The sequence below is a fragment of the Primulina tabacum genome, unplaced genomic scaffold (assembly GCF_025594145.1).
Source record: "Primulina tabacum isolate GXHZ01 unplaced genomic scaffold, ASM2559414v2 Contig799, whole genome shotgun sequence".
Lineage (NCBI taxonomy): Eukaryota > Viridiplantae > Streptophyta > Magnoliopsida > Lamiales > Gesneriaceae > Primulina > Primulina tabacum.
This window is the reverse complement of record NW_027459919.1, coordinates 1-52,737: the sequence shown is the minus strand read 5'-3', so window position 1 is coordinate 52,737 and position 52,737 is coordinate 1. Positions and strand designations below refer to the sequence as shown.

The 52,737-nt window shown below is 34.8% G+C and overlaps 4 protein-coding genes and 2 long non-coding RNA genes across 7 annotated transcripts; all 6 read left to right on the top strand.

Annotated features, from left to right (window-relative positions):
- Window positions 1-4,085: 4,085 nt before the first annotated feature.
- On the top strand, window positions 4,086-6,614 carry LOC142535132 (uncharacterized). The gene has a single exon (XM_075641677.1). The coding sequence runs from the start codon at window positions 4,086-4,088 to the stop codon at window positions 6,612-6,614; it is 2,529 nt and encodes an 842-aa protein (XP_075497792.1).
- Window positions 6,615-8,400: 1,786 nt separating this feature from the next.
- Window positions 8,401-8,789, top strand: LOC142535133 (uncharacterized). The gene is made up of 3 exons (XR_012817389.1): window positions 8,401-8,430; window positions 8,506-8,598; window positions 8,676-8,789. It is a non-coding gene; the product is annotated as an uncharacterized LOC142535133 (long non-coding RNA).
- A 1,396-nt stretch (window positions 8,790-10,185) lies between these two features.
- Window positions 10,186-12,336, top strand: LOC142535130 (uncharacterized). 2 transcript variants are annotated; one of them, XM_075641674.1, is made up of 5 exons: window positions 10,186-10,280; window positions 10,347-10,454; window positions 10,536-10,599; window positions 10,691-10,789; window positions 12,128-12,336. In XM_075641674.1, exons 2-5 carry the CDS (start codon window positions 10,387-10,389, stop codon window positions 12,224-12,226), a joined length of 330 nt encoding a protein of 109 aa, XP_075497789.1. In that variant the 5' UTR covers window positions 10,186-10,280; window positions 10,347-10,386; the 3' UTR covers window positions 12,227-12,336. The 2 variants fall into 2 exon arrangements, with proteins under 2 accessions (XP_075497789.1, XP_075497790.1); XM_075641675.1 differs by lacking the exon at window positions 10,186-10,280 and having other exon boundaries at window positions 10,295-10,454.
- Window positions 12,337-20,174: 7,838 nt separating this feature from the next.
- Window positions 20,175-37,728, top strand: LOC142535135 (germacrene A synthase-like). The gene is made up of 7 exons (XM_075641679.1): window positions 20,175-20,320; window positions 35,049-35,319; window positions 35,459-35,834; window positions 36,007-36,225; window positions 36,306-36,444; window positions 36,542-36,787; window positions 37,336-37,728. Exons 1-7 carry the CDS (start codon window positions 20,225-20,227, stop codon window positions 37,630-37,632), a joined length of 1,644 nt encoding a protein of 547 aa, XP_075497794.1. The 5' UTR covers window positions 20,175-20,224; the 3' UTR covers window positions 37,633-37,728.
- A 2,382-nt stretch (window positions 37,729-40,110) lies between these two features.
- Window positions 40,111-45,697, top strand: LOC142535134 (uncharacterized). Its single transcript, XR_012817390.1, has 4 exons — window positions 40,111-40,495; window positions 41,171-41,221; window positions 41,574-41,649; window positions 45,430-45,697. It is a non-coding gene; the product is annotated as an uncharacterized LOC142535134 (long non-coding RNA).
- Window positions 45,698-46,349: 652 nt separating this feature from the next.
- Window positions 46,350-52,316, top strand: LOC142535131 (uncharacterized; the record flags this gene model as incomplete). Its single annotated transcript, XM_075641676.1, has 5 exons — window positions 46,350-46,447; window positions 46,531-47,004; window positions 47,075-47,329; window positions 47,413-47,657; window positions 52,310-52,316. Coding segments are annotated over exons 1-5 (1,056 nt in total), but the record flags the coding sequence as incomplete, so codon positions are not given.
- Window positions 52,317-52,737: the final 421 nt, after the last annotated feature.

The following is a 52,737-nucleotide window of genomic DNA, read 5'->3' as shown; positions in this document are numbered from 1 at the left end:
TCATAACGAAGTTGAGAGGCATTGTCCGAAAACGCAAAATTCCTTCGTTTAGGCATCTAAAATCGCGTATTTCCATTTTAGAAAAGTTCGTATATCCTATAACTTTCTGAAGAAAATTACAAATTCGATTATGTCAACTGTTCTGGAATTCTCTCAACGTTTTCTTTCAATCCATATGTTTATCTCCAAACCTTCCATTTTTGGAAATTTCTCGAAAAATCTCGTTCAACGCATTTCTCGTAGTGTTTATCGGATTTTTATGGAATTAGATTAAAGAAACAATTAGCATTGACCTATATTGTTGGGATTGTATCTATCTGAGATAAGCTGACATAAGCTTCTGACTTAAGATGAAATATTTGATTCGGGGACAATAAATTATTAGTATGTGAAAATCTGAGATAAGAGTTATAAGTTTCGAATATTCTAATGTAGAAGTTGGTTTTGGGTAATAATTAAATGTGAACATTTATTAGGGTTCTTAAGAATGCTAAGCGTTAACTTTAAATATGTATGATTTTGGAATATCTTGTTTAAAATGAAGTTGGGGGACAATATCTTAAGGTTAAGAAATTTATATTATTTTGGAATAACTAGTAGATTACGACCTTATGTGAATAAAATAAGTGATGAGATATTGCTGGATATTGAGGAAAATATATCATAATAAGTTTTGACTTTTGTTACGGTACTAAGAATGATTCAAGGATAAAGTCATTCAATAAAAATAGTTTATGTTGGAGCTCTCTAAGATCATTATCTTGTTGAAAGTAAGATTTAGCACAAGAATTAATTGAGGATTAATTTTATTCGTACAAGGTTGAATAAAATTTTATTTTATGACGACTGAGTTATAATTTTTGAGATTTAAATCAATAGGCTATAGATTGATATTGAGTTAAGTTCCAAGATTTTATATGGGTTTTAAGTTTTGAGGTATGTAAATATTGGGTTACTGTAAGTTGTTGTAGATTCAATGATTCTAATAATTCTTGTTCAATATGAGTATTATAATTGAGGTGTAGCAATATAAGTAATAATAAGAAAATATTGTGTTACAAGTATAATTCAAAGTATGAGTAAGTCAACACTTTAGTTATTAAGATGTCTGACAAAAATCATTAGGATGTGATTTAGGAATTTTAGATGATTTTCTAATCATACTGAAAGAAGCCACGTGGGATAAAGAATGCGAGAAGAATATTCTTATATTCAAAGATCAAGGCCACCCAAGGATTTCGAGAAACGAAACGTTCCATAAGTTGTGAAGGAATTGTATACCCCGATTTTTTTCAGGAGATAAAGACTGTTTGTGATGGATAAGCCTAATTTTGAGGATAATAACCCAAGATCTAAGATTTTATAGATAACTGCTATCAGATAAAGATCTAAGATTTGATAGATTATTGATACTAGATAAAGACTCTAAGATTTGATGATAATTATCCTAGATTTAAAGTTTGATTTAAAAGTTCAAACGCCGAGGATAATACACGAGTATGATAGCACTCACTTCTCTCTAAATAGGAAAAGCTCCCATTAGATTTACACCTCATTTACACATCAAATTGTCGAGTTTTTGCTCTCAATTTCCGAAATTCCCCCCTCCAAAATTCTGCACGAGTTATCAAAATTATGTCCATGTTCAGAAATTCGTTCTCTCGGCTCGAGTAGATGGAATCCGATCTCCACCGTGAGAATATTGCTTTCATATGTTTATAATAACATATCCAAATTTCAGCCAAAAAACGGTTAGTTTTTCGTTTATAGCCTTTCGCAAGAAAACTGCTCATATTCTGCACGAAAAAAAAACATACTACGGTTTTCTCCATAAACAGGATAAAACGACTTACAAACCCGATCTTCACATCATAATTTTTTCGACATATTTTTGAACATACTGTGAAAATTTGAGCCCGATCCAACGGTTCAATAAGGCACAATGAATTTTTCCAGACGGCTGATTTTTCGGGCGATGGTGCTGCTTGCGTTTTCGAAGCTGCCAGTTGCACGATTCTTCTATGGTTTTCGAATTCTCTCAGGTTTTCTTCCAGGTCCAGGTTAAGTGGGTTTTTGTTATAATATAATTCGTACACCTTGTCCTTCGTAAGTGCGCTTTTGTTAGTATATATCTTTCGTTAAGTGAGTTTTTGTTGCCACACCTTTTCTTTGAAGTGTGCTTGCGTTTAAAAAATTATATTTGTGTACGAATCTCCCTTGAGTTTTTGAAAGTTCGTTCGAGCATAATTCCTTGTTCATTATATATTTTCTTCAAGATTGTCAAGTATTATGTTAAAAACACTGTTAGGATTCGATTGGATATGAGAAAGGATTTTCGAACTATGACCCTTATACGGTGGGATGGTAACCGTTGTACGGCCTCACTCCATAGAGGATTAACATATTGGACATGGCCTCACTCCTTAGAGGATTACATATAGGAGACCGATATCAGGAAACCATGGAACTGAGATGGCTTTCAGTGCAAAATGAGTATGCTAAACAAGTATGATGTACGAATATGATATGGTGATGACATGTTATGATTATGAAGTATGAGTATCCGTTATTAAATTTGAATTCAAGTATATGTATATGTTGTTTCGTGTCTCGAACGGCCCCTTCACTTGCTGAGTATTTCCCAAAATACTCACCCCTTACTTCATCTCCACCCAGATAAGAACGAAGAGCAAATAGATTAAGATGAGCAAGAGCAATTTTGGGGATGGTAGAAGATCCCGAGTTATTCCAGAAGTTTTAAAGCTTAGTTTAAGTTTATCGCTTCCGCACTATTTAAAACATTTTTAATCAGTTTATTTTGGTATTTAAGTTGTAAAGACGATTTTTTTGTTGATTATGAGAAAGAAACTGGTTTTGGTTTATATTGTACTACGAGGCTTGTTTATGTGATTGTTGAGCAACGCCGATGTCGACTAACTCCTGTCTCGGGACGTGACATAAGACGCATGTACGTGGGAAAAGAGTCCAATTGAAGTGCAATACATGCAAATGGATGCTTGGGCTGGGTGAGTGTGACCCAAGTGAATTGCAACAAAAAAATATATTATATTTTATCTTTTGGTTTCATTTGCTGACATATGATGGATTCCTCCTTAAACAATAGTATAAAAATCTGATTTTACTTCGACAGGCGTTACTTCAGCAATAATAAATTACGAAGTATTACATTACCAATAACTTCAGTAATAACACAAGCGAAGTAAAATAATATATTTTTACTTCAGATGTTTAAAAACACGGGCTTCACTGTATTTTTTTATTATATTTTACTTTGGGCATATCAATGTTGATGAAGTAAAAAATTAAGGAAAATAAGTTCATACTGAAGTAAAAAAGATGAACCGATAAGTTTAATTAATTTAATATCGATTATATCATATATCCTTCAGACGAGCTCATTTCGATTGATCCACATTTTCCTTCAAAATTAATCCTAATTTCAGTCTTCTTCGCTTCGAACCAAGCCGCGCCGCCGCCATTCCATGCACCGCCGCCGCCGTTCCACCACCGAGAGAGAAGAAGGCGGGACGAACAACACCACCACTACCACCACCATTCCAAGCACCGAGAGGGAAGCTGCGACTAGAGATACACCACGTTCGCTTCGAACCACCAACACCACCGCCGTTTCACTCACCGAGAGGGAAGCAAAACACCACCACCACCACCGTTCAAAGCACTGAGACGGAAGAAGCGACTGAGATACACAATTGCCGTCCTCTACGCCTTTGTTTCTTCTCCATTTTGACTGGAATGATATTGCTTTATCTGTGTTAGTCTGTCACCAGTTTCCCGAGGTATGGTATTTATTGGAATGATAATTGGTTAATTTCTTGTTGTCGACTTGTTTGTCCGTCTCTGGGTTCCTAATTTTCGGCACATGTGAGAGTAATTCAAATCAAAATTAATCAGGAACAATGTTGCTTTATTTTCATCAATAGGTAGTGTTCTTTCATTTTTTGTGCGTTCAAGAAATTAAATTGAAAATGACATTATTAAATGTAATATTTTCAAGTTTAGATCAAATTTATTGTTATATATTTCTGGTATTTTGCTGTATTGAAATGGATAAATCTTGGATTCACTCGGATAGAATGTCAAAACAGTACGAGGAGGGTGTGGAACAGTTTAGAGGAGGTTGTTTAGAGAATCCCCATATTGACCCCAATTTAATTCATTGTCCTTGTTGCAAATGTAAAAATCTTAAAAAAAGACCAGCTAAGTCCATTCGAGAGCATCTTTATTTCCACGGTTTTAGTCAAAATTATGTGAATTGGATTTGGCACGGTGAGTCTGCTGAAAGTGACAAAGTAAATTGGAGCACCAACAAGGAGCCAATTGGTAACTATCACGGAGCCTTTGAAACCACTAATATGTGTGAGGCAGCATATGATAACTATACAGAAAATCCAGAAGCGTTTATGGAATTTTTGAAGGAAGCAGAGAAACCTTTGTATAATAGATGTAAGCATTACACAAAGTTGAGTGCAATTGTGAAACTATACAACACCAAAGCAAAGCATGGAATGAGTGACGCTCTATTTTCCGATCTACTAATGGATTTTGGGAATATGCTACCAGATAATCACAACTTGCCAACCAAAATGTATGATGCAAAAAAGACATTGAGTTGTTTGGCGTTGAGTCATGAAAAGATTCATGCTTGTTCCAATGATTGCATTCTTTATAGGAAGCAATATAAAGACTGCGTAAACTGCCCTAAATGTGGCTTGTCACGGTGGAAGCTAACCAAGAAGAACGTCGAGAAGAAATGTGTTCCTGCAAAGATGTTGTGGTATTTCCCTCCCATACCAAGATTTAAGCGCATGTTTAAATCTCTACATACCTCCAAAAATTTAACATGGCATGCAGAAACCACAGGAGTTCCCGGTCAGTTATGTCATCCAGCTGATTCACCATCTTGGAAGTTGGTGGATCATATGTGGCCCTACTTTGAAAGTGAACCAAGAAATCTTCGCCTGGCACTTGCAGCTGATGGAATTAATCCTTATAGCAACCTTAGTAGTCGGTACAGCTGCTGGCCAATTATGTTGGTCACCTATAATCTGCCTCCAAACATGTGTATGAAGAGAAAATTCATCATGCTAATTATGCTCATTTCAGGGCCTAAACATCCAGGAAACGATATAGATGTCTATCTTGATGTGTTAGTTGAAGATTTGCAACGATCGTGGGATGGAGTTGATGGTGTCTATGATGCTTATCGAAGACAATTTTTCACTCTTAAAGCAATCTTATTATGGACCATCAATGACTTTCTAGCCTATGGTAACCTTAGTGGATGTACTACACATGGTTATTATGCATGCCCAGTATGCAAAGAAGATACTTGTGCAAAGCATTTGGAAAATGGGAAGAAAATGTCATTTGTAGGTCATAGACGATTCCTACCACGGTTTCATCCATATCGGAGGCAAATGAAAGAGTTCGATGGTATGGAAGAACATGGAGAATCATCTACACCATTATCTGGGGTTGCTTTGTTTGACAAGCTTTCTGACATAAGGTGTGTTTTCAGAAAGAAGATTAGTGTGAAAGGTAAAAAAAGAAAGAATGCAAAGGACAATAATTTGGAAGATAGTAAAGAAGAAAAAGATTTTGGATTAAAAGATTTCAGAAAATGTTGGAAGAAGAAATCAATTTTTTTCAATCTTCCTTATTGGAAACATCTGCATGTTAGGCATTGTCTCGATGTGATGCACATAGAGAAAAATGTCTTCGAATATCTCATTAATGCTTTGATGAATGTTAAAGGAAAAACCAAGGACAATGTGGCAGCTAGGTTGGACATGGTTCAAATGGGAGTTAGGCCTGAATTGGCACCTAAATTTGGTGAAAAAAGAACATATCTTCCTCCTGCTGCATGCTCATTCACAAAAAAAAAAAAGTTACAAGTTTGTCAGTCGATAATGGATATAAAAGTCCCAGAAAGTTTCTCATCGAACCTGAAAAATATTGTGTCCTTATCTGAGTTGAAATTGATTGGCTTGAAATCTCATGATTGTCATGTTCTAATGCAGCATTTCCTGCCAATACTCATACGTGATGCATTACCAAAACATGTTAGATATGCCATCATAAGATTATGCTTCTTCTTCAAAGATATTTGTTGCAAGGTGATAGATGTAGCCAAGTTAGATAAGCTGCAATCTGACTTGGTTGTTACACTTTGCTTATTGGAGCAGTATTTCCCCCCTTCTTTCTTCGATGTCATGCTTCACTTAACAGTTCATCTTGTTCGAGAAGTTCGATTATGTGGACCAGTGTACTTCCGGTGGATGTACCCGTTCGAAAGATCCATGAAGGTGCTTAAGAGTTATGTAGGCAGTCGAAAACATCCTGAAGGTTGCATTGTTCGGAGATATTCAGCCGAAGAAGCAATTGAGTTTTGTTCGGAATACCTAAATGACCTTGATCCTATTGGGGTCCCTCAATCAAATCGCGATCCCAAATCAAACATTCCTGGCTTCTTAGCATGCAAAACACCAATTATAGTGCCGCAAGTTGACCTTCAACAAGCATATTTGACTGTGCTGGAAAATACAGAAGAAGTATCTCCCTACATTATGTAAAAGTGTATTTCATTAATCTATGATTCTGCACCCATGTGATTGTAAATATTTAATATCCAACACAAATTGCTATATAAATATTTCCACAGTGAACATAAATATTTCCTGAAGTCAATGTTTCCGAAAAAAGAGAAAGATGAAAGGTGGATACAAGATGCTCACAATAAGAAGTTCATTGACTGGTTTCGTGCAAAGGTTAGGTGGATAAATATGCTTTATGCATTTTGAGGTGAACAGTTTGTAGCTAGTATTTTAATCACCCTATTCTAATTGTATAAATGTCAGGTGGATGCTTAAATAGATAGCTGCAATGGTGGAACGACATCAACATTGACATGGCTGGCTCATGGTCCACGTGGGCAAGTCATTAAGTATAGTAGTTACTTGATAAATGGCAATTTATACCAAACAAAGGCACGGGATGATGAGAGAGTTTGCCAAAACAGTGGGGTTTCTCTAGTTGCTAGCACCATGCTTGTCTTTAGCGCCAAAGATAAGAATCCCTTGATGACTGATGTGACTTTCTATGGAGTGATTGAAGAAATATGGGAGTTGGACTATCATCAATTTCAAGTTCCTCTTTTCAAGTGTGCGTGGGTTGCAAATGACAAAGGAGTAATCAACAATGATGAATGTGGATTCACCTTGGTCAATATGAACAAAATAGGGCACAAGAATGACTCATTTGTCCTTGCAAGTCAAGTTAATCAAGTCTTTTATATTGATGACCTATTACAAAAAGGGTGGTCAATTGTACTCCCTGTGCCAAATCGATGTTACGAGGGAGATGATGATGGTTGGACTAGTATTCCTGTTTCTCGACCAATTGATGATGTTGACACTCATTGTATTCCGGCTCATGAAAGTTACTTTAGATCAGAAACTGAGGGTGGCTAGGAAACGAACAAGAAAAAATGATGTTTTTCACTTTTATGTCATGTTTTTTGTTATGCTATGAACATAACCTCATTGCAATTATTAATGTCATGTTTATTATTTATGTCAGGTTTCTACAAGTCATGTTTATTATTTATGTTATTATTGTTTCTGTTATTATTTATGTCATGTTTATACATGTCTTATTAGAATTATTGTTTATGTTATTTTAATGGTTAATGTTATTGTGTAGGTTTTAACATTGGTTTCATTCATGTAAATATGCAGAAAAAAGCTCAATGGGTCGTAAAAAAAAGGAATCAAATGCTACAGTTGAGATGATACAAGGAGTACATGATGATAAGCCAAATGAAGTTACTAATGCAGAGCACCCTATACTTACTGATGGAGAAGAACATCTTGTAGATGTGCAGAGGAACAAGCGAGGCCTTACGTTGATGGGTAAACTAATTGCTACTGCTAGATAGGGGAAAAAAGCAAAGATTGATTATGATGACATGGGGCGGCCAGCATACAATGCAAATGGAAGGGCTTTACAATCATACATTAGTTCTATTGCTAGAGCCATGGTGCCAATCAGTATAAAGTCATGGTCTGAAGTTCCAGAAAACATAAAACAAAAACTGTGGGAAGAGATCTCGGTAAGTACAAGCTTCAATTTGAATTTACAGTCATACTTGCACCTCTAACTAATCTGTTTTTGTTGCAGAATGTCTTTGAACTAGCGTCACAAAGTGAGTATGCTATGATGAATTCAGCATCTCAGAAGTGGCGAGATTTCAAAAAAAAATTGACTAGTAGATTTGTTTGGCCGAACAAAGATAATCTTGAAAAGTTGATTTCTCCACCAAGTCAGTATCAACTCTCAATAGCAGATTGGAAAGCGTTTGTGGAAGCGAGACTGGATCCATCATGGGATGTACTTTAATAATTGATATGTTTCCTCACGAATTTATTAAATTCAATACTTAACTGAGCCAACATAATGATGTAGGTTACTCATGAAAAACAAAAACAACGGACCATGCATTGTAAATATCACCACGGAATGTCTCGCAAGGGTTACATTGGCTTGGAGGCTGAACTGGTAAGAAACAAAGCAATATATTTGTAATTTTTGGCATGTTCTTCATGTTATTAAACATATGAATTTTGAAATTGTAGCGGAACAAAAACTTGGTTGCTGAAGATGAGGAAGTTGATAGATCTGTGCTTTGGCGTAAAGCTCGAGAAGACAAATCTGGCAACATAACATGTTCGGAGACATCAGAAGTAGCTGAAAAAATTGTAAATGTTTAGTTTTATTCAATCGCCATATTGCCTATATAAATAACACTGTAATTTGTGAATTGATTTGTCATGTCTCCAACTGTAGGATGAATTGTTGAAAAAGAAAGGCAAAGGAGAGTTCAAATCTTCTGGAATGAATGACGTGTTAACCGCTGCCTTAGGAAGCCAAGAACACTATGGAAGGGTTCGAGGTGTGGGAGGTTTCGTAAAACCACAAGTATACTTTAAAACTCCAAGAAAGAAGAGAGAAACAATCTCAAAAGCTTTGATTGAAAATGTAAAAGCACAATCAGAGGAGACTAAAAGTTTGAAATCTGAATTGGAGATGCTGAGGTTTCAACTTGCTGCTGTGATTCCATTAATCAATGATCGATCTTCTGAGACTGTAGCATCAAACAAGTTCTCAGGAGTGAAAGACACAAAATTGTAAGATGATGTGGAAGAAGTTTATGATTGCGGCACTTCAAATACGAAGGTTGTATGTCTCTGAATTTAATGTCAATTAAATTCTATTCACCTCCATATAAAAATATATCATGTCTTTTTGTTCTTGAAAGGAGAAAAAATGTCACCTGGCTGTAAAAGAACGCGAAAACGTGGTGGCTTATGGCACAATAATATCATAAGGAGGTCCAAATATTATGATTCCACCATGTTCCACTTGGGAAAGAGAACTTCAAGGTATCTATTGATGTTGTCTTAGATGAAAAAGCACAGCTTCCGATCCCAATTAAGTTTGGACCAACAATCATCAATGATGCTGTTGGAGTCATTGTTGGTTGGCCTAAAGAGTTGGTTATTTTTCCAACAACAAAGGTACTTTAGGTTTTCATTTGACTTTGTGTTTGCAATTGTCAGATATGTTGCTTGAACAATTTTTTATTTTAAAATACTTGTATGAATAATATTTTAAATTGTAGAGGAAGGGGAAACCTCAATCATTTGCGCTTGCGGATGTTCCTGGTCAGCGCGACAAGTTCAAAGAAATTGAAAAAACATTACCCATGTCGTGCAAGTATATCTACTCTCATGTTGTTAGATTGCTGAATGAATCGGATACCATATACATTGAGTTTGAGGACGCTACGTTTGGACATCCTAAAAGCATATTGTTGCTAAGAGAAGATATCTTACGCTTTATTGAGATGAGGGAGATAGGTGCCAGACAAATTTTAGTTTACATGGGGGGTATATATAATGTCTAACTTACAATATTTGTGCATTTATATAATATTTTTTGTGGTACTTGTTCATATTTTGAAAATTTTCTAAACGATATATTTGTGCATCTATATCTTGCAGTCACCTCTACAAATATTTGAAGGAAAAAGACAAGGCTGATTATTTTTCGTTTGTGGATCCCGGTAATATACCTACATGCCCGATTGGCACAGATGGCTGAGACTTATCACAACATATTGCTGACCAGTTGGAAGCAGTGTGTAGAGATAGCATCTGCCTCATCCCATACAACACTGGGTAAGATTTTAGTTATTTATAGATTTCTTCTTCATGATAGTCAATGCTGTAATTTCATTTTTTCAGGTACCATTGGATCTTGACTATCGTCAACGAAGATAAGAATATGATATATTTATTGGATTCTACGTCTAACAGGAACCAAGATGATACATGTAAAACTATTGTGACAAAGTAGGTAGTATCTTATGTTGATTTTGAATACATTAACTTATAAATATGCAAAAAAATAACTTCTTACTTTTTAAAATGTAGTGGGGTGAAGATGTACAATGCCTCGAAGGGTATTTCTAAAGGGCCAGGTTTTAAAATATTGACGGTATGTATCATACTTATTTATGAATACATGAATTGATAGTGGTTATTAATTAGATTGTGATTGTTGCATTAACTTTTCAATTCCATTATAGGGTAATCTAAAACAAAGTGGTTCTGTTGAATGTGGATATTGTGTGATGAGGTACATGAAAGAGATAGTCGATTGCGATGATCCACAGTTGGAGAAGATGGTGAGTTTCTTCTTGGGATAAATTTTTTGATTGATTGAGATGAATTGTTGCCATTAAGATATATTTTATTGTTGAGATAATGTGTTGCCATTGGGATATATTTTATTGTTGATATAATTGCTTGAGATGAATTATTGTCATTGTGATATATTTTATATTAGTGATATTTTAGCTGAACACAGTAACTTGTTTGCCTTTGGATTCTGCAGATTTTATATTAGTAAATATGGATTTTGTGTTCAGATTTTAGCAGTACCGTAGCTGCTAAAATCTGAATACAAAATCCATATTTCTAAAATTCAGATTTTGTATGTTGGATTCTGCATTGTGAATAACCACTGATATTAGTGAATAACCACTGATGTTAGCCGAGTCAGAAACCATAGGCTCTTCAATGAAAAGTTTCATGAATTGGTAGCCGATTCAGAAACCATATCATCTTGAATAACCACTGATATTAGTGAATTGGGTCTAGAAATTGGAAAGTTTCATTAATTGGTAACTCTTGAAAACTATACAAATCCCCATGATTCTTCAAATCCGTACCATTGCATAATATTGCTTTTACCTATCTTCTTCGTTCATTTTCCTTTGCTGTATCTACAGAGAGTTCTTAAATGCTTTAATTAAGTTCCATGTACTTTTAGTTTGTAGTTACAGTAATAAAAATTGAGATACAAAACTGTTATGGAATTGTTAACTTGGTGAACTTAGCAATGAAAAGTCCACTGATAAACGAAGTTGATGGATCGAAACGCAGTGTCTTTGGTATTCTTGCAAGGCTAACCCTTTGCATCTTCTATCTCTACCAATTCTGTAAAAACGGTTTTCCTTCTTGCATAGCTTTATATCCAAGTTGTCATCTTCATGTCTTCACTGCCATCGTTAGCTTGTAGCCGAGAAATGGAAATGCATATTTTGTGATTTTTGGACTTTTCTGCCGAGAAATGGTACATTCACATTAACCAAAAACAACTCAAAACAGAAATTCTAGACATTTTTTGGTTATGTGATTTTTGGACTTTTCTGTCCAAGCATCTGTGTTTTCAGTCGAGAACTGGTACAGTCATATTGTATGCTGATGCACAATCAGATTTTCCTTTGAGCCGATTCTTGGTTGCATGCTTCATTAATCTGTTTCTCAGTTTTGTGAAGTTCTCACACATGGCTGTTAGCATATCTGTAATTTTTGTTCATTATATCTCCATTTTTTTATTTAAGTGCCAACATATATGTAATATGTTCAGATTCCATCAATTTAAATACTTTTTAAATATATATCTGTCAATTTTTATTTAAAATAGAATAATTTAATGTATTTTCTTTTTTAAATTTCAGTTTGCAGGATGCATCAAGAACCAATTTTACAACAAACCTCAATATGATGAGGTCAGAAGTGAATGGAGTGAATTTGTCTACTCCTATGTAGGTGATTAAATGGATGTTGTATGTTGGGATAAATATTTTGTTTGTCATTGTGGATTTTTGGATATACTTTTGGTTTTGTGGATATATTTTTGGGTTATTTGTGGATTGATGAATATGTAATTGTGTATTTCTGGATCTTCATCATTTTTAGATGGATAATTTATGAATTAAATTATATTAGTGTATTAAGTCATATATTGCGAAGTCTTTTTTTAACAATTACTTCATCAAAATAAAAAATAATGAAGTGTAACAGATAAATTACTTCGTTGTTATTTGCAAATTGTGAAGTAACATAATATTAAATACTTCGTCAATAAGAAATCAGACGAAGTGATAGAATTAATTTATTTCACCATTGTTCTGTAAAAACGAAGTTGTTTTGCGTAATTACTTCACCAAAATACAAATTATTGAAGTCTTTCGAACCACTTACCTCGTCACTAAATGTAAATTGTGAAGTAACATAATATAAAATACTTCAACAAATAGGATAAATGCTGAAGTTATAGATTATATTTACTTCAACAAATGGGATAAATTGTGAAGTTGTTTGCGTCTATTACTTCACAAAAATACATAACTACGAAGTCTTTCAGATGAATTACTTCGTCACTCAATGTAAATTGTGAAGTAAAATATTATAAACTACTTCGCTAAATAATAATTAAGACGAAGTTATATATATTCTATTACTTTACTATTTACAAAAATCGATGAAGTAAAACACATTTCTTACTTCGGCACCGTTCCAATTCCGGACCGGTTTTCGAAGGAAAACCGGTCAAAGACTTCAGTAATTTCAATCATACAACTTCGGTTATTATGCAAAGTAAAAGGTACATCTATTACTTCACGTCCATATACTTCGGCAATTAACTACCTTATTACTTTATTGAATACGCGAAGTAAAAAGCGATTTTTCTACTAGTGAAAGTGACCAAATTTTGACCAATCACTATGAGGGAGTATGACCAGCATATAGCCTAACATTATCATGGTCAAAACCAACAACCAATAAGCAAAGAAAGATGCATGCACACAAATATCTGCTTAAGAATAATGTTGTGAACCAGGTGAAATGCAGCATGCAATTTTAAATATAAAGAGAACATAACAACTGTTAAAGATTCATTGGCTCATTGTAAAGCTGTTATGGGGAGTTCGGCCAAAATATGGTATGTCAAAAAATTGTCTTAGTAATACTTGCCACCAACAAAAAAAGTTTTGGTAAAGGGCGTACCATTTTTGTTTGATTGTGGCAGTAATATTTTCAATTTTTCCTCGATCTTATAAAAGATTTTAGCAGCCGGTGGAGGAGTTTCTAGAGTTGTGAGTAGATCCATAGCTCGAAATAGATGCAACAAATTTGGTAAGGCATCAAACTCCCCCGTCAGGCAAATGATAATTACAAATACAAGAAGGCCAACTAATGGCTGAAAAAATTCAAACACATTAGTTAGGTAAAGTAAACGAGATGAGCGAGCCAAGGAAGTACTTTATCTAAAAGATGCATGAGACTGAACAAGGGGAGTATCCAATAGAGAGGCAAGAAAGGATGTTGTAACATCATAAGAACCAATATGAAACGATGGTAGATATGGATGGGGCAACAACTTCTGATGATAAATTTGGTGCAGCCAAAGTGATCAGAGATGGGGGAATTGTAGCAATCATAGACCTGGATAGCATCAGCGGCAAGCTCGGAACGAATGATTGGTCGTGACTAAAAACAACTACAAACATATAAAGGTTGTACGAGGAATTCACAGGTTAATAGAAATTGTCAAGTCAAGGCCAACCAATGGCCAACTTGCTATAATCATGATAGTGAAGGTTAATGAATGGCCAAAAAGCACATAGATGACCAATTCCCCAAAAGAATTCCACATAGTTAAAAAAAAGTAGCATATAGACAATTAAAAAAGCCAAGACACAATGAAATACACATGCATGAACATACAACTTTGTTTCAGTAACTGTGAAGCCACAACATGACAAGATGAATCAACTAAAGCAAAATAGGAAAGCAGGCCAAGCCAAACCAGAAATAAGGCGGCTTCGTTTCCCCACAGGTAATATTTCTAGTCTCATGAGGTTCAATTGATTCAATATATGAGAATATTTATAGGTAAATGAGCATAATTAAAGGCATAAAATCCAAGTAAAGAAAACAAGATAACTATATGTGGTCATGGGACATGGAGAGTTAGCTTGGGGAGTAGCTTGGGCTCTAGGCATCACAATAGTAAGGGCGTCAACTGGATCGACAATCTGAACGAAGTTGGAGGCTAGAAAATGTTTATGGATTTCATGTGGACAAATTGAAAAACACCTTAAAAATATTTCTACAAGCAAAGAAGAGCTTGTACCAACCTTAGCGTGACACTAAATGGTAAGGGAGAGGACTTGGGTCAGAGCACATTCGATGACGATGGCTTGAGGTAGCATGAATTGGTTGAGTACGAGAGTAGTTTAGCTGCAAAAAAAGGGAAAAAAGTCGAGTTCATGGCTGCCAAGCCAACGACATGAGAAAATGATGCAGCAAGCTCAAGCGCTGTGCACGTTCGGGCGACAATTGTGGCCAGTCGTGAATGTTTTTGGTGAGTGTAGGTGAAAAGGTGACTGAGAATTTGTTAAAAGATATATGAAATAAAATTTCCAAAAAATGAAATTGGGGATTTTAAAAAGCATGGTTTCTGAAGAAAATTTTGGAAGAAGAAGGAAGAAAGCGGGACAAAATATTTTTTTTGAATTTAATTATGAGACCATTTGCAAATTTGAACTTTTTTTAATCATTCTAGTGGCTCAATTCCCTAAAGTTGTTGTGGGCCAAATGATTAATGAAATAAAAATGAAAATGATTTTGTTTTGTTAAAAAGATTATACACAAGAATTTTTGGCCCAATAGGCCAATGCCTGTGGGGATATTTTTTTTGCACCAAAAATAAATTATTGTCCCAAGAAAGTGTGAATGAAAACCAACAAATTAGAAAAAAAAATTGGCCCATTAGACTAAAATATTTTAAATGGCTAATTGGTTGAAATATTGAAAAAGTATGTGGACTCACACCAGTGGCCCTGAAGCCCACATGCAAACGACGTGAAACATCGGAAATCGTGTATTAAGATCATGGGAGAAGTGGGGAAATCCCCAGAAATGAAACAAAAACATCGGCAGAAACAAGTGAGAGACGCAAGTTCTCTCTAGTCAAATTTCTATCAAACTTTCACAGTTTCTTAGTATTTCTAGTATTTTGTCTAGTTTTTCGTTCATATTTTCAACAACTCTTATTTCGTTTTTATGTTCATTTTAGATTCTTTGTGATTGTATAAATTCAATGATCATGGTATGAATTTTTTTTTCCTAGTATCGTTTTTCATTCAAATATCCTTCGGTTTAGCCTCATATTTTCTGAAGATATTAGAACTAAAGATCGAATTTAAGATTCACGCCCGTATTCTCAAGAAATTGTGCAAACACTTTGTCTATCTAGAACACATGAAAACATCATTGAAGGATACAGATCTTTAGAGGAAAGAATAATATATGTAGGATATAGAGCTCTATATTGAAATATTTTTTGTGCAGTTTTGCTCGACTTTCGTGAGAAATGTTCAGTTATTTATACATAAAACACCAATAATTTTTATGCTTAAAATTATATACAAAAATATTTTTCTTCAATCCCATAATTTTTCTTATAAAGTTTTGTTTGTTTAATATTTACTTTCATCATTCACATGATATTTCTAATTTTACTAGATAGTGATGGCCTATGTAATATTTATATTTAGTCAACAAGTCATTAATAACCTATAAATTCACTCCTGTAACTTTATATTTAACTAAAAACTTAATGTGAGAACCTGAAATTTTTGACCATGAAATATTTAGCATCACAAAACTCGAATTCGGATGCTAAAAATGGATGGACTCTTTAGCTGAACCATGTGGTTCCTAATTTTCGAAAATTATTTGACTGAATAAGGCTCAATGATGGAACAATTGACCAACTAAAATTTAGCAGCAAGCAGCCAAGCCAACAACTTAAAATTTCGAAATTTAAACTTCAAATTTTAAAATTTAAAGGCCCTTCACGTTTTTAGACCTTAATCAAGTAAGTGGACTTACGCTTATAAATTATATCTATATATGTTTGAAAATTTGATCGACATTATATATATTCTTTCAATTCTATATATGTGGGTCATCTTTTTGATTCGCTTTGGTTTGTTAGGTCATGATTTTTTTAAAACCTTCAAAAGTATGTTTGAAATATTAAGGGCACTGTTATGATTTGTATTTGAAATGGCAAAGGAATTTCAAATATATGTTTGAAATATTAAGGGCACTGTTATGATTTGTATTTGAAATGACAAAGGAATTTCAAATATTTCTTATGATATGGCCCTAATATAATGGGATATAATAATCGTTAACTAGTCTTGTCCTTCAGATGATTAAAAATTAGAGAATTATCAATTAACAATAATAGAAAATAATATGATTTTCAGTGTCATTTATTTTGTTACGTTCTGACTTGTATTTGATATGATTATATTTCGAAATGTGTAAATATATATGTTGTACCTTTATTGTTTGTTATGATCGATCAGCCTCACCTATTGAGTATTTCACGAAATACTCACCTCTTACTCTCTCTCTCTCTCCCAAGATAAGAACGAAGAGCGGCTAGTCGAGGGGCAAGAGATGTTCTAAGGGTGGTGATGATCAATCTCAAAGCCATGTTTTAGTTATGCTTTTAGTTCAATTGTAATTGTTTCCACACTTTATCTATTTTGACTTTTACATTGTAAGGACAAGTTTATTTATGAAAAAACACCAGTTTGTTGTATATGGTACTACGAGGCTTATTGTTTACAATGTTAAATTGTTAAACAATATCGGATGTTATACACCTCGGTCTCGGGGCCTGTGACTAAAGACATGCTTGTCTCCATAATAGACAAAGGAGGTTCATTTGAATAAAATGATCAATGTCGATACCCAAAAACTTATCATATTGTGTCACAAAATCTATAAATTATAACAAAATAATCACACCATTAATAAAATTAGTCAGCTTCTTAAATTGCATATAGCCTACCTGTACATCTTAAATCGCCGGCCTAACTGCAGCCCTAATCCTCTAATCACATGCAAGATGGTAAAGTTTATTAAGCTAGTAGGCTTATCATCTATTGGAGGCACACTGCATGCTGCAAAAAGAACCACTGAAGCTACATGGAATTGAGTTAAGGTCAATTACTTTTGAAAGGAAAAATTATCTTGGATTCCAAATATAATTTATCCCTTGAAATATTTTTTATATAGATAAGATTTCATGAGATATTGAATTATTGCTTTTACCTTTCTAGATATGATATTTATGATAATGATTTTTAAGATATGGTATTATTGATTTTTTTGTAAAAAAGAGGTTGTTTCTAATAGAACTCTTGATTTCTATATCTTGAATATTTTTTTGAAGATGAATCCTAGAAGATGAAACAACTATAAATAAAGGAAGCAAGTTAAGAAAAGGTGTGGTCGTTCCTTTTGGTGCTTTAATTCTATTTGATCTCAAGATCGATTCGTCTTTCACTCTCTACTGGAAGTTTTTGTGGCTGCATATCGTCTGCACTTTGCATGTATTTGTGGCTGTATATCGTCTGCACTTTATATGTCATGGATTTCAGAGAAAAACATTCTACAAGGACGTTGTTGTTTTGAATAGTGATGTTTCATGTGTTGCCATGATTGTTGGAGATATCTACAGACAACATCCGTGAAGGAGCTGGCTGAAGATTTGTTTTTGTTGCTCCAATTTTTGGCATCACTTTTTTTCTTTCTTAATTGTCTTTTAGTGTTTAATTGTTTTAGAAAACATGTTATTTTCTCAACGTGTTGAGAAAATTGATTTTCATTAAAATCACTAGTGATTGGTTTTGTAAACTGAAAGTTATTTTCTAGTGATCACTTTTGTCCTGAGCCATTGCACAAGTATAACATACTTGTGTAAAATTTATTATGTTCCATCGCATCTACTTAATATTGATTTGTGTTACAAACTTAAATATTCCGCTGCATGTTGTTTGAAATGTTGTAACATTTCACGTAACACTTAATTCTGATAAAACACAAATTTACGGTCACATACGAGATTACTTGTTTTTAACTGTTGGACAAATAGGTCCCAAACCTTACAAATTTTCAGCGAAAAAATATCTGCATATCTATTTTTTCTTGTAGAACATAAAAATAGGGAGTCATTGAATTTAGAGGACCATGCACGTTCCAATATTTTACCGACCTCAAAATTGTGTTAGGAAGAGAGTATCAGTCTCAATTCCCAAAACGATAAATCGCACGAGAAATAAATACTAGAACACACGAGATTTATAGTGATTCATTCTCAATGTAAGAGTTACGTACTTGTCACCGATAAAATATTTTCACATTAACTATAATAAATTTTTCAGATTTATAAAAAGCAAATCGTTTATAGAGTTACTGAATAATATTGTTTCTAAATTTTCAATAGATATCACTCATTAATAATCAATAACACGGCGATTTTAAAATTCAAAATGATGATCACATGTAGTTTTACGTATTTAACCACAATCTTGCATGCTTGCATCAATTTGTGCGTGAATAGAGTTTCTAGGAATTATAAAAACTAGCGTCTATGTACATGCTTATACAGTCGATTTTTTTTAAAAAAAATTCTTTTAATTAATTATTATTTTTAATAGAATAATTTATATTAAAATTCGAATAATATCATAATTATAAAAATTGACGAAAAAAATTATTTTAATTAATTAATATTTTTAATAGAATAATTTATATTAAAATTCGAATAATATCATAATTATAAAAATTGACGAGGAGTCATAATGCATGCAATCTGTGGAATTGGCGGTACCTAACTTACCAAATTTTTCGTCTCTTTTAGGCTAACATTTAATACAGTAGAGATAGAGACAGAGACAGCGATAATAAAAAATATAAACCGCTTAAAAATTCATTTCTTATCTATAATATATATTATCTCCTATAGTTTAGGACACCTAAAATAATTAATTTTTTTTTACGGTGAAATCTTGTAATTTATTGAAAAGTTAAGATGAATTTTAATGTCATGATGAATTTTTTAAAATACTAACAATATCCTTCTAAAATTATAAAGTACTTTATTTTCTTTTAACAAAAAATATTATAAAAAACTATTTTAGTAATTTGTGTTTTTCTTTCATCACTATCATATATACTGTTCAAAAAATTTTAAACTACTAAAATATTTCTTTAATATTTATTCAAACTTTGGAATTTTTAAATGATTATATCATTTTATTAAAAAATATTAAATTATAAATAAAAATGTAAAACAAAAATATCACATATATATACACATAAAGCTTGCAAAAAAATCGCTAATATTCAATAAACATCGAGTTCCAAGTTTAGAGTATTTAAAAAATATATTATTAGAATTAATGCGTGTCATCTTAAGATTTTCTCACGTTAAAACGTAATTTTGTTAAAAAAATCGCATTTGGAATTGCAGTCTAATCAATTAAAGATTGAAATAATAAAAAGAATAATTGTAAACAAAATGGACAAAGAATTTTTTTTATTACAACACATGCGGAGAGGAGGATCGAACCCAAGGAGGAGAACCAATTAATCTGACGAATGAGACCACTAGACTACAAGTCCGATCTCGAAAATGGACAAAGAATTGAGGTGTCTAAAGTGGGGATTCGGGATAAATATATACTTGTAGATATGGTGGAAAATGAGCCACGACTGAAACTACTTGGAATGGAATGTAATGTCGCCTGATATTTTTTGTATATAATATTATAGATTTTTTTTTAAGATATACTATAATATTACTTTTTGTTGACTTGACTATTATGCTATAAATAGACGCACATCTGCATCCTTCATTTTGTTAAATATTTTTTTCTATTACATATATAATACACTGAAAAATGGCTCAAATTTCAAAAGATATGGTTCGCCCGATAGACAACTTTGCTCCAAGCCTGTGGGGGGATCAATTCTTGAAGTTTACATGTGATAATGAGGTAATTTGTTTATGTGTCTTATGTTTTTTTTTTATAACTGACAAGTACATGCATATATTGTATTGTTATTCTTAAGTTGTAATAATTGTCCATGTCAGAAGAGAAACCGTAACGTGACGTTTGAGTTATTACACCTTTTAAATAATGGAGTTGCACAATATCCACTAACTATAACTTTTCGTAAAACGTCAAGCGCTCAGTTCTACAATTAGTATCAAAATTAGAATCACATGTTTGATTCTCATTGAATATAAATAAGTTAAATTATTGGGAGGGGAACATTGAGGTTCAATAATTACCCATATTTGAGAGAAATCGAATCCTGATACTTGAGCTTACTGCTCAATAATTGTCCCTTCCGTAAGAGAATTAGAAACGTGACGTTTGAGCTTCTATGATATTTAAAAGATTGAAGTTGTATCATTAGCATTAGGTATAACTTTTTGTACAATGACTAAGTGTTTGATCATACAGAAGAGACATTTTAATTGTCACTCGACACGAGACATGACCATTATCAAAATGTTATTACCCTATTAATCAAAAAGTTATCAATAACAGCAAAATAATATAGTTTTTCAATGCAGGAATAGCTAAAAATATAAACCGAAAAGATACCGCAAAATTATATAGTTTTTCAATGCAGGAATAGCTAAAAATATAAACCGAAAAGATACCGCAAAATTTCTGGTTGTCATATTAAATATCCAACGTCAATAAATAATATTTTCATGATTGATCCAAATAATCTAGTATATTAGAAATAGGCTCACTTAATTTAATATTATCATATTAATATTAAATTAAGTTTCATGCATGACGGTAAGTATGAAATTTAGGCTCACTTAATTTAATATTATCATATTAAAGGGTTCTTGTACAAAATTTTCTGTTGCAACATTTAGTACACATAATCTACGAATATGGAAAAAAAATTGGAAAATCTTTAACTATTATGGATATATACAACATTTTCTTGAAAGAACCGTGTGACATAACTTTGGAATAGAGATTTATCATTCATATAGATCTAATGGAGTGAACAATGTTGTAATTAACGATGAAACTATGTTTATTAATATTATAAAAATGCATGGAAATGAAATTTATATTATAAATGTGGAATTAAGAAAGTGCTATTTCATCTTTGTTGGTCCCACGTGCGGAATTTGAAATAATAAAACCCGAAAATAAAGAATAAAATGGACACCGAGATTTACGTAGAAAACCCCTAAAAATTATTAGAGTAAAACCACGGGCAAGATGAAAAGAATTTCCACTATAATATTTTGTGGTATACAACTCACTCACTGTGTTTCCAAAGAGAATACACACTCTCTTAATACATGAGAAAAAAACACCTCACAAATATTATAGAACTATGCTAGACCACTTGAGCATTTCCACTAAAGATTTGATTGCGAATCAAACGCATCTCCACACATCCTTTCAATCTTGCCATTTCCTGCTAGTTATGTTTCTGCTAGACCACTTGAGCATCTACACCACTCAAACTTATCAGTGTTTACTGTCTTGGTCAGAAAATCAGCTATGTTATCCTTCGTATGGATCTTCTGCATATACACGCTTCCTTCTTCTACTACTTCCCGCACAAAGTGAAAATGTACTCCAATGTGTTTAGTCCTGGAATGAAAGGCTGGATTCCTTGCGATGTGCAAGACACTCTGACTATCACAAAAACAAAGGAACATTCTCTTGTTTGTGTCCGATTTCCTCCAATAACCTTTTAATCCATATGCCATGTATTCTGCCTCTGTTGTAGATAACGCTACAACTGTTTGCAGTTTTGAAACCCAGCTTACTTCTCCCCTCGCAAGTGTAAACACATAACCAGTAGTAGATTTTTTTTTTTATCAGGATCACCTGCATAATCTGAATCGACATAGCCCCTGAGTGTAAAATCTGATCCTCCATAACATAATGCAACATTTGAGGTACCCTTAATGTATCTAAGGATCCTCTTAACAAATCTCCAATGCTCTCGTCCAGGATTCGCCATATATCGACTAACTGCTCTCACTGCTTGAGCAATATCCGGTCTTGTATATATCATAGCGAACATCAAACTTCCCACTGCTGATCCATACGGTACTCGAGACATCTCCATCCTCTCTGCTTCACTGCTAGTACACATCTCGGAGGATAACTTGAAGTTAACAGGAAGAGGGGTCGAAATTGGCTTACCATCTTGCATGTTGAAGCATTGCAAGATTTTTTTCAAATATGTTTTCTGGGAAAGCCAAATCTTTCTGTTACTTCTGTCTCCGTGAACTTGCATCCCTAGAATCTTGTTTGCTGGTCCCAAGTCCTTCATATCAAATTTCTTAGCCAACTGTGCCTTCAATCCTTGGAACTGATCTTTGTTGGGGCCTGCTACCAAAATGTCGTCCACATACAACAACAAAATAATATAATCATCATCAGACCTCTTGAAATATATACAAGGATCTGCACTCAGTCTGTTGTATCCAAGGCTCATGATATATGAATCAAATCTCTTGTACCAACATCTCGGCGCCTGTTTGAGACCGTACAGAGATTTCCTCAACCTGCAAACCAAGTTCTCTTTGCCTTTTTCTGCAAAACCTTCTGGCTGGAGCATATAGATTTCTTCTTCAAGATCTTCATGAAGAAATGTTGTTTTCACATCTAGCTGTTCTAGAAGTAGGTCAAACACCGCACACAATGTCAACACTACTCTGTCTTTTGAAAGTCGAACCACAGGAGAAAATATCTCATTGAAGTCAATGCCTTCTTTCTGAGCATACCTTTTTACCATCAATCTAGCACGATACCGCTCCACTTGGTTATTGTCATCACGCTTGATCTTATAGACCCATCTATTTCCAATGGCTTTCCTTCCTTGTGGTAGTGTAATAAGATCCCAAGTTTTATTCCTGTCTAATGCCTCCAACTCTTCTTGCATTGCTATTATCCACAAGGATACATCCGAGCTTTGAGTAGCCTCGTGGAAACTCGATGGCTCACCATCATCTGATAATAGACAATATGCAATGTTACATTCAGTGACATAATCTGAAAGCAAACTTGGTGGTTTTCTGTCTCGAGTTGACTGCCTCACATTGGAAACCTTTGACTCAACATGTTCTTGTTCTTCGTGCTCTGGCACTGCTTCACAAGAAATTTGACCTTCGTCCGTCTTATTTTCCACCTGAAAAATAGTAGTTTCTGAATTCGATTTGCCTTTGTCTCACTTTACTTTATCTTCTTCGAAGATAACATCCCTGCTGATGACAAGTTTGTGAACAGTAGGATCCCACAAGCGAAATCCCTTTACTCCATCAGCATAACTCAAGAAGATACATTTTCTGGATTTCGAATCCAACTTCGATCTTTCTTGCTCATTGTACAGAACATACAGAGGACTTCCAAATGTATGCAAATGAGAATAATCTGTCGGCTTCCCAGTCCACATCTCCATCGGAGTCTTCAGATCAATCGCCACTGAAGGAGAACGATTGATAATATAACAAGCGGTTTTGACTGCTTCCGTCCAAAATGACTTTTCTAGACCTGCAGCCCTCAACATAACTCTTGTTCTGTCCAACAAGGTTCTGACATATAACTCTCAGGTGCAACATATCCAAACCCACGATGTATTCTTTCGTTATTATAATAAACACGCTGACTAACTTGAATTTCATGCTCTAAGTGATCATATATTGTGTATGATCTGACAAAATCTATGAATTTAAACTTTCATTTCTCTTCACACAATTAAATACTTGTTTCAGATGAATTACATTCATCTTGATCAAAGCCTAAGCCAGTTTTGGGTGTGAAAAACCAGGAGAGTTCGAAAGATTGTGTCTCAACCCTCCAACACTTCTGAAGATGATAGATTTCTCATCATTAAACTCAAATACAAAGAAATGGAATACGAATCTTTTGGTCTTTGGAGAGCCTCTATTTTTGGATTCGATTTTTAAGCCTAAAACTTTCTACATTTACTCTCTAATCAACTAAAGATTGAAAAAAAAATGTAATTCCAAAAAAAATGGAAAAACACAAAGATAGGGAGATTATTGGGGAAATAACTGGTAAGAGTGAATTGAATAAACATTCTCATCTCATTCTCTGTACGCATATAATTTTGATGGGATAACAGTTCCAATTCTCCATTATCATATTTTACAAAAAAAATTCTTATCTTCATAATAATAATGATAATTTAAAGTTTTGTGCTTTGATATCTGAATTCATAGCAACAAAAATGGCCCAAATTCCAGAGAAAATTGTTTGCCCGATAAGTAACTTTGCTCCAAGCGTATGGGGGGATCAATCAGTTCTGGAGTTTTACATTCTACAATGAAGTAATTTGTTTCTATTTCCTTTGTTATCATCATAACTACAACTACAAAATTACTTGATTTTCTTCTACTAGATTTATTTAATGGGAAAATGTTTTTTTTATCTATTAAATTATTCAATTTTGGGTTATGATTATCTAAAGAAAATGAAAACAAATTATTTAAATGTACCAAAAACTTTTCAGTGGTAATTATTTAAACATAGTTTACTGTTTGTTTACTCGTGAATTCTTATAATTGAAGCCAACAATGATAAAAAAAATGGATTTCAAAAACTATTTATTTATGTAGATCCAAAGTGTCGATATTATAAAAAACTATATGTAATATTAATTATATACAATTCTAATATTTTAAATTATACAATAATTCATATATAACGTGTTTATCATTTTCTTAATAGAATGTCACATCCCGAGATTAGGCCCGTATAAACACAACAGTATATTGAATAGTTGAAAGATGAAGTGAAGACCCGGATTATCGGGTCAAAGGAAGGTCCAATTTAGACAATGTTTTTGGATGAAATAATAATCGAAATTTAAACATAAAAAAATAGCACCTAAAATTTAATTTCATAAATATAAATTATATCCTCTTAATTTTCGGTTTGATCCGAGTTCCACTCAGCATCCACATGATATTTCTAACTCTCCTACGAACAAAAATGACTCGATAAACCATATTTTTTTCCAGTCGAAGAAGTTTTGGTAAAATGCAGAATTTATTTATTCACATTGACATTTAACTAAAATTTAGCACATATTTTGTAAAATTTTCATTATTGCAATACATCTCTTGCTCCATCATGGATAAAGGTAGCGAATATTAATGATCTAACCCTTTTAAATTATACAATGATCGCACGTAATTTTATGCATTTCAATACAAAATGCATTATTACACTGATTATTTAAAGCTGGGAATAAAAATAAAAATATTTATTTTTTTTAAAAATGGAGCAACGCATATGGATATTTTTTTCTTTGAGGCTAGAGATCATGTGGTATTAGTGTATTAGAGTCAACTTCCAGAAGAGATTCCCGACGAAAGATTAATTAGGATAAGTAAAAAGATTAAAGTCAACTTTCAGAAGAGAAATGCATGATGCAATGCAAGTTGATGCCTATTATTTTTAATATATACTAGTAAAAGATGCACACACGTTGCATCTGTTATTATTATTTTTAATTTGATCAAATAATAATAAACAATTAACACGAGATTATGTGGTGTTAAAGTATTAGAGTCAACTTTCGGAAGGGATTCCCAGAAGATTAGGATAAGTAAAAGATTCCAGGAGAGAAATCAGGCATTTACACTCTCCTTCCTTATTTAGAAATCATGCTAAATTCCACTTCATTCATCATATGAAATCAGCTCATAAACTCCTTTATAAGCTTCGTGTTTGATCTCCATCAAACTATAGTCGCCAAATTCCAACTGCTTGAAATTTGACTATCTCAACGGGAACAAAGAATCTGATACTTGTGTGACCCTCAATGGTTCAGGGATACAGCTAGCCGTGAGTTCACATCTCCATGTGATTCAGAATAACATTTATTCTTATTCGGGTTTACCCTAGTTAACCTCATTCTTTTCATCAACTCCTTGATCAAGAATGTCAGAACTCACTTCTGATTGCACCCATCGGATCATGGTAAGAGCGTCTAGTAGCATCGCCCCAGGATCCCTTAGGTATCACTGATAGTGTCCGCAAGAACCTTTAGTCATGGTTAGCGTACAGTACGATCCCTTCAACACATATATCCCGATCGAATCTGCAACCATTGGTATATCGAGAGTTGCATATGAATTCGATAACGATGTGATTTATCTTTGAGTATTAATAGTGGCATGGCATGTGCAACTAGGAAAACACCTTTCCCTAAAGCACATTTCTTGTTCTGGCCAGAGACTCCTTGCACTATTAACTCATCAGATCACATAAGATATCTTCACCCGTAGGCGATCGGTGAATCCCCGACTACAATGCATTTGCTCCTACGTATTTCGAAACTGCATCCAACCTCACCACCTGATGACCCTCGATGGAGTCTGTAAACGGATCAAAGTGCATGCTAGTACGTATAGCCCCTACATTGTCCCGGGTCAAAGGACTAATGGTGTACAATCATAACTGCGAATTATTCCACTCGATAAGTGGGAACCACTTGGATAGTCCGAGGGAGGGTTGTTCAGTGCATCATCATATGATCACCCATCTGTGTGAATGGACATCTCCATACCCTTGCCAATGAAACATGGCGTTTACACCACAAATGCTAGTCTCAAGCTCGAGCGACCTTTATCCTTGTTTTAGGCGGCTGATTCGACTAGGAACCTGTTTAGAATATACGGTACACTTCCTAATGAGTTTCATGATCTTACGTTGTGACACAGACCTCATGGTACCTATTGTATATTCAAGGATTTTATCTATGCAGCTTGCATGGGTATACACATAAAGTATAATGCCATAATCGAATAAAATCGTAAAATATTATTAAAATAAAGATTGTTTTGCATTAGAGTCAATAAAAGCCCTAGCCACAAGTTGGCTTGCCGGACACCTACTCTAACAATCTCTCACTTGCCCTATAGAGAACTACCCATAGATCTTAGACCCATTGCTTCGCGATGCTTCTCAAACAATTGTCCTGGCAGGGCCTTCGTCAGTGGATCAGCAACGTTATCTGCGGAGGCGACTCTCTCTACTGAAATGTCTGCTCTTCCCACAATCTCCCGGATTATGTGGAACTTCCTCAGTATATGTTTGGATCGCTGATGAGACCTCGGTTCCTTTGCTTGCGCAATGGCATCGGTGTTGTCACAGTAGACCGGGATTGGTTCAACTGTTTGAGGAATGATATCCAACTCTTGGATGAAATTCCTCATCCAAACGCCCTCCTTTGCTGCAGCCAATGCAGCTATGTATTCGACCTCAGTGGTTGAATCCGCTGTGAATCCAATGCAGCCAATGCAGCTATGTATTCGACCTGCAGCTATGTATTCCAAGACACAACACCACCATTGAGCTTGAATACAAATCAAGAGGTTGATTTCGAATCATCCACATCTGTTTGGAAGCTAGAATCAATGTAGCCTTCCAATTTTAGTTCTCCACTCCCGTATACAAAGAACAAATTTTTAGTTCTTCTTAAGTACTTAAGAATGTCCTTCACTGCTTTCCAACGCAGTGGACCGGAATTCGACTGATATCAGCTGGCAACATGCATATGCCACATCAGATCGAGTAGATATCATACCATATATAATACTGCCTATGGCAGTCACATCTGGAATGCGGCTCATGGTTTCTATCTCTTCATCAGTCTTAGGGCACATAGACTTGGATAGATTCACACCATGAGATATTGAGAGATATCCTCTCATGGACTCCTCCAGAGAGAATCTCCTCAGTATGGTATCGATATATGTGGATTCGGTGAGCCCCAACATCCTCTTTGATCTATCCCTATAGATCTCTATTCCTAATACATATGATGCTTCACTCATATCCTTCATGGAGAACTTACCAGCTAAACCTAATTTAGTTGACTTCAACATGCCTACATCGTTCCCAATGAGTAGTATGTCATCAACATAAAGCACTAGGAATGTCACTACACTCCCACTAACTTTCTTGTAAACACAAGGTTTCCTCAGGATTTTTGGCAAAATCAAACTCTTTGATAGTGTTGTCAAATCTGAGGTTCAAGCTCCTTGATGCTTGTTTGAGTCCATCAATGGATCTCTGAAGTTTGCATACTTTATGCTCACTTCCTACTGATGTGAATCCTTCAGGTTGAGACATGTAAATCTCTTCCTTAATCTCCCCATTAAGGAACACTGTCTTCACATCCATTTGCCATATTTCATAGTCATACCATGCTGCTATGGCTAGCAGTATCCTAATGGACTTGAAAATTGCGACTGGAGAAAAGGTTTCCTCATAGTCAATACCTTGCCTTTGAGTATATCCTTTTGCTACCAATCTAGCTTTGGAGGTCACCACCTTCCCATCCGCTCCAAGTTTCCTTTTGTAAATCCATTTGCATCCTATGGGAACAATTCCCTCAGGTGGATCTACTAAGGACCATACTTGGTTCGAATACATGGAGTCCATTTCGGACTACATGGCTTCAAGCCATTTAGATGAATCGGCATCAGACAATGCTTCCTTGAAATTTCTTGGATCACATTCAGGAATGGGTTCACCTTGGCCCTCTTCAAGAAGCAGGCTCAACCTATTAGGCGGTCTCGAGATTCTTTCGGATCTTCTAAGAGCTTGTGTTTCTTTGATTGGCTGTTGGGGTGTGGATTCTACTACTTGTGTAGTGGGTGGTTCTCGAATCTCATCGAGTTCTATCATCCTGCCTTTTCTATCTAATAGAAATTCCTTCTCTAAGAAGGTGGCATTCCTTGAAACAAACCCCTTTGTTTCACTAGGATAAATAGAAGTAGTATCCAACAGAGTTACTTGGATATCCGACAAAGTATCACAAATTGGCTCTACTATCCAATTTGTCTTCCACTGCCTGCTTCACGTAAGCAAGGCATCCCCATATTCTTAGATAAGAATATTTGGGCGGCTTTTCCATCCATATCTCATATGGAGTTTTATCCACTGCCTTTGTATGTACTTGATTCAACAACCTTGCCGCTGTTTCAAGCACATATCCTCACAGGGATGGCGACAACTCAGTGAATCCCGTCATAAATCGGACAATGTCCATCAATGTCCGATTACGACGTTTTAACACACCTCAACTAGGGTGTAGCAGGCGGAGTCCACTATGAGAGAACTCATTCTCTTTAAGGTAGTCTTGAAACTCATTACTCAAGTATTCTCCACCTCGATCTAATCGTAGTGTTTTAATACTCTTTCCTAATTGTTTCTCTACTTCTGCTCTGAATTCTTTGAACTTTTCAAATGCTTCACACTTGTATTTCATTAAATACACATACCCAAACCTCGAATGGTCATCGGTAAAAGTAATGAAGTAGATATGGCCAAATCTCGTGCTAATACTTAGCGGGCCATACACATTTGTATGGATCAAATCCAACAGATCATGTGCACGTTCCACTTTCCCTAGGAAAGGGGCCTTAGTCATTTTTTCTTTCAGACAAGACTCACACGTCTCTTAGAGAGTTTATGTGTGACGAGTCAAACATGCCCTCTCCCACTAGCTTGTGGATCCTTCTTTGGGAAATATGTCCTAGCCTAACGTGTCACTAATGTGCTTGGTTTAGACTATCTTGTTTTCTTTTGGTTGTTGCTGAAATTATGTTTACTTGGACATTCACTTATCATTTCCAAAACATTTCTGGCCCAGATAATTTCTTATGTCCACACTTCTTGCAGTGAAATATACATCTTCTAAATTATAGGGTCTTGTCAAATTCCAGGCCCACCACCTTCTCATTAGGCCCAATCATACTTACACCATGTTCATGGGCAAGAGCCTCATCTTGCATGCGTGTAGTCATGTGTTCCTTGAAAGTGGTGTGCATTATTATGCGAGTTTTATGCACTATGCAACTCTTGCATGTGTATTTGAATGTCAACAGCATTCAAAATTTTCTCAAACTGTCTCTACAGTTCATTTGACATTGAAGCAAGTATATTACACTTTTGCTTGCACCCTATGGTCCTACCATCTTGCATGCTTTGTCAGTTCAGCAAGACTGACATTTAGTGTGTATGCTATTCTCTCCGAATTTAGAACAATTTTCTCAGCCAATCTTGAAAATTAGTGTTCGGTTAGCTTGTTTTAATGATAGAAATGGATTACGTGACGAAATCGTAAATATACTGATATGGAAACAGAATAAACGTTGCCGACTATTTTAAAATATTTTGTAAGACGTACAATATGGTCTTTTGTTTTTACGAATTGCCTCCCACTATTTTGACATTTTCACCACCCTCGACGGCAAACGGGAAATCCAATTTCCTTAGTGAGTACGCAAGGCCCAATTGCGAAATTATGATCCCGAATAATATCAGCCAATCATAACTTCCAAAAGGTAGAGCCCAATTGCAACTCCTTGCAACCCTTACGTAATTTTGCCTCACGTTTGAGGAGGGTCCAATAATATGATCCCTTTTCTCTTCACGTGTCGAGCCCGGCCCATCAATGTTGAACCTTAATGGACGGTCGCCATGAGATCCACCAATAATATGAGCCGAAGTCATGGGAGTTACACGTAGTTCATATCAAATATGACAGTGGAAGTCACAGCTTTCCGGCGTCCAGGCCTCCCCAATAATATGAGCCAGACACTGACCACGGGTAGCGTTCATCATGCAACCACCGTTGATGGAAGACAAAGAATTATTAAACTTTCTTTTAATTATCCTTTTAATGAGCTTGATTTAAATTTTGGATCTCATCCAAAATGAGGGATTTTAATTTTAAAAATTTGTCTCATCATTAATTTTAAAACTCGTGTCATGACTGTTTGTATGATTGCCGGATTCATGCAACTCTGGTTATTATATAATAACGCACATACTGATTATTTATAATATATCACATACATCATAAATAATAAAAGATGATCGATAACCGAGAGCTAATTGATCCGTACGAGCCACATACGGATCCATGTCCATAACCTAGGTAAATGCAGGGATGCAAATGCAATATTACATAAGCTTCCAATATTTTACATGTCTTCGATCTTCAAAACTCTTTTCGAGGATCGGGCCCACCATCTTAAAATTTTGATCTCCCATTAATTCTAATATTTACATTAAATATCCATGGCACATTGGGATACAAATTTAGGGGGTGGGAATGGACCATAAACCAGGTCCACTTTTAATTATCAAATAATCAAAAAAATTACAACATATAAAATATCCTAACATACACCTAGCACATTAGTCATGGCTCTCGATAATCCTTTTAACATATAATATCATATATTATATAAATCCGATAATATCACATATCATCAATAAATCGTGTATCTCGTAAATTATCACTAAACGCCATAATTATCAAATTAAATAAACACTTTTATTTAATTTCAAATAATTAAATTTCTTGTAAAACAACTTTTACCATAAATAATTAAAATCATATTTCAATTATTTATTTTGTAGGAAATTGATTTTATAAAAATTATTGTAGGGGTAAAATCGTCCGTAATTTCATAAAATATCAATTTAACCCAAAATTTTAAAAAATCAAAAAATTGCCCCTGGCCCGAACAATTCAAGCCCACGATCCAGCGCGGTGCCCGAGACGTTCTCGGGTACCCGTCCGCGCCGCCCGCTCGCTGCCCGATCCGATCGGGCGCTGGCGCGCGCCTGCCGTGCGGTGCCGTGCGCGCTCGCTGCGGGCGCGCCGCTCGGCGCCTGGCCCGCACGTTGCGCTGTCCTGTGCGCGCGTCTGTTCCGGGCAGACCAAATTTTAATTTTTTTTTTCAAAAACAGATTTTTCAAAAATAATTTTTCGGGGCGTTTTTCATAAAATTCTTACGCGGTTAGAAATAATAAACTCAATACAATTTAATTAAAACACACGATTGAGAATAATCTGGCTCTGATACCACTGTTGGGACATCAAATTCTCGCACCCAAGAAGCAACAGAAGTTTAAAAATTTTGGTCTTGGGCGTCGTGTGTTCAAAACATTCATAGGGTGTTTAGAATTATACCTTTGCGTTCTAAATGCTGGACTCCAAACAATTCTGATGTTTAAACGGATATAGCTCTTCTTGTAAATCTTTACGAACGGCTCTTCTCCTATGATCGCCTAATTAGGTCCACGATCGAAAACTGTTTTCCTCGTTTGGTTTGCACTAGAAAATCCAAACGATTTGCGCGTTGAGACTGTATCCTCCGAATTTCCAAAATCCGGAGACGAAGCGACACGGCGGTTGAAGAAACTTGTGGCCAAATTTTTCCCCTCAATTTTCAAGAGATGGCCGAGAGTTCCATCCTTCAAAAATCATGGTCTTTGGCTAATTAGTTCTTAATCAATTATTAAGCAATATTATGGATTCTTAATCCATAATTAAAACAAGTCTAATTTGTTTTGGCCAAAATTTCATTCCAATTCTCATGATGTTGCCGTGACTTTAAAGGAGAGATTGGAGAGGATTTGTGGTGATTTTGTGTGCAATTTTTCATCTCCCAAGAATGAGCCCTAATGTTGTATTTATAGAATGAGACTCCTAATCTAATTAGGAGTCCCTTTCCCACAAGGACTCTTATAATTTTATTATATTTAAACTCTCATATTATTAATATATAATGTATTTATTAACCTTTAATAATATATGATATAATAATATCATATACACATATTTTATATCTCCATATAAAATATATATACATGTATACTAATTAAATTAAATAATCATTATTTAATTAATAAATTAACTCCTTGGTTAATTTAATTCTAGACTCCTCTAGAACATATATGAGAATTTGTGCAAGTTAGTAGTCACCACTACTAGCACAATCATTTAATTAATAAATTCCAAATTCACTAAAAAAATGATTCCGAACTCATTATAACCACGAACGAAGATCCGAGAGCGCCGATGTACCAATGATACAAATCTTGTTCATATAATGAAAATCGAAAATTTCGAAGATCAAAATTTTCATTTACCAAATTTAGAACTTGCCATATATGACAGTAACCATATTTGGCAGCTGCCAGTTTTAGTGAACTCCTTCACAAAACAGGCAGTTCCACTCTTCTTCCTTATTTAGAAATCATGCTAACTTCCAGTTCTTCCATCATATGGAATCAGCTCATAAACTCCTTTATAAGCTTCCTGTTTGATCTCCATCAAACTAAATTCGCCAAATTCCAACTCCTTGAAATTTGACTATCTCAACGGGAACACAGAATCCGATACTTGTGCGACCCTCAATGGTTCAAGGATACAGCTAGCCGTGGGTTCACATCTCCATGTGATTCAGAATAACATTTATTCTTATTCGGGTTTACCCTAATTAACCCCATTCTTTTCACCAACTCCTTGATCAAGAATGTCAGAACTCACTTCTGATTGCACCCATCGGATCATGGTAAGAGCGTCTAGTAGCATCGTCCCATGATCCCCTAGGTATCACTGATAGTGCCTGCAAAAACCTTTAGTCATGATTAGCGTACAGTACGATCCCTTCAACACATATATCCCGATCGAATCTGCAACCATTGGTATATCGAGAGTTGCATATGAATTCGATAACGATGTGATTTATCTTTGAGTATTAATAGTGGCATGGCATGTGCAACTAGGAAAACACCTTTCCCTAAAGCACATTTCTTGCTCTGGCCAGAGACTCCTTGCACTATTAACTCATCAGATCACATAGGATATCTTCACCCGTAGGCGAATGGTGAATCCCCGACTACAATGCATTTGCTCCTACGTATTTCGAAACTACATCCAACCTCGCCATCTGATGACCCTCGATGGAGTCGGTAAACGGATCAAAGTGCATGCTAGTACGTATAGCCCCTACATTGTCCCGGGTCAAAGGACTAATGGTGTACAACCATAACTACGAACTATTCCACTCGATAAGTGGGAACCACTTGGATAGTCCGAGGGAGGGTTGTTCAGTGCATCATCATATGATCACCCATCTGTGTGAATGGACATCTCCATGCCCTTGCCAATGAAACATGGCGTTTACACCACAAATGCTAGTCTCAAGCTCGAGCGACCTTTATCCTTGTTTTAGGCAGCTGATTCGACTAGGAACCTGTTTAGAATATACGGTACACTTCCTAATGAGTTTCATGATCTTACGTTGTGACACAGACCTCATGGTACCTATTGTATATTCAAGGACTTTATCTATGCAGCTTGCATGGGTATACAGATAAAGTATAATGCCATAATCGAATAAAATCGTAAAATATTATTAAAATAAAGATTGTTTGGCATTAGAGTCAATAAAAGCCCTAGCCACAAGTTGGCTTGCCGGGCACCTACTCCAACACTCGCAATGTATATTTTACATGTTTATATTTTAAAAAAGGCTTGCATGCAATTATTATTGTTGTTTACATTTTTTTTATAATCGATTATCTAGACTTCAACGAAAAAATGATTGGAAAAATTCGTTTATCCAGGATGAATTGCCCTATTTTTTTAGTAGAAACTTTTGTTTATAGGCTATATTGATACTAAATTTCTTCACATGCAAGAGACATGATGTTAGATTATAAATACAAATTTAGGATGTTTAAATTTTGTTTCTGGTATAAGTATCGATTTTAGGCTCACTTCATTTAATATGATCATATCTTTAAAGGGTTCCTGCTAATTTAATCTGTTTCATGCATTTTGAAATTATAAGAGAATGTTTGATTGGTGTATTTTATGCAGATAGCAGAAAAATATTCCAAGGAAATTGAATTGTTGAAAGATGAAGTGAAGACTAAGTTAACAAATCCAGAAAGCAAAATGGTGGATACAATGAGTTTGATCGATGCACTAGAACGCCTTGGCGTATCGTATCACTTTGACGACGAAATCGAAGATAAATTGGAGCATTATTTTGGCCTGAATACAAATTATGAAGATGAGGCCTATGACTTAAACACAGTTTCAATCCATTTTCGATTGTTTAGGCAACATGGACTTCACTTAACTTCTGGTATATGCTATACCAGAAATATACATACATATATAAACGTACACTTGTGTGTGTGTGTGTGTGTGTGTGTGTGTATAAGATATATACCATAATTATCCTCTGAAAGATTGACTATCGTTATTATTTATGTTTCAATCAGATGTATTTAGCAAATTCAGGGGTGGCGATGGAAAGTTCAAAGAGTCTCTTAAAAGTGATGTTAGGGGTTTATTGAGTTTGTATGAAGCAGCACATTTGAGAAAGCGCAAAGAAAATATACTGGAAGATGCCCTTGTTTTCACAAAAGACTGCCTCAAATCCATGGCAACAAACCTCCAATCACCCCTCAACAGACAAGTCGAGCATGCCCTCGTGCAACCATTGCATTTGGGGTATCCAAGATTTGAGTCACATCATTACATCACTGTCTACGAGGAGGATGTATATTCTAGAGATGAATCACTTTTGAAGTTTGCTAAATTAGACTACAATGCAGTGCAAATGTTGCACAAACAAGAACTCTATGAAGTGTCGAGGTAACATTGCTGTCATAACTTAATGTCGAACACACACACACATTTTTATGTAACGAAGATTTAAGAAGTGACAATTTAAGACAGTCCTTACTTTTGGACAGGTTCATTAATTTTAACATGCATATCTTGAAACTTAAAATGTTTGTAATTAATTGTTCTTGTTATTTTACAGGTGGTGGAGAGAAATGAATCTTACATCCCAACTTCCTTATGCCAGAGATAGAATTGTCGAGTGTTACTTTTGGGCAATGGGAGCGTCTCATTTGCCACGATTTTCTCGAGCTCGAGTTATGTTGACAAAAGTAATCCAATTTTTATCTTTAACCGATGATACATTTGATGCTTATGGTACAATTGAAGAACTAGATACATACACTAAAGCAATTCAAAGGTAATTAAAAATAAAAAATTCACAACTTGGCTCTTAACAAATAAAATTTCTGCTCAATAATTCGTTGTTGGTTGTTTCAGGTGGGATATTAGAGAGATTGATCTACTCCCGGAGTACATGAAACCACTTTATACCGCCATTTTAAAACTCTATGCGGGATTTAAGGAAGAATTAGCAAAGGAAGGAAGATCCTATGCCGTCGACTATACGATAGATGCAGTATTAATTTTCTCATTATATTACAAGATAAAATCATTTCATCTGATTATATTGAATCCGACATATATGTTTGTAATTTGTATGCGATGTTGTTTAGTTCAAAGAACAAGTGAGGAGCTACAATGTGGAGGCCAAGTGGTTTATTGAGGGTTACTTGCCACCATTTTGGGAGTACCTTAGCAACGCGCTCACAACTTGTGCTTACTTCTTCCTTTCGAATGCATCATTGATGGGAACGGATTTTGCCACGAAGGTAGAGTTCGAATGGCTGAATATGATGCCGAGGATTCTTGGAGCAAGCCTAGAAATTAGTCGTTTGGTTGGTGATAAAGCTACATACAAGGTACAAACTGGATGACCATGATGTCTATATATCTAAGTCTAATCTGTAAAAGATTAATGATTTCGATACATGAAGGAAAAGGCGAGCTTTTTAACAGTATTTATGCCTAGATACCTGATGGAATTGGAAAATCTTTCTTTCTAATCTTATAGGTTTGAACTTCATTTCCAAGGTCCACGTACATGTGAAACTAATCATTATCATATATGCTTTCATCAATTCAAATATATTTTTATTTCATGAAAATGATTAACCTCAGTCCATGAACAAGTTAATTGTACGGCCTTACAAATACCTAAAGACTGCATCTGGATGGAATGATTTCAGTGGATTTGGTCTCAAATCCATTGTATCAGTTTGAGTAAAAAAAAATGATCTATACTTTTCAAATCCTTTTATCACAAATACTTCGGTCCAAACACAATCTAAACTTTATTCAGTAGTTTTAAAGGTAGTTTCTTAGGGTTCCGGAGGTAGCTTGCATGTGTATAGTACTTTATTCAGTAGGTTAAATCAGTATCTCTTACATATGCTCAACATATTCGTAGGTCGAAAAAGGAAGAGGCCAAAAATCCACCGGTATCGACTGCTACATGAAGGATTACGGTGTGACAATGGAAGAGGCAATGAATAAGATTGAGGAAATGACTACAGATGCGTGGAAGGATGTTAATGAGGATTTCAAGAGACCATTTCCGTGTTCGAAGGAGGTTCTTATGATAATCCTCAACATCACAAGGGTAATAGATGTAATATACAAGAACAATGAAGATGGATATACTCAACCAGAAAAGGTTATAAAGCCCCTCATAGTTGCAATGTACATCGAACCCTTCAAGATTTAGACATTTCAAATCAATGTAAGCATTGTTTTTGTTTCTGTTAACTATGTTTGATCAAGAATGTAACCTTTAACTTTGAATAAAATTAATTTAAAATAATTAGTTGTATTGTGCTAGAAAATTATGTTTCCTCGTGTACTTTATCTAATGTTTAAGGAATTTTTTTCTTAAAAAATATAACCTCCTTTGGAAAAAACACATAATACAAAACTTGAGATCATGTGTTTTTATTTAAAGAATGTTACAAATCAAAAAAGATTTTTGACCAGGATCAAACACCTAATTAACTGCCCATTTAATATGAGGTGCATGCATTAATTTCATTGTCATCAGCGTACATTTTTAATTGTTCATGAACCTGTTTGAATAGATTAATGCGTCTGTAAATTGGACAAATGTTTACCTAAGTTGTGTTAATTGTTATTTCCCAATGGAGAGACAATTCTTCAACTTAATTTTCATTTGATGATGATGTGTTCTTTTTCTATTTCTTATGTTGTTTAAACATTAGGTGCAAGAGATTATACTATTATTATTAGTTTCAAAATTCAATATTGACTTAATGGTCAATCATGGCAAAGATGTTGATGCAGTAAATATACAATGTTACCGAAATTAGTAGATCTGAGTGATCAGTCAATCCGTGTGTCTAGATGATCCTTCAGTGGTTCTCACAAGTAAACTTTGGGGGTCACCACCTATATCACGAACAATGTTAGAGGTGTTTGAGGATACCCGGAGAAAACCTTCCGACGCTTAAGTCAGGGATCACTTCAAGAAATGTACTCCGGAAACTAGAGATTGTTTAGAGTAAAAAATAGAGTATATATACCTTGAAATGAGGATGATCTTCCGTTTATTTTCCAAGATTGATAATAAGCTTGAAGGTGTGACCCATTTCTTTTGGGTTTAATGACATTTTTTTTAGAGTTTTTCAACAAAATCATGTTTCTACACAACTATGAACATGGTAAACAATATGCGGAAGCTGTTCAAGCGTTACCTCCGGTCATCGAATAATTTGTACGTTTTCTGTTTTCCTCCAATTGAAACCTTCTAAGCACTCCAACTATATTGGAAACAAAACATATATAGATTTCTTAAGCTTACATACCAAATGTTTACCATTACTAGAGAAGAATCCTTCAGGTTGTTTCATATAAACCTCTTCCTCTAATTCTCCGTTGAGAAAAGCCATTTTCGCATCCATTTTTAGTAAATCTAAGTCAAAATATGCAACTAATGCTAGAATGATATGAAGAGAATCTTTCTTAGATACAGGAGAAAAAGTCTCCTTATAGTCAATTCCTTCCTGCTGAGTGAATCCTTTATCTATGAGTTTTGATTTATATCTTTCAATGTTGTCTAATGAGTCTTTCTTTGTTTTGAAGACTCATTTACATCAAATGGATTTTACACCATCAGACAACTGAACAAGATCTCATACTCCAATAAATGCCATAGAATTCATCTCTTTTTTCATAGCACTAAACCATAATTTTGATTCATTACAACCAATGGATTTTAAAAACGTTTCAGGATCATTTTCAGCTCCAATGTTAAAATCCAATTTTTGTAAATACACAACATAATCACTAGATATAGTTGATCTTCTAATTCTAGTAGATCTCCTTAGGTTGTTTGGTTGATCAACAATTTCTTGTTGTTCTTCATTAACAACTTGATCTACTAGATTTTCATCAGCGATTTTTGGAACTTTAGTAACCGGTTGCCTAACACTTGTTTGGTCTTGAGGAGTGTGAATAACGATCAATCTATCATTTGAATAAGAGGGGTTGTGAATTATTGTGATCTTTCTAAAAAAACTATGTCATTTGAATGATCACTCCCACTAATCAAGTCATTTTAAATAAATTTTGCATTTCTTGATTCTAAAATTCTAGTGTTTTGAGGTTTACAATATAATCTGTACCCTTTGGATTTTTGGGCATATCCGATGAAATATCAACTTATAGTTCTTGGGTCCAGTTTCTTTTCATGTGAGTTACAAACTCTTATTTCTGAATGAAAACCCCAAATGTATATATGTTGCAAACTCAGTTTTCAACATTTTAATAATTCAAATGGCGTATTTGGAACAGCCTTAGTTGGAACTCGATTTAATATATACATATTCCCATGCTCTTGGAGAAACTTCGCAAACGGACAAGGTGTCTGTCCATTCTCAATGTATTTACCATAATATTCTCCACCGAACCGTTGTCTATTATTGTGTTTTTTTGGGCTACGACAACGGTTTTTAAAAACCGTTGTCTTTCAGCTGGTTTTATTAGAGCTATGACAACAGTTTTTTAAAACGTTGTCTTTTCTTAGGTTTTTATATGGTTAACGACAACGGGTTTACAAAAACCGTTGTGGTATAATTTTTTTTAAAAAAATTTGTAGTGTTATATACACTTGCAATAAAAGGGAGAAGAAAAAGAAAGAAAACCCAAACCCATTCCCACGCTACATCGCCCTCTTCCCCCCAAAATCCCAATCCGACGCCGCCGCTTCTCAATGCCAAGGAAAAACGGCCGACCACCGTGCGATCTAGCCATCAAATTCGCGACCTTGGTTCGCCAAGAAGACACCATTATCTTTTATCTGATCGAGAGAGCTACCCATTGCAACACGCAGCAAAGAAAGCGAACACAGTCTGATCGAGAGAGCTACCCATTGCTTTACCTTTCCCTTTCACAAAGCATAAAAGCGAACACAGTCTTTTGAGACCCTGCCCTCTTCCACCTCCGCCGGCGGTGGCGCTTCGAAACTCCTGCTTGTTGTCAAAAATCTCTCCGCCGTAATCGCGGAGTGCAAGCAGCCCATTCTTAAAGGCGTTAATCTTACGGTTCACGAAGGCGAGGTACCTAATTTAAGTTTTTCCCCCCTTGTGTGGTATACAAAATGATGTCGATATGGTTTATTCCATTTTGCTGCATATGTATTTTTTCCACCCAATTTGATGCAATTATGATAAACAGTTAAGTGGGGGCTAAGTTGGACGGGTATAGATGTTAAGTGGGCAAGATGATAGTTTGATAACGAAATGTAATTTATCTTTTCACAATTCTGCTGTGTAATCTTGAAGATCACAATATTATATACCGTTTTATGGATATTATGCGGAAAGACATTGACATTTTTGTTGCATTCAAATCGGCTTTATGAATTTAATTTGTGTTCCACGGTGATGTATTGCATCTGTTGGAAGGATTCGAGTTGAATATTTTGTAATCACATGACCACTTTTATATTGTAGCGTAGGTGTTCGAGAATTTGCTTAAACTAGGTTTTTTTTTCCTTGCAAATTTTTGGCAAAACCTTTTTTTTGTTGATATTTTCTTTTTTCGATAAAGCATGTATATTTTTAGTGAGACGAATTAATAATGATGGTTGAGAGGGAAACTAAAACTATATATATATCTTTTATTGAACAAAAGTAAATATTGAGACAAATAAAGGTTTTACTCTAATTCTAGTTGTAAGCACATAGTTTTTCAGTTTCTTTGACTCCTAATTTGGTTGTTGGATATGAAAGGTTCATGCTGTGATGGGAAAGAATGGATCTGGGAAGAGTACATTCGCAAAGGTCGGTGCCTTTTTCGTGGTTTTTTGTGATTTAAATATTGTAGTTTCAGACGCATATAAAGAATGAGTCGAGAATGTTATATTTCTTGTCGAGCTCAAGTTTTAATTGCTTTATTTTATTGGGCTGAATTGAGCTCATACAAGCTGATTATATGAATTTTGGGTTAAGAACAAGTTTGAGTTATTCTCATTGAATATAAATCCTTCAAGCTTGTACTTTAGCTAGTCTGAGCAAGCTTCTTTGATGCGGATTTGAGCGGTAATTCCTTTGTTATGGTTGTTTTTCAAGTGTAGTTGTGTCACGTGATGGGCCTGATATGAATTTTTCATTCTTTATGTGCACAAAATTGAAGGTGACAGTGGGGTAGGAAATTTGCTTACTTTCAAGTTTACAGTCGGTAAAAAAGCTGTGGCGACGGTTTCTTGCAGGTATGTTTCTGCATATTTACGAAATAAATTAATGTCATTTTTGATAAAGCCATCGCCACAAAAATACAACGAATGAAGCTATGTAACACGAGCATTGTTGATAGATTCATCACAACATTGATGTCTAATTTTGTTGTTTACAACTCTTTTGAACACCAACTTAATAGTGTTTGTACAATTGTTTTGAAGGATTTGACTCATTGATGGGTGGTTAGTGGTACGTATAATGGACAAAGATTGGATGGACAAAGATTGGATGTCAAAGAACAGGTTGTCACATGAATATGAGGTTGGGGTGGAGTATTTCTTGCAGTTTGCATCGCGAAACGCTAACAATCCGAATGCAATGCCTTGCCCATGTCCAAAATGTGGTAATCTAAAGACGAAAGTTATTGACACTATAAGGGCTCATTTGTGTTGTAATGGTATAGATTTAACATATCATACATGGATTTGGCATGGCGAAAGATCTAAGTTCGGGAACTCAATGAATGATAGTGATCGAGTAGGGCAAGATGAACGCAAATATTTTACCGAGGAACCTATAAGTATGGTACATGGTGCATATTTTAGTTATGCTAAGAATCCAAACCAATTCCATAAGCTACTTGAAGATGCCGAGAAACCTTTATATCCTGGATGTGTTAAATTTACAAAGTTATCTGCACTTGTGAAATTATATAACTTGAAGGCAAAATATAGTTGGAGTGATAAAAGTTTCACTGATTTACTTGGTTTGTTTGGGCAAATGCTTCCAGATGACAATGAATTGCCTTTATCTTTGTATGATGCAAAGAAAAGCTTATGTGCTTTAGGGATGGATTATGTGAAAATTCATGCTTGTCCTAATGATTGTATCTTATACCGGAAGGAGTATGAGGATTTACCAGTTGCCCTATTTGCGGGATGTCAAGGTGGAAGTTGGGTAAAAATTCTACGATAAATGGAGGAGTTCCTGCAAAGGTCCTTTGGTACTTCCCACCTATTCCCAGATTTCAAAGATGGTTTCAGCAGAAGGTGATATATAAGGAATTAACTTGGCATGCTGATAAAAGAATTCGTGATGGATACTTGCGTCATCCGGCTGATGCACCCTCTTGGAAAGTAGTGGATCACAACTGGCCAAATTTTGCTTCCGAGCCAAGAAATCTAAGATTGGCCATATCAGCAAACGGCATGAATCCACATAGTTCGATGAGTTCTGCATATAGTTGTTGGCCAATTGTGATGATCACTTACAACCTTCCTCCAAGTTTGTGTATGAAAAGAATTTATGATGCTCACTTTGTTGATTTCTGGTCCCAAACAACCGGGAAATGATATTGATGTCTACTTAGCACCTCTAATTGACGAATTAAAATTTTTATGGGATAATGGTGTTGATACATATGATGCATATCGAAAAGAAATGTTCTCGCTTAGAGCTGTGTTACTATGGACGATCAATGATTTTCCTGCATATGGGAACATGTCAGGTTGTATTGTGAAAGGATATCATGCATGTCCAATATGTGGTGAAGAAACATATTCGACGAGGTTGAAGCATAGTAGAAAAATTGTGTATACAGTCCATAGAAGGTTTCTTCCTACAAGTCATCCATATCGAAGGCAAAAGAAAGCATTTAATGGGAACCAAGAGTTTAAACTCGCACCAAAACCATTAACTGGGCATGAAGTTTTAGAAAGAGTTGAAAGAATTAATTATCACCTGGGAAAAATGAGTGGGAAGCTTCAGTTGAAGGTAGGTGATGAGAAATCATGTTGGAAAAAGAAATCTATATTCTTTGAACTTGAGTATTGGAAACATCTACATGTTCGACATGTTCTTGATGTGATGCATATTGAAAAAAATGTTTGTGAAAGTCTCATCGGTACGTTACTTGACATTCCAGGAAAAACGAAGGATGGAGTTGCAGCAAGACCAGATCTCATGGAGATGAATTTGAGGACTGATTTGATACCAAAGATGGGGGAGAAAAGAACGTATTTGCCAGCAGCCTGTTATACTCTAAGCAAGTCTGAGAAAAGAAAATTTTGCAATTCTCTGTTTGGAATAAAGGTCCCTACGGGTTACTCATCTAATATTAAAAACCTCGTGTCGATGAAGGACTTGAAACTTGTTGGCCTTAAGTCACACGACTATCACACTTTGATGCAACAATTGCTTCCAGTGGCCATACGAGGTGTCCTACATAAACATGTTAGAGATACTATCACTCAGTTGTGTGGGTTCTTCAATGTGTTATACAATAAAGTGATAGATGTCTCAAAGTTGGATGAGATACAAAGAGAGATTGTGATGATATTGTGTTTACTGGAGAAATATTTCCCCCCATCTTTTTTTGATATAATGATTCATTTAACCGTTCATCTTGTACGCGAAATAAAATTGTGTGGACCGGTTTGGTTTAGGCATATGTATCCATTTGAAAGATTCATGAAGATATTGAAAGGCTATGTGCAAAATCGCAATCGGCCTGAAGGGTGTATAGCCGAACGTTATATTGCTGAAGAGGCTGTGGAATTTTGCTCGGACTACATGTCTAGTGTAGATACAATTGGTATCCCATCAATGCATCGGAGAGTACAACTCACTAAGCCTCTGTCTGGTTCAGTAATGCACTACACTAGTGATGATGAGTTGAATCAAGCACATCGTTATCTACTGGAAAATGATGTTGACGTTGAGCCTTATATCGAGTAATTTCTTTGACTTAGTAATACTTTCTTGCTATTCTTTTACATTCAATTGGTTAACTTATCCTTAATCATTTCATCAGGGAACACATGACATTTTTGGATGCAAAATTTCCCCATAAAGCAAAGTCCAAAAGGTGGTTACAAGATGAGCATAACCGAACCTTTATTAACTGGTTACGTGATACTGTAAGTTGTCTAAATATCAATATCATGGAGTTTTTTTTAAAACTTAGGGTTAAATTTTAGCACTTTGTGAAATATAGGTTGCAAGTGCAGTTGGCAATTCCACTCGTGAAATTTCAGAAAAATTGAAGTGGGTAGCGCGCGGACCTAGCAAACAAGTGTTAAAATACTCTAGTTATTTGATTGATGGGGTCACTTATCATACAAAAGAGCGAGATGATGTACGAGTTGTGCAAAATTCCGGAGTAAGCTTAGTCGCAACGACAATGCAAGTTGCTAGTGCAAAGGATAAAAATCCAGTTGTGTCAGACATGATTTTTTATGGAGTTATTCAAGAAATATGGGAACTTGATTACCAAATGTTTCAAATTCCAATGTTTAAATGTAATTGGGTTGAAAATATTAACGGTATTAAAGTTGATGATCTTGGTTTCACGTTGGTAAACCTGAAGAGAATTGGATTCAAGTCTGACTCTTTTATCTTGGGCAGTCAAGCAAAGCAGGTGTTTTACATTGAAGATCCTCAAGATCCTGCATGGCATGTTGTACTTGCAAGTCCCACAAGAGAGTATATTCACTACATGAATGGTGATGAATTGGAGAATGATGTATCCCACTATCAATGTTTTACGCGAGGGTTTATATCAATGGATGTTGATGGAATAGATGAAAATGAACCTCCATGCATTCGTGAACATTGTGATGGGTATTGGATTGACAATAATTAAGTGCAATCCTAAATGACTTGAACCAGCATGATAGGTTACATTCCTTTACTGTTCTGCATATTACATTTTCATGTAGAAAGAAAAATAAAGAACTGAGTACTAATTTTTTTATGACATGCATTGCATAATGCATTTTTCTGATTGCCTAACAAATTGTAAATGCTTGCAGGATGTCAAAGAACGAGAAGCCTAAACAGAATACTGCATATTCTGCCAATGACAATAGTTGTGGGGGCGAAACAGTTTTGGAATCTACAGAGACGGAAACAACAAAATCATCTAGAGGCCGTACACATTTGGATAGGCTTGTTAGGCAAAGGGTTCATGGAATCAGAAAGGATGTGAGGTTCAATAAATTGGGACAGCCAGTTGGAGAATTTGCAGGTGAGATGCAAAGTTATATTGGTGTTCTTGTTTGAGAAAAGGTAAAGATAAGTTATCAGACTTGGAAAATGGTTCTAAATGATGTCAAAGATTTAATATGGGAATCGGTTAATGTAAGTTATAATGTTTTGACTATTTTAATTATTTTTCATATGGTTATGATATGTTTAATGTTATGGGTTAATATGACTTCTACAGCTGACGTACAATGTTGATCAAAGCTGGAAGAAGGGATGTCTGAACTCTGCAAATAACAAGTGGCGACAGTTTAAAGCTTTTCTCACTCAAAAGTTCATTTTTAACAAGCGGGATCACACTGAGGATTTGAAAGAACCACCTACTGGGTTTGGTATTACACGAGATGATTGGAGTTCATTTGTAATCAGTCGCTTGTCTGATGACTTCATGGTAAGATTCTTAATTTGTTACTTTCAAATTAGTAGACCATAACAAATTATTTCAATTGACATATGATATATGTGGGCAATTTTCAATTAACTAGAAATTGCGTGATGAACAAAAGAAGAGAAGAAAGCAAAACATATACCCCCATCGTATGTCTCGGAAAGGATATGCACGTTTCGCCGACGAAATAGTAAGTATGAGAAACTGAGTTAATTCGAAAAGTTTACTAAGTCCATGCTATGTGATTTTTAAATTTGTTGATAACATACATATTGTTTGTAGGCAGATGAGTATGTGACGATGATGATATAAATCGAGCAATTATGTGGAAGAAAGGACGGGTCAATAAGAAGGGTCAATATGAAGGCGATGAGTTGAAATCGGCAATAGAAAAGATTGTAAGCAAACAATACATGAAAATGAATAATTTTATTCATTATAACTGTTTTTAGTAATTATCTTGTTCTTTTGTGCATGACAGGATGGTTATGTGCAACAAAAAATCGAGGGTACGTTGCAATATGAAGAGGGAAAAAATGATATCCTTACGAAAGCTCTGGATTCATATGAACATTCTGGTCGTGTGAGAGGTGTTGGAGGTCATATCACTCCAAGCATCTACTTTAATATTGGTAGAGTATGGAAGAGTCCTTTTGGTGATGACCATATATTTCTTAATCAAACAAAGGAGTTGATGGAGGCAAAGATATTAATCTCAAAACAAGATGCACGAATCGCAGAACAAAATGCACGCATATCAGATCAAGATGCACGCATACAGAGACTTGAAGAAATGTTCAAAAAGGGTGCAAGCAACTTTGACATTGAAGAAAAAGGTAGTTGCTCAGTAAAGTTGCATCCCATGAGTGACGATAAAATCAAAAAGGGTGCAAGCAACTATGCAACTTCGCATGATGATGACGTGAAAACTTTGAGCAATGCTGAGTTTCTGCAGGTATCTGATTATTGCAATTGTCCATGACTATGATTTGTATCAATTTATAACATGATTATTTGTCTTCTAGGGCAAGCCGGTTGCATTGGCATTGGAATCTAGGACCAACATTGTTGCCTACGGTACAATTGTCCATGTCAATGCGGATGATAAATTATTTCATGGTGTTCCATCACCCATTACTTGCATGCACGTATCCATTGATAATGCTGTGGAAAAATTAGCACATTTATCATTTCCAATTCCAAACGAATGTGATACTGTTGGTGATGCTGTTGGAACACATGTAGCTTGGCCAGCACACTTCGTAGTAATTCAAGATGAGGTAAATGTCAATTTATATTTAAATTTAAAGTATCATAAATAATTCAATATTGCAGCTAACATATGTACATTTGCAATGTTTAGAAGCTTCAAAAGAAGAAAAATGTCGACCACAGAAATAAGATTGGTTTGTCTTCAAGTGTGCCAAGATCTTTACATCTTTTGTATTGTTATTGTAAACGTGCTCTAACCGATGAACAAAATTTATCACTGCTTTTTTATCATGATTTATTTGACGAGAGTTACGAACTACTTCTGCACCTTGAAGACATCATTCCTTTCTATAGTTTGGATCCAATATCTGCCAATTGTATAGTTGTGTACATGTGGTAAATCTTCTTCTTTTGTTTGTTGACCACTTAAGCTGTATAAACTTAATTAATTTATCATATTCACATTATTCTGTTGGAAATTGTAAGCATCTGTATAAAAAGACAACAAGACTGACAAGTTTATAGTAGTGTCTCACGATCTTAATTTGTTTTCCACATTGCTTATCCACTTCATCCGTAAAAACCTTAAAGGCTTCATTTTTGTTATGAAGCATGTAAATATACATGTATGTGAGTAATCATCAACGAAGGAGATGAAATATTTCGGACTTTGCATGTCCATATCTGGACAAAACATATCTGAACGTTTGATTTCTAATATTTATGTACTCCTCTTCACACCCTTTTTATACATATTGGTCTGCTTTCCCTTTATGCAGTCCACACAAATATCAAAATCGGTAAAATCTAAAGTACTAAGTATTCCATCATTCACTAATCTTTTAATCCTCTCTATGGAGATGTGTCCCAATCTCCTGTGCCACGATATAGATGAATCTTCATTTATAACACATCTTTTAATACCTTTTTGAACATGCATAGTGATATTATTATTTTGTAAAGAAATAGAGAAAAGACCATCAATCATTGTACCATTTCCAACAATATTTGATTTATAAAATAAATTTATTGATTTATCCAAAAAATGAAAGGAATAATCAATGGGGTACAAGATTTGAAAGTGAAATTAAATTCCTAGAAAGACTAGGGACCTAAAATGTCTTTTCTCATTTTAAAATAAAACTACTATCCAATATAAGGCAACAAGTCTCAATAGCCTCCAAATGCGAAGACATCTTGTTTCTCGAATAGATGTTCCGCTCATTTTCTAGAGGTTCCTTAGGCTTTACATACTCTACAAGGTATTTGTAACATGAATTATAGAACCAGAATCAATCCACCATGTGTTATAAATCATATCAATCATATTAGATTCATAACATACAAATGAAATATGAATATCTTTCTTTTCAAGCCAATCTTTAAATTTATGTGTCTTGTCCTTTTTACAGAATAATCACTTGGATTCTTTCTTGATTTCATGTTGGGATGGCAATTATTCATTTCCCTTTATTCTTTCTTGATTTCAGGTTGGGGTGGAATTATTCATTTCCCTTTTTCCTTGACTTTGGCCTGTTTCTTATACTTTCCTTGTGTAGTCATAGAAGCATTATCATTTTTTTCTATTAACAACTTTTTTCCTCTTGAACACACATGATCATTAATTCATTTATTGACCACTTATCCTTATGTGTGTTGGAGGAAATTTTGAAGGGTCCATATTTTTGTGGAATAGTGCATAAAATATAGTGCACAAGAAAAGTTTCAGACATTTCCACTTCAAGTGTTTTGAGTCGAGCAGTTATGTCCCGCATATTCATGATGTGCTCTCGCACACCTCTCACACTGATGAGCCTTGATGAAGAGAATTCCATAATTAGGAAGACGGAAAATACCTTATCTGAAGACTGAAATTGTTCATCAATAGCATTTAGAAATTCTTTGATATTATTATGCTGATCGACGGAACGTCGTATATCAGCACATATTTTGGTCTTTATGAACCTTACTCAGAGTCGATTAGATCACTCCCATTTTTCATAAAGATCAACATCATCTGGAATGTTGTTTTCAACAATAACAAACAGTTCGTCTTTCCGTATAGCATATTAATCAATATCTTACACCCTAATTGAAGAAGAATTCTTTATTTTCATATTTTATAATTATCGTCCTTCAGTTCGGAAATGTCACATTTCATATCAGAAAAAATCGTCGGTTGCATAACTGCATAAAAATACAATATACTTATTATTATTTTTTTAATTTTTTGAGGTAATATCACGTTTTACCAATGTAAATCACGTTTTAAAATTTTAGTGACATAAAATTTGCATGTAGGCTAAACTTTTAATTCAATAAGATTTTTCTAGAACTTTATGATAAAACTATCAAAATATGTTTCCTTTTAACTCCTGTGGGAAATTATTCGATACACATTAACTTACCAAATTTCGAAAACTTGGTTCCCAAGTATATACAATTTCAAAATTTATATTAGACTGGGTGGTTGAATGTAGACTACTTTCTTGTACATATTCATGATGTACCTATACTACGTTGAATTCATTAATTTCTTTGTTGAGCAAAAGTTATCTTGCGTGTAATATTTCTTCCAAATTTTATTGATATCCTATACTTAAGTTTCAAAATTATTGAATATATTGTACTAGATTTTCGAATTTCGTGTATTTATTGAAAATTCGAATACCATGTATAATTTAATATTTTCTAATTTATTTTTTTTACAATAATATCATAATACATTTTTATACATTTCTATATTTAAATAAATAAGTACATGGTCAAAAATCGTGGTTCTCACGGGTTAGATTTGTTCTGCATAAGTATTTCAGAAATATTGGCAAGTCTACGGTCTTTGGGCCGAGGAACCGATATTTCTCGAGAAGGCCAATTGACAAAAACCAGTGGTTTCAATGGAAGCCGTCTCATCAAATATCCATGAACTACCATGACAGTAAGAATCCATCTTACCTCAAGTCAAGAAGATCAGAACTTGGGAGAAAATCTGTTGAACATGTTAGACATGAACACGTGAGCAAAGACGAGTCCAAGAGGTAAGGACCAGGTAACGAGAATTCGATTTGTGCTTCTTGCTAGGAGGGAGTTTGGTGAAGCTTGGAGAGTGGCCCATCATAAAAGGTTTCTTAAGCTACTCATTTGGACACAAAAAGAAGGTTATTCATGGAACGAGCTGCTTCTAGGAGAAAGAAGCTTAGCTAGATGAAAATCAAATCTAAATTTGGTAGATCGGGTACGAAGAACAAATCTAGTGATGAATATAATGAATCAATTAGCGAAGAAGATGTGAAGGAACGCAAAACACTTGACTTTTGTGTGAGAAAGTTTTAAGTCTCCATAGATTGTGATACACGCATTGTCATATTTCTAGAGAATTTCAAACTAATGAAAGAAGAGCCCAGGGAGTTAGTGCATAAGGAATCACTGCAAGAAGAGATAAATATAGTAAACTCCTAGAAGAAGGCTCGGGATTGGTCATCAAAGAGAATGGGTAGCAGGTAATTCCAAGGAATGAAATAAAGAAATGTTTTGTTCCTAAAGGAAAGATTTTTTAGAAGAAATGGAGATGTAATCATATTGATGGTGAGAAGAAGAGAAGTATGAATCAAAACACAATGATTCGAGGGAGTCAATTCAGAGACATGGTGGAGTCCACGGGATTTGGGCCGAGGAACCGACACATCTCAAAGAAGATGATGAATTTTAAGCTAAAGAGACAACATGTTACTGTAAAATCTTTTTACTAGACCAAGAGGAGTGTATAATCCCCAAGGAATTTAACTCTTCAAAAACCGAAGGAATCCTGGATCATTATCAAGCGTTCTCGGGATATCATATATTGTACCTAGCTCAAAGATTGGTAATCGAGAGTAGTAATGACTAAAATTATTTTCAAGGAATTCGCTGTAGTTGCAACAGCCAAGGAAAGAACATATTTCCAGTAATTGTTGCCCAATTTAGAATTTCAAGAAACTCGAGACACGAAAATGATACAGTAATAAAGTATGGATTAGTCCTACAGGCTATCAAAGAAGTTGAAATGTACGTGATCTTACGGATTGGGGTTTTGGTTCCAGTGAGTTGAAGAAAATGAAGAACAGAAGGGATTTAGAGCTTGCTTTATGGATTTCTGAGACGAAATGAGTGTTTAGGCCATTCAATTGCTTTGATTCCAACACCACCACCAAATCACCGTTCCATCATCAAATCCCAATCCAACAACAACACTCCACAATACTTCACAGGAAAAATAAATAAAGCAAGCCTAAGATGTAAAACACCGATTCTTTTCAGGAGATAAGAATTTTGATGCTAAGGCTAATTTTGGGATAAATAAACCAAGATCTAAAATTTGATATGATACAGATATCAGATAAAGATCTAAGATTTGATATGATATGATATCAGATAAAGATCTAATATTTGATATGATAATTATCCTAGATTTAAAGTTTAATTTAAAAGTTCAAACGCGCGGATAATACACAATCATGATAGCAGTCACATCTCTATAAATAGGAGAAGCTCCCATTCAGAATTTACACCTCATTTACACATCAAATTTTTGGTTTTGCTCTCTAATTTTCGAAATTCCCTTCCAAAAATTCTGCACGAGTTATCAAAATTCTGTCCATGTTCAGAAATTCGTTTCTCTCGCTCGGGTAGAAGGAATCCGATCTCCACTGTTCAGAATATGCTTTCATATGTTTATAATAACATATCCAAATTTCAGCCAAATCAAACGGTTAGTTTTTCGTTTATAGCCTTCGTAAGAAAAACTGCTCATATTCTGCGCGAAAAAAAAACATACCTACGGTTTTCCTCCATAACAGGATAAAACGACTTAAAACCCGATCTTCACCGTTCATAACTTTTTCGACGTACTTTGAACATACTGTGAAAATTTGAGCCCGATCCAACGGTTCAATAAGGCACAATGAATTTTTCAAGACGGCTGATTTTTCGGGCGATGGTGTAGCTGCGTCTTCGAAGTGCCAGTTGCACGATTCTTCTATGGTTTTCGAATTCTTCATGTTTTCTTCCAGGTCCAAGGTAAGTGGGTTTTGTTATACTATAATACGCACACTTGTCCTTCATAAGTGCGCTTTTGTTATGTATAATTCTTTCGTAAGTGAGTTTTTGTTACCACATCTTTTCTTTGAAGTGTGCTTGCGTTTAAAAAAATTATAATTTATGTACGAATCTCCCTTGAGTTTTTGAAAGTTCGTTCGAGCATAATTCCTTGTTCATTATATATTTTCTTCAAGATTTGTCAAGTTATTATGTTCAAAGTACTGTTAGGATTCAATTGGATATGGGAAAGGATTTCCGAACTATGATCCTTATACGGTGGGATGGTTACCGCCAGGTTTATAATCTAGTTGGGGAAAATTTTACCAGAAGGATAAAAAAAATCAGACAGATTTTTGCAAAGAGCCGATCTAGTCTCCTTCAGAACGACCCAACGAGTAAT

Bases quoted from the DNA above. Each gene is read 5' to 3' on its own strand.
- LOC142535132 (XM_075641677.1), top strand. From the start codon at position 4,086: ATGGATAAATCTTGGATTCACTCGGATAGAATGTCAAAACAGTACGAG.
- LOC142535130 (XM_075641674.1), top strand. From the start codon at position 10,387: ATGATATATTTATTGGATTCTACGTCTAACAGGAACCAAGATGATACA. The intron at 10,455-10,535 runs GTAGGTAGTATC...TTTAAAATGTAG, and splicing joins TGTAAAACTATTGTGACAAA to TGGGGTGAAGATGTACAATG. The intron at 10,600-10,690 runs GTATGTATCATA...ATTCCATTATAG, and splicing joins CAGGTTTTAAAATATTGACG to GGTAATCTAAAACAAAGTGG.
- LOC142535135 (XM_075641679.1), top strand. From the start codon at position 20,225: ATGGCTCAAATTTCAAAAGATATGGTTCGCCCGATAGACAACTTTGCT. The intron at 35,835-36,006 runs GTAACATTGCTG...GTTATTTTACAG, and splicing joins GAACTCTATGAAGTGTCGAG to GTGGTGGAGAGAAATGAATC. The intron at 36,226-36,305 runs GTAATTAAAAAT...TGGTTGTTTCAG, and splicing joins TACACTAAAGCAATTCAAAG to GTGGGATATTAGAGAGATTG.